The following is a 72,089-nucleotide window of genomic DNA, read 5'->3' on the forward strand; positions in this document are numbered from 1 at the left end:
CTCCCGGGTTCACGCCATTCTCCTGCCTCAGCCTCTCCGAGTAGCTGAGACTACAGGCGCCCGCCACCACGCCCGGCTAATTTTTTTGTATTTTTAGTAGAGACGGGGTTTCACCGTGGTCTCAATCTCCTGACCTCGTGATCCGCCTGCCTTGGCCTCCCAAAGTGCTGGGATTACAAGCGTGAGCCACCGCGCCCGGCCGAAATAGCCAAATATTTCAAGATAAAATTTTTCAAGATAAGAGTGAAATGATCCAATACTGCTATGATACAGCAGTATTCATAAAATAAGAATAAATGTGTCACTATTCTTCATGATTTTTAGATATCTCTTTTAGGATCTGATATTGAATTTATAAAGAAGTATTTAACTACAGTTGAACAATTCTGATTTAGTTTCTTTATAAGGTTGGATTCAAGAAAAATTAGTTTTGGTGGTTTTTATTAAACACCATATCTGACACAATTCTAATTAAAAATGTTCTTGCTATTTACTTATTTATGTATTCATTTATCTGCATACATACATAGAGAAGTATCTAGAATGATGTTCACCAATAGCTGGGGATGATTAATACTGAGTAAAGATTTGGGAGTTTAGTTTTACTTTTTTTTTGCGTTTAAAAAATTTTATTTTTTTTAACTTTTATTTTAGGTTTCGGGGTGCATGTGAAGGTTTGTTACATAGGTAAACTTGTGTCATGGGGGTTTGTTGTACATATCATTTCATCAACCAGGCATTAAGCCCAGTACCCAATAGTTATCTTTTCTTCTCTTTTCCCTCTTCCTAATCTCCCCACTCAAGTATACCACAGTATCTGTTATTTCCTTCATTGTGCTCATAAGTTCTTATTATTTAGCTCCCACTTATAAGTGAGAACGTGTGGTACTTGGTTTTCTGTTCCTGTATTAGTTTGCTTAGGATAATAGCCTCCCGCTCCATCCATGTTCTGGCAAAAAAACATGCTATTGTTCTTTTTCATGGCTGCATAGTATCCATGATGTATATGTACCATATTTTCTTTATCTAATCTCTTGTTGACGGGCATTTAGGTTGATTCTATGTCTTTGCTATTGTGAATAGTGCTGCAGTGAACATTGACATGCACGTGACTTTAGGTAGAATGATTTATATTTCTCTGAGTATATACACATTCCTTTTTTTCCACAATCTCACCAGCATCTGTTATTTTTTGACTTTTTAGTAATAACCATTCTGACTGGTGTGAGAAGGTATCTCATCGTGGTTTTGATGATGTTGAGCTTTGTTTCATATGCTTGTCGGCTGCATGTATGTCTTCTATTGAGAAGTCTATGTTCATGTCCTTTGCCCACTTTTTAATGGTGGTGTTTGTTTTACTCTTGTAAATTTGGTATTGATTTTTCCTAGGCATGAACATGGGATGTTTTTTCATTTTGTGTCTTCTCTTTTTCTTTGAGTGCTATTGTATAACTCTCATTGTACAGATCTTTCACCTCACTGTTAGTTGCATTCTGGGGTATTTTACTCTTTTCATGGCAACTGTGAATGGGATTGACTTCCTGATTTGGCTCTGGGTTTGGCTGTTGTTGGTGTATAGAATGCTAGTGATTTTTGTACATTGATTTTGTATCCTGCAACATTCCTGAAGTAGTTTATCAGCTGGAGGAGCTTTTGCATTGAGTCTATGGGATTTTCTAGATATATAAATGGAGATAGTTTGACTTGCTCTTTTCTTATTTGGATGCCATTTATTTCTTTCTCTTGCCTGATTGCTCTGGCTAAGACTTCCAATACTATGTTGAATAGGAGTGGTGAGAGAGGCCATCCTTGTCTTGTGCTGGTTTTCAAAGGAAATGCTTCCAGTTTTTGCCCATTCAGTATGATATTGGCTGTGGGCTTGTCATAAATAGCTCTTACTATTTTGAGATACCTTCCATCAATATCTAGTTTATTGAGAGTTTTTAGCATGAAGGAGTGTTGAATTTTATTGAAAGCCTTTTCTGTGTCTGTTGAGATAATCATACGGTTTTGGTCTTCAGTTCTCTTTATATGATGAATCTCATTTATTGATTTGTGTATGTTGAACCAACCTTGCATCCTGGGGATGAGGCCTACTTGATCATTGTAGATTAGCTTTTTGATGTGCTGCTGGATTCAGTTTGTGAGTATTTTGTTGAGGATTTTTACATGAATGTTCAGCAAGGATATTGGCCTGAAGTTTTCTTTTTTTGTTGTATCTCTGCCAAGTTTTGGTATCAGGATGATGCTGGCCTCACACAATGAGCTGGGGAGGAGTCCTTCCTCCTCAATTTTTTGGAGTGGTTTCTGTAGGAATGGTACCAGTACTTCTTTGAACATCTGGTAGAATTCAACTGAAGCCATCAGGTCCCAAGACTTTTCTTGGTTGGTGGGCTATTTATTACTGATTCAAATTCGGAGCTCATTATTGGTCTGTTCATGGAATCAGTTTCTTTCTGGTTCAGTCTTGGAAGGGTGTATATGTCCAGGAATTTATTCATCTCTTCTAGGTTTTCTAGTTTGTGTGCATAGAGGTGTTCATAGTAGTTTTTGATTATTTTTATTTCTGTGGGGTCAGTAGTAACATTCTCTTGTCATTTCTAATTGTGTTTATTTGAATAGTCTCTTTTCCTCCTTATTACTCTAGTGGCCGATTTTATTAGTTTTTTCAAAAAACCAACTTCTGGATTTATTGATTTTTCTGAACTTTTTTTGGTTTCTCAATTTCCTTCAGTTCAGTTCAGATTTTGATTATTTCTCATCTTCTGCTAGCTTTTGGGTTAATTTATTCTTGCTTCTCTAATTCTTTCAGTTGTGATGTTAAGTTGTTAATCTGAGATCTTTCTAACTTTATGATGTGAGCATTTAGTGCTAAGAATTTTACTAACATTATCTTAGCCATGTCCCAGAGATTCTGATATGTTTTATCTTTGTTCTCATTAGTTTAAAAAAACTTTTGATTTCTGCCTTAATTTCATTATTTACCCAAAAGTCATTCAAGAGCATGTTGTTTAATTTCTATGTATTTGCATGGTTTTGAGCAATTTTCTTAGTCTTGACTTCTATTTTTATTATACTGAGGTCTTAAGTGTGTGTGTGTTATAATTTTTTTTAACATTTGTTGAGGATAGTTTTATGTCCAATTATGTGGTTGATTTTAGAGTATGTGCCATATGGCAATGAGAAGACTGTATATTCTGTTGTTTTGGGGTGGAGTGTTCTGTAAAGGCCTACCATATCTATTTGGTTCAATGCTGAGTTTAGTTCCTGAATGTCTTTGCTAATTTTCTTCCTTAACGATGTGTCTAATACTGTCAGTGGAGTGCTGAAGTTTCCCATTATTATTGTGTGGGAGTCTATGTCTCTTTGTAGTTCTCTAATAACTTACTTTATGAATCTGGGTGTTCCTCTGTTGGGTGCATCTATATTTAGGATAGTTAGGTCTTCTCGTTGAATTGAATCCTTTACTATTATGTAATGCCCTTCTTTGTCTTTTTTTCATTTTTGATTTTTGTTGACTTGAAATCTCTTTTGTCTGAAATTAATATTGCAACCCCTGGTGTTTTCTGTTTTCCATTTACTTGATAGATTTTCCTCCATCCCTTTATTTTGAGCCTATGAGTGTCATTACGTGTGAGATGGGTCTCTTGAAGACAGCACAGCATTGTCCCGCTTTCCATTTTTATTCAGCTTTCCACTGTGTACCATTTAAGTGGGGCATTTAGCCCATTTACATTCAAGGTTAGTATTGATATGTGTGAATTTGATCCTATCATTGTGTTGTCAGCTGGTTATTATGTTGGCTTATTTATGTGGTTGCTTTACAGTGACACTGATCTGTGTGTTTAAGTATGTTCTTGTATTAGCTGGTAGTGGTCTTTTTGTTCTACATTTAGTGCTCTTTTCAAGATCCCTTTTAAGGCAGGTCTGATGGTAATAAATTTGCTCAACATTTGCTTATCTGAAAAAGAACTTATTTTTCCTTCACTTAGGAAGCTTAGTTTTGCTCGATATGAAATTCTTAATTGAAGATTTTTTTCCTTAAACATGTTGAATATAGGACCCTGATGTCTTCTGGCTTGTAGGGTTTCAGCTGAGAGGTTTGCTATTAGCCTGATGGGGTTCCCTTTGCTGATGACCTGCCCTTTCTCTCTCTGCCTTTAATATTCTTTCTTTTATTTTGATCTTGGAAAAGCTGATGATTACATGCTTGGGGGTGATCTTCTTGTGTAGAATCTTGCAGGAGTTTTCTGTATATCTTGAATTTGACTGTTGGCTTCTCTAGCAAGGTTGGGGATGTTTTCATGGACAATAAGTATTTCATGGACAATATGTTTTCATGGAAATATGTATTCCAAGTTGTTTGCTTTCTCCCCCTCCCTTTCAGGGATGACAGTGATTAGTAGATTTGATCTCTTTACATAATCCCCTACTTTTCAGAAGTTTTGTTCATTGCTTTAAATTCTTTTTTCTTTATTTTTGTCTGACTATCTTATTTCAGAAAACCATTCTTCAGATTCTGAGATTCTTTCCTTAGCTTAGTTTATTTGGCTATTAATACTTGTGATTGCATTGTGAAATTCTTGTGTTATTTAGTTCCTTCTTAGCTCTTTCTTTTTTTCTTTTTCTTTTTTTTTTTTGAGACAGAATTTCACTCTTGTCACCCAGGCTGGAGTGCAATGGCACAATCTCGGCTCACTGCAACCCCCGCCTCCCGAGTTCAAGCAATTCTCCTGTCTCAATCTCCCGAGTAGCTGGGATTATAGGCACCCGCCACCATGCCCTGCTAATTTTTGTATTTAGTTACAGATAGGCTTTCACTATGTTGGCCAGGCTGGTCTTGAACTTCTGACCTCAGGTGATCCACCCACCTTGGCCTCCCAAAGTGCTGGGATTCCAGGTGTGAGCCTTTGCGCCTGGCCTGTGTTATTTAGTTCTGTCAGAACTGTTAGGTTCTTTTATATTCTGGCTCTTTCATCCTTCAGTTCTGGTTTCACCTTATTATGATTCTTAATTTCCTTGCATTGGGTTTTGCTGTCCTCCTGAATCTCATTATCTTTGTTCCTATTCATATTCTGTATTTTATTTCTGTCATTCCAGCCAGTTCAGCCTTATTAAGTCTTATTGGAGAATGGGTGTGGTTGTTTGGAGGACATACAGCACTCTGGCCATTTGAGTTATCAGAGTTCTTGCATTGATTCTTTCTCATCTCTGGGTGTGGGTATTCCTTTAACTGCCATGTAGATTGAGTACAGTCAATAGGCTTCTTTTCTGGATGTTTTCACCAGGCTGAGACTTTGTGCAGGTCTTTATTTGAAGCTGACTTTTTTTTTTTTTTTTTTTTTGTGACGGAGTCTTGCTCTGTCCCCCAGGCTGGAGTGCGCAATCTTGGCTCACTGCAGGCTCCGTCTCCTGGGTTCACGCCATTCTCCTGCCTCAGCCTCCCGAGTAGCTGGGACTACAGGTGCCTGCCACCACGCCCGGCTAATTTTTTGTATTTTTAGTAGAGACGGGGTTTCACCGCGTTAGCCAGGATGGTCTCGATTTCCTGACCTCATGATCCGCCTGCCTCGGCCTCCCAAAGTGCTGGGATTACAGGCTTGAGCCACCGCACCCGGCCGAAGCTGACTTTTTTTCTCTGGTTTTAGAGGAGGGTATGTTACAAGTAAAGATTTTGGAGTTATAAGTAAAGAAAGAACAGAGGGCAGAGTAAGTGCTAAGAAGGGGGTAGGGCACAGTTTTCAAGAAGTGGGTGCTAAAGGATAGAGAACAATTATTTCTTGAGATGAGATCTAAGGCAGCATTGCCTTTAGACTTAGAAAACAGAAACCTCTGCCCTGGGGCCCTCAACTGTTCTGAGCACAAGGATACAGTCGTAAACACAGTTGATAAAGCCTTGGTCTCCTGAAACTAGTCTGCCTTTTTCAGAATTGGTAGCAACAGCACAGCTTCTCTCAGTGAGATTCATAGTCAGGATAGAAATCAAAACAACTTGGTAAATAATCACACTATGTAAAAATTACTCTTCAGTAACAGTGTCATAAGTGACTAAACACTGCTTAGCAATACCCAGGTATAGAAATTATTTATAGTCTCTTTTTAAGAAGAATTTTACTCAAGCCATCTTTCAGAATCTTGCTTTTCACAATTTTCCTCCTTTCTCTTTCTGGATTGACAGAGAGACAAGTTAAAATCCTCCCACACAGTTTCCACTATTGGCATAATGACTAACACTCATATCAAAATCTGGCTGTCTCAGTGCTGGAATGTGCTGCACTACGCTGTGTTTGCTCATGTGTAAAATGGCACACTTATAACTGGCCTGTTTTCCCTTTTGGTATTAAGAACTCACATTCCAAATGCAAGTGTGAGAGAAGCTGGAGGGCATGGAATTCCCTGGTGTCATTGGCCTGCCCTCCGCCATGGTCTGACCGGGGTGGTTTGTCTTGACTTGCTGGTGCCAGGGTGACAGTGTTGAGATAGCACAGTTCAGGGATTCCTTAGGTGGGGCTTTTCCAGAGGAGAGTGTACTGTCAAGTAAAATTGAATCAAAGAGTGACATGAACAAGATTTTTTTTTAAAACTTAATTTAAAATTTTAAAGTGTTCTAGAAAAACACTGGAATTTCACATTAGTTGTGTGATCCTAGTGTCTTAATTTCCTCATTTGTAAAATGGGGTTATAATATCAATGTCACAGAGTTTCAGTGAAGATGAATATAATTGACATATTTAAAGCATCTTTTTTAAGAGACTGGGTCTCATTGTGTTGCCCAGGCTGGAGTGCTCTGCTGATATTGCTTGACCAAGTATATACGTTATAGTTTACACCAGCAGTTCCCAACTTTTTTGGCACCAAAGACCAGTTTTTTGGAAGACAGCTTTTCGACGGATGAAGAAGGGGGATGGTTTTGGGTTGAAACTGTTCCACCTTAGATCATCAAGCATTAGATCCTTATAAGAAGCATGCAGCCTAGATCCCTTGCATGTGCAAGCATTCATGCTCCTATGAAAATCTAATGCCACTGCTGATTTGACAGGAGGGAGAGCTCAGGCGGTAATGCTTGCTGTCGTGCTGCTTATTTCCTGCTGTGTGGCCTGGCTCCTAATAGGCCATGGCCTGGGGGTTGGGACCCCTGGTTTATACTATAACACATTTTATTGAGCATTTACTAAGTGACAGCCACTGTGGTATTATCTGACAATAAAACAGTTGCCAAAGGCTGTATCTCATGGAGCTCATGTGTCATTATTCCATGTAACAATTCTAGTGGTGTTAAGCACAATGATGTGATGGTGTTTTCTGATGTTCCTATTTTTGTATTCTCTGCCCCTTATATAAACATTGGAAGTTTTATCAGAGTGCCTCCCATATAATAAATGTATAACAAATGGATTTCAAATGAACAAATATTGTAGCCACAGTGTGAATTTTAAACAGCCAGAAGGTATGATGCTGTCTGTATTAGGGAAGACAGAAGAATGTATTCATATAGATCCCAATGAATGCTTCAGTGGCAATTGTTTTCGGATTAGGAGGCCTGACTTCTTTTCCACCCACTAGTATAGTCTCACCCTGCAATGTGGAAAAGAAGGCAGGTCTCCTAAAATTTACTTATTTATAAGCAAAGGTTGGCAATTCCTTTGTGACATTTTTAAAAACAGTTTAATTAAGGTATAATTAACCTACAATAAATTGGAAAAATTTGAAGTGTAGTATCTGACAAGTCTTGACATATGTATGTACCCACGAACCCATAATGCCAATCAAGTTAATGAATAAAGATATTCATCACCCCAAAGTTTTCTCATAACTGATTTGTAATACCTCCATCTCACTCCTGACACCATTTCCCCACTGTCCCACCGCCATCCCAATCCCCAGTGGTTACTAACCTGTTTTCTATCACCGGAGATTAGTTTGCATTTTCTAGAGTTTTGTATAAAGGGAATCATATGTATTCTTTGTGTTTCTCTGGCTTCTTTCAGTATAATTACTTTGGGATTCATCCATGTTGTTGCATGTATCGTCAATTTATTCCATTCTATTTGTTGGGTGGTATTTCATTGTGTGGATACCCTGCTGCTTGTTTATCCGTTTATTTGTTGATGCACATTTGGATAATTTCATTTTTTTCTTGGGTTAATACTTAGGAGTTGGATAGTTGTATCATACAGTAGGTATATGTTTACATTTAAAGAAACTGCCAAAATATTTTCCAAAGTGATTATACCACTTCACTTTTTTTTTCCAAGTTGAGAAAAGTTTACTCATGTGTTAGCAAAGGATGCATAATATGATATTAGAGCCTATTAATCTTTTTTTTTAACTTTTAAGTTAAAGGTACAAGTGCAGGTTTGTTACATAGGTAAACTTATGTCATGACGGCTTGTTGTACAGATTATTTCATCACCCAGGTATTAAGTCTAGTGCTCATTAATTATTTTTCTTCATCCTCTCCCTCCTCCCACCCTTCACCCTCTGAAAGGCCACCATGTATGTTGTTCTCCTCTATGTGTCCATGTGTTCTCACCATTTAGCTTCTACTAATGAGAATGAGGTGTATTTGGTTTTCTGTTCCTGCATTAGTTTGCTAAGGATAATGGTCTCCAGCTCCATCCATGTCCCTGCAAAGGACATAATCTCATTCTTTTTTATGGATGCATAGTATCCTAAGGTGTGTGTGTATGTAACACACACATATATATATATATATATATATATATATATATATCTCACATTTTCTTTATCCCAGTCTCTCATTGATGGGCATTTATGCTGACCGTGTCTTTGCTATTGTGAATAGTGCTGCCACTTCACATTTCAACCAACAGTGTGTGGGAGTTCAAGTTGCTCCACATCCTCCCCAGTACTTGGTATGGTCAGCATTTTTAATTTTAGCTATTCTAACAGGCACAACGTAGTGTCTTGTTGTGATTTTAATTTGCATTTTACTAATGACGAATTATGTTGAGTCTCTTTCTTTGCTTATTTGCCATCCATGTATTTTCGCTGGTGATGTGTCTGTTCAAATCAACCTATTCTTTTATTGGATTGTTTCTTCTACTCAGTTTTGAGAGTCTTCATATATTCAGAATACATGTTCTTTATCAGCTGTACACTTTGGAAGCATTTACTCCCAGTTTGTGGTTTCTCTTTTCACTCTCTTTACAGTGTCTTTCAAAGAGCAGAGGTTTATTAAATTTTGATGACATCTTATTTATCAATTTGTTGTTTTATAAATAATGAGGGATTTTGGCATGATATCTAAGAAATCTTTGAGCTAAGGACAAAAAGATTTTCTCTTATGTTTTCATATGGAAGTTTTATAGTTTTGAATTTTACATTTAGGCTTATGTTTCATTTTGAGTTTTTTTTTTATAACATGATAAAAGGTATGGATAGAAGTTTCATTTTTTGCATATTGATAACCAATTGTTCCAGTATAATTTGTTGAAAAGACTAGCCTTTTCTGCCCCACTGAACTGTCTTTGCATTTATTTCAAAAGCCAATTGTCTATATATGTATGGGTCTATTTCTGAACTCTATTTTGTTCTGTTGATCTTCATGCCCATCTCTATACTCCTATGACAGTGTTACAATAAGCCTTGAAATCAGAATGCATTCGTCCTCCAAATTTGTTGTGCTTTGGGGAAGTTTGTTAGGGTATTTTAGGTCCTAAATCATATGAATTTAAAAATTGGATTCCCAATATCGACAGCAGAAACCCTGCTAGGATTTAAAAAATATTGCATTCTTTCTCTGTTTTGTGTTCTTGGCACCCTTGTCAGAGATCAGTTGACCATTTATATACATACATACACACACACACACACACACACACACACACACACACACATATATATATATATATGGAGATATCTATCTATCTATCTATAAACACAGGTCTTTCCATTTGCTTGTGTCTTGTTTGATTTCTTTTCTTTCCTTTTTTTTTTTTTTTGAGATGAAGCCTTGCTCTGTCGTGCAAGCTGGAGGGCAGTGGTGTAATATCAGCTCACTGCAACCTCCGCCTCCCGGGTTGAAGAGATTCTTCAGCCTCAGCCTCCTGAGTAGCTGGGATTACAGGCGCCTGCCACCATGCCTGGCTAATTTTTGTATTTTTAGTAGAGATGGGGTTTCGCTATGTTGGTCAGGCTGGTCTCAAACTCCTGGCCTCTGGTGATCCGCCTGCCTTGGCCTCCCAAAGTGCTGGGACTACAGGCATGAGCCACCGCTCCTGGCCTTGATTTCTTTCATCAATGTTGTGTAGTTTTCAGTATACAAGTATTTCACCTTCTTAGTTAAGTTTATTCCTATGTATCTTATTCCTTTTAGCGCTATTACAAATGAGATTGTTTCTTGCTTTTATCGTTGTTTGCTTTTAAACATTTAGCTTCCTCTCTTCTGCTTGACAGGTATCACACTATTAATTTTTAATTATCATATCACATGATTAAGGTACAAGTGTCTCTTGAAATACTTTTGAAGGATACCTTTCTAGGTCATTAAGAGTGTTAGGAGTTTAACCCTTTTAATTTTGGTTTTATTGTATTTTGATTTTGTTTAACATCCTTATATTAACAAAAGATTCACCCATATTTATTTAATTAATTTTCCCAGAAGAATCCCTTAGTATTCATTCAAGTGATTGATATAAATACCATTTCTAGGAAATGACCATTTCCAAGTTCATGCATAAGAAAACTTAGGTTACAGATATACTATGCAAGTTACATCTCTTCCAGTACTTCTCAAGTAGCAAATAGAGACAGTTTTAGTAATTTTCTGTAATGGCAGTGAAATTGCATTGTTGCTTCAGTGTGACTTTACACATTAGAACACCAGAAGTATACAGCTATTTCTCTTTCCTAGCCACTTTCTGTATAGGTTACAAATGGATTCTATAGACTTGGTGTTAGAAATTATAAAGAATCAGCCTAGCATGGTGGCTCACACCTGTAATCCCAGCACTTTGGGAGGCCGAGGCAGCAGATCACCTGAGGTCAGGAGTTCAAGACCAGCTTGGCCAACATGGTAAGACCCCCCTCTCCACTAAAGATACAAAAATTAGCTGGGCGTGGTGGTGCACACCTGTAATCCCAGCTACTCAGGAGGCTGAGGCAGGTGAATCGCTTGAACTCAGAAGGCAGAGGCTTCAGTGAACCAAGATCACACCACTGAACTCCAGCCTGGGCAACAGAGGGAGACTCTGTCTCAAAAAAAAAAAAAAAAAAGGAAAAATTTTTCTTAGCTAAATGTTTAGCCTAGCACTAAATAATAATAGCTTATTTAGGGGAAAAAAAGCTGCTCCCATAAAAAAAAAAAAAAAACCTTTTATTTCAGGAAAAATCAGTGTTCTTGGGGCTTGCTTTGCAGAAGTTCGTTGCTTTAACGTGCACCCACTTCAGAGATGTGATGACATCAGAGATGCTGGTTGCAAGTAAAGACGGTTTGTCCTACAAAAGTGTGTATTGTAAGTGGTTAACAATAAATAAACATATTGAATTTAGCTCCATTTTAAAAAAAGGGAAGAAAATGATACTTTTTTTGGTTTTGGAGAAAAACAGATTTCTTAACTTCATCATATGATAGGATGTAGCCAAGTAGAAATTAATATGCAGTACCCCATAAATATTTACACCTACTATGTACCCATGAATATTAAAAATAAAAAATTTTAAAACAATAGAAAATAAATTAAAATGCTTTGTAAATTGGTGATAAGAAACCTACTTTTTGGCTCTATTATTTATCTAACAATTTGTCTAATGGAAGCCCCTGGACCTTTCTTCTTAGGATTAAATGTTTCTACTTGAGAATATGTCTAACAAGAATTCAATTTAATTAGACCTTTATATCATTGGATTTAAATTGAAAAGGTATTTAAATTATAGACGTCTGAATATATTCCATCACAAGTTTAAAAATCTTGATTGTGGTTCATTCATTTAAGAAGTCCCTATTGAGGACTTGTTAAATGTTGAGTGCTGGGCTAGGTTTTTTTCAAAATTGTTTAAGAAATACATTATATTTCTTGCCCTTGAAGACCTCACTCTTTAACTGGTGGAGGAAGAAGGAACAACACATAGAATAAGAGAACAATGTTAAGGCCAAAGATAACTAGATGTCCAAATGCCTCAAATAGAAGACACATGATATGGGAGGTCAGGAAGAGGGGAATGGTGTATGCATTACAGGATATTTTGTGAAATCCTCTTGAAAAAGGGCATGACTTGACATAGGTCTTGAAGGTTGAATAGGAAGTAGATATACACGTAACTTTATCTGGTAAAAATGCATGTTTTTGCTACTTTGAAGTTAATGGAGCTTAATAAACTGAATAATGACACTGTAGTGAAGAGCACATTGAATTAGAAGGCATGAGGCTGTGTTTTCATTAAAATTATGCAGTGAGCTAGCTGTGTAAAAAATCAGCCTGTGGCCTCTGCCAGATTCACCGCACCCAACCAGCAGCAAGGTATTGAGCTCAGACTAACAAACTCACAAGATACCATAGAATTTATCTGTAGCTAAGTTTGCTTAGCTTTAGAAAGGATATAGGGTAGGCAGCAATGCAGCATATATGGCTATAACATAGCAGAGGTCTTGTACCTTAAAGGTACAACTAGCAAATGTTCCAGGTACCCATCACTTTGGATGCATGTGGTCTCAAAAGATGGGTGGGTGAGCGTAGACCGTCTCAGTTCAGAGAAGTCTCAGATCTGGGGTCTCCCCAACAGGAAAATTCAATCAAAGATCAAACCCTTAGGTGTTCTTGAGGTTAGAAGAAAGGTTACAAATCAGCTGTTGACCTTTTACTTCCAGCCTAATCTTCTTTACCCATAAAATAATGGACTGATTTTATATTAGATTTATTAAAAAAAAGTCTAGTTCAAATTCCAGGATCACCATTTACTAGTTGTATATACTTGGGTAAGTTATTTAACCTCTCTGAATATCCATTTCTTTGATGAAAAATATATATGAAAATACCTACCTCTTGTTTGTTATGTATTTTAAGTGACCTCAAATACCTTTGGCAGGATATGGAGAGTCAGACTATTTTAATGTAGAAACTTAAATGTATTTTTTTCTTTGCAGCCCTTGCAGGATTACTGTAGGCTTTATTCCTGCACTGGGTTCTAATGGACCATTAAGATCTATTGTCAAAAGAACTCAAAGCGAAGTAGATTTCTAAAATAAGCTAATGAAAATGAGTGACTCTAGAGAATGGGTAGATTTTTCTGGAGACAAAAAGGGGCTAGAGAAGTAGAGAATGAGGAAAAACATAGGTTGCTAGATTCTGTAAGAGTTCAGGAGTTTGATGTTGGGAAAGTGGTCTGAGGAGGCTGTAATCTGAGAGGCACTGGGTGGTGCCCATTAGTTGCCCAACACTTGGCTTGGTCTCTGCCTGATTAACTATTGGGTGAGCTCATACGCAGTGTCCCAGGAGACAGTCCTGGATCTCTGTGCTTGAAAGGCTTCAAGACATGGTGAAGACAGAGAGGTCTCTTTAATTTTTCTTTTTCTGGCCCCAAGAGGTTGTAATCAATCTATGATCTGGACATTTCAATTGCCTTAACATTCAATACTGTTTTCTGCCACTGAATTTATCTTGGAAAATTTCTCATTGATACTGAATTGTCTAAAATGATTAAACTGGTCATTTTAGATGTGTCAACTCAGTAACTTAATAGATTTTCTTGAGATGAGAAAGGACTCAGTGAGTTATTAGACAGAAGTAAGGACTACTCTGTCTTTACCCTTCCATTAAACCACCTGTCATCACAACTATTCTAGAAACAATTAAAAGTACATTTTCTCTAATAACCTGTCATATTTTCATCAAAGGTTGACTAGTTTTGAGAAAACAATTTACTTCTTAATAAGAGGTTTTAGAGCAGGATTGAATCTAGTAATTTCAGCCAACATTTATTTGTGGCCAGACTGAAGAATCTAGAGTTTTTTTTTTTTTTTTCCCAACTAATTTGGTTTTCTTTCACATTGTATCCCACATCTCTTAATTAGAGAAATAGGCAAAATAAAAAGATGCAAATAATTTAATGGACTATTTGAGCTCTTAGGTAGTCTTGTTAGAAAATATGAGGATCATTTCTATCTAATTTACTTGTTTGTGTGGACATATATACCTTTTGAACTTATATTTCTTAGCCTGCTTTATGGATACTGCTCATTTTCATTCTGAATTATCTCATGTATTAGTCAGCTATTGCAGCAATAAATGGACGTAACAAATAACTTTAAAATAGTTTGCAGGCTGTTACAAGTTTACAACAATTGTCATTTATTTTTGTGGCTCATGAGTCTGTGAGTTGGCTGGGCTCCTGCGGGGCTTGACTGTGGATTGTTGGTTGGGCTCAGTTCTGCTCCAAATATGTCACTCTGGAATGAGCTACTATTAGGGACATGCTTTTGTCATCATGACGGCAGACGTGATAGGAGCCAAGCCAAGTTATGTAAGCATGTTTAAAGCCTCTGCTCATACTACAGCCATTAATGTTTGATTAGCTAAAGCAAATCTATAGCCAAGTCATGTTGGCTTACTCTAACGGAAGCTTCAGCAAAGTCACATGGCAAAGAGAGTGTTAAGTATTATCCATTAGCAAAGAGGGAGTGAAAAATTGGAAACAATAATCCTCTACAACTATTTGGCTAGAAGATGATGGATGCGGTTGCTCCCTGAGGAGCTTTCGGCTAAACCTAATCATAGTGTTTTCCCTGAATTGATCTGAAATGGTATTTCCTGGGGTGGACTGAGAAGGAACTTGATGTTCTTTTCCCCAGAAATAAGAAATACCTTGCAGCTATCAAAAAGCCTGTTTCTAAAGCACAGTGTGTAAATGTATGAACATGTACCTGCACGTGTGCATGCAACACACATGTGTGCACACATGCACAAAGTCTAGCATGGGCTATTTTAAATGCTAATACTCTGATTTTAAAATTATAAAAACAGCCTTGGTTCTCAATCCAAAGAGGTTCCAGGGAGATACCTTAGCAAAATACAAACAACAGAGATGCTCTGTTACTCCCAAATGTTTCTACCTTTAGTTTATCTTAACTTCTCTCAGATTATCTTAATTTCTCTCTCCTGCCCAATTGTGATTCTGGGAGATATGACAAATGGTAATAGCCTGTCCTAGAAAGACTGTTGGCCAGTAGCGGACTCGGTCAACCTCCTCCAGTTTGCTCTTGGTTGGAGAAATAATTATGTCACATATTTAGACCAGCCAATAAATAGACTGTGATTATTTTGAGGTCACTATTTTATTTCTGTACAAGCTATAAAACTGTCCAACTGAGCTCTTGAAGCTATGGTCAGGGACTGTAGATGCCTTGTTATTTCACCAATAAAGCACCAGTCTCTGAAATCCTTTATCTCGGCTAAATCCTTAAGACTGAACACTGAGCCCAGTAATTATTACAAACAAATGATTTTGTTTTTTGAGTTAAAACTTTTTACTGATGTTCACAGTCCTAAGCCACCACAAGGTGAGACCTACCTCTTTTGATACATTTAGTATTCAGCTATAATAGACAGTCCTTTGTTTGGCTGGTCTGAGTGCAGTGGTGTTTATAACTAATTGGTCCCAACCAGTTACAGATTTTCTTGTTCCTTCTCCACTCCCACTGCTTCACTTGACCAGCCTTAAGAAATGTGTTGTAAAAAGTAAATTAAATAAAATAGTCCTTTTTAAAAACATAATAAATCTCTTCCTGTTTACATGATAGGTGGTTGGGATTATTTTAGATTTTGATATTCTTGTAATAGGAATCTCAAGCCTGCATGGTCTGGAAAGGAGGAAGTAGATGCAATTCCTAGATTTGGATCTATCCCCTTGACATTCAGACCTAAAGGAGACTTACCAGCTGCAGTGATGAAGCAGGAGCTGGGGTAGGAGCTGGGAGCTGAGTGAAAGTGGTGGGTGTTAGTGAATTTCCAAGCTTTGAATTTAATGAGGCCCTGGAGTACATTAGAATTGTTTGTGTCACTGAGTCACCAGCATGCCAAAACCATTCTTAGGACAATTGCCCAACAGACCCTGGCTGCTGGTGACTTGCTCATTGCAAAACAAAAAAATCAAACCCCCAAACTGCAGCGAATCCAGGGTTGCAATGGAGCAGGCACTGGGTGGTGTTAATGCTTTGTGTCTCTAGGCCTTGACTCTGAGTCTGTTTTCTTGAATTCTAGGGCACTTAATCCCTTTGCTATCTCTTATGCATAGGTTCTACTAGAGAACTGAATTTTTTGAATCTAAGATTTGAATCCTAAAGTGAACTTGAATTAACTGAGTTCTTTCCCCAAGCCCAGGCTTGACCCCATGTATTTTTTATTTAACTGGAAAATACTTCATGGCTTGCTTTCTGAAGCTCCAGAGGGTAAGGCTTTATTATTTCTCTCCTATTTATTTGCAAGATGCATCTGAAGCAGTTTGGGAACAATCAGACCAGTCCGTAGAAATTGCAGGAAGGTTTCAGCCTAATACAAAATGTTTTTTCTAACCATCAGGGTAGCCTAACAATTAGATTGCTGCAAGCAATTAGCTGCTTATTACAATTTTCTAATAATGTACTGTTAGACTATTTTCCATACTGAACTGAACTACGTCATTCACTGAGTTTGAATGTTAAACCAATTTTAACTGATAATTTTTCTGAGAGGGGAAAAACAACGTATTTCAAAACACAGCACAAACCGCCAGAGCAGCATGATCTTATTTGACAACAGCACTCCTGCTGAGCCAGGCTGCTGGGACACTGAGGTCTAACTGGAGTCTCTCTCCTCAGGACAGTCCGCTGAGGATTCCAGGCCTCTCAGCCTCTTAGTTACTGCTGTGGCTCTGACCTTCATTCCAGAAGGATTGTTCCAGGCTCGTGCAGCGGAAGGCACTGGGCCAGCAGGTCAGACCTGAGATTTAGTTCTGACTCTGCCATTTACTAGGCCATGAACAAGACACAGGGCCACTCCATAAAATTCGAGGTTCGTTTCCTTAAGGTTGCTTCTTGCTCTAACAATCTGTGATCAGTATGAAAAGGGTTTAAGATGACTTAAGGACAGCAAGAATCGTTTTTAGTCTCTATGTTTATTTTCCCAGCACTGCTTTATGTGTTTTCCAACAAAGATGACATTTAGAAGAACAAAGAATATTAAGGCAGAAGACCTGTTTTTTTTCTTGGATGCAACAACTTCTTTAAATGGTCTCCCTGACTCTAATCTTCCCCGAACAGTCTCTTTACCTCCTATATTTAGAAAGATCTTTTTAAAAAGGAAATTTTCTATCTTTAATTGTCTGTTTAACTAAACAGATTTTTTTTTACCGTCTTTAGCATTAAGTCCAAATTCCTCATCATAATTGACAAAACTACTTAAGAGTCTTGTTCTATTACTGCTTCCTGTTCACTCCTTCCTTTCGCAGTCTTTGCTAAAACATACGGAATTTATATCAACTCCTTAAACAAGTCATACTGTTTCTCAACTCTGGGGCCACCTTTATAGCTCTCCCTTGTCCTTGAGTATTCTAACCCCATCCCTTCACCTATATAAATCCCACTCTTCGTTTAGATTTTGGCTTCAAGTTACTATTTTAAAGAGCTTTGCTTGGCTTCTAGAAATACAGCACCATGTATTTCTTCTATCATAACATGTCACTTTCTTTCCTGGTATATTTCCTGGTATATTGTAAGCTCTGTGAGATTGGGGCCTGTAGGTGCCTCCAACATGTAGCACTGTACCTGGCACACTGAGAAAATGTTGTATGGAGTTTATATCTCAGTTATGAAATTTATTAGCTACATGACTGTGGGCAAATTATTTGACCTTTTAAAACATCATTCTCCTTATCTCTACAAATAAATCTTGAATTAAATTATCTTTAAGTTTTATCTCTAAAATTCTTTAATAGTAATGTATTACTGTGACATTTATGCATTTAAGAGGCCCCAAACTTAGGTGTGGAAAAGTATACTATTTAATATTAATTTCTATCTTGAGCACTCATTCTACCTGATGCAGAATAGTACTGTTATATTGTACTTGCCATAGGTACTTCTCTAAGCACATATATATATATATATATATATATATATATATATATTAACTCACTTAATTCATACAATAGCATAAGTAAATCGCTATTATTTTACCTAATTCATGTATGAGGAAACTGAGGCACAGACAGTAATGTGACACACCTGATGACATAAATCCTAGACAAAGCTGAAATTGGAACCCAGCTGATCTGGTTCCCGAGTGAGTACATTTAACGGTATTGGACAGCACATGCACCATGTTAGGAAAACTTCATTTAATCAATTTCAGGTAAACTTCAGTGGAACAATCTCATCAGTCATTTCAGTTTAAACTCAGTTAAAGTGGGGAAGGAGAGTATGGAAATTCATCTTAGGGAGGAAAGAGTATCTTTTAGATCCTGATCTCAGTCCTATGGTGGGATGGAGTTCATTGTGTGTGGTCCTTTTCCATTATGGCATTATATATAGTGTCTTCCTCATCTGACCTCTGACATGAGGGTCCAAACCTCATTATGCAGTGCAGTCTGTGAAACCCCCTGTGGACAGGAGAGCTCTTTCCCCTTCGGAAAGTCCCAGTGGACTTTGAGATGCTCTCCCACTTCACTCTGGTCCCACAGAAATCTCAGGGGATTGATTTTAGCTCTCCACCGCTTAGACCAACCAGCTGTGCTACCATTTCTACTCTGTTTATGCCTACTAAGAGGGCTTGAGGACTTTCCACTGGAAATATGTAGTCTCCCTGGGATTGACCTGGGAAGCAACATAGAGGTTACCATCAGAATCTCAGCATTAAAGAATGCTCAGTGGTTCTACCTTATGTGTGACTCCATTCAAGAAAATAAATTTCCCAGACACAGCCTCTCAGATTCAACTCTCTTCCTTTCTAATCTCTCTCCCTCCTTTCCTAGATGGATCCCTTAGTTCGGTTGAAAGGGCCACGAGAACTGGTTTGGCCTAATCACAAGTTTTCCTCAGATTTTCACCTAGCACTTGTGTTGTGGCTTTTGAACTGGAAATCAAGACTGTAGCATTTTGAAAGTCAAGATTGGATCTCTCCACCTGCTTCGGATAATGCCAGCTTTTGGTTTATTACATTTTAACTGAGATTTAGAATTTTAAAAAATAGATAGACTTCTAAGCCATCAAATGTGTTACCCTCAGATTCCTGTCTTTTCAAAGTCAAACTCGGTATATGGTGAAGATGCTTATTTTCCACATCTTCCAGAAGTAACTGTCAGTCAAAAAGCATTTGTGAACACTTGCTGTGGATACTGCTGGGATAATGGAGGAAGTAAAGATCCTATAGCATCTTATGGTGCTTCTTCGATGTCAGAGTCTAGACTAACACTGTAAAACTGTGTAGGAGCATATTGCCAGTCCTGTGCAGTATTTAAAGTAAGAACAAAGATAAACTTTAAGCATGAAAGTAGACAGATTAGACAAAGCAGAATCGTTCATGTATAGAGAGGCCTGAGGGTGAGAAGAATGAAATATCTGGTCTCTAAAATGAGACTCCAGTCTATGAAAGATGGAATTGTGAAGACAAATGAGAAAGTCAGTTACAAATCAATATGCAAGATAGCAAGTGCATCAGTCAGAGGCCCTGGTAACTTATTATTCTAGAAAAAAAGTATGAAATAAAATACAAACATTGGGGATAAGCAATGCAAATGAAAAATAAAGCCGTGCATATTTGCCTAATATGCTGATCTAAAAACAAGAAAATAGGTGAAGGTTACATAAAGACAGGTTTCAGAATATATAAGCAACCTGAAAAAATGTATGTGCATGCATGTGTGCATATACATGTAGCATGTGTATGTGTGTGTTTGTGTGTGTTCAGAAGGCCAAACATTTTTTCAAGCCAAAAACAGTGCCAAGGAGTAATAACTTTGTTTTTGAAACATTAAGGCCAAGTGATTTGCATTCATCCATTGTGAAATGAAAATAGAATTTGTCAACTATTCATGAATAGGACATAAATCTTTATGCCACCTCCATGGCAGTGATATACAATGCCATGTCAAGTAATAACATCTGGTGGTGGGCAGTTGTAAATAGAAAACTAGACAAAGCAGAAGAGAGACCCTATGGGCTTCTAGGCCTAAAACTTGGGAAATAGAATATGGGCTATGAGCTTTACTCTTACAAGACCAATATCCTATTTAATGTATTATAAAATACAATTTGCAGTAATGATTTGCAATCTGGCATAGGGTCAAGAATATTAGATTTTTTTTTAAGAAGAGAAGCAACGTTTTTCTAAAGAGATCAGAAGAGAGAAACAAGCTATATTCAACTTTATTTTTAAAAAGCTTATGACAACTAGTAAAAGTATCCAAGTAACAATATGTTGCATTTTCTGATAAAGAGCTTGGAAATAAATACTAAGATTATATAACTGCCAAAACAATTGTGGGTATATTATCTATATTCCTGTACAGGAAAACGGTGATTCTTAAATGTCAAAACATGTGTTTTGCTGAAGTACAGATTTCCTGAAATATTCCCTCTTGTTATGACAAAGGAAAATAAAGTCTATATATCCTAGAATAAGTTGGTACCGCTCATGTGGTTCACAGTGTATAAGAATAGCAGGGAGACCATGCCATTATTTAATTTTCTCAGTCAGAGGACACCTGCTGGCAAGGAGTAAACTGATTTGAGCAGATTAAAATAGACAAAGAGTATTAAGATCAGTTATATCTTGTCATCCCCACATTTATTTTGCTTTCTGTATGAGAACTAAATGTGGACAAATTGTCTTAATAGTGAGAAAGGCAACCTGTTCTTTTTAGGTCACAGACATTTGGGATTCACAAAACCACTTTGTCATTTGAGTGAGCTGCTTCGTGCTATTGAGCAGGTTTCCTTTTCCATTAGCCACTCTGATTGGAGACTGGTCTCCTTGTATCACTTCATAAAGTCTCCTGGTGGCATAATTGGAGCTTGAAAACTGTCATCTAAGGATTGTGCATATGAGACCCTGCTCTGTCACTTACTCATTATTTAGCATCTCAGAGCTGCATTTATCTCAAATTAAAATTATTTTCATGTTATTGGATTTCCATGCAATTTGAACATTCTATTAAGTGTGTTAAAATGTTAGTTATTGCTGCTACTGTGCAGACTCTTAAATGACCTTGATTTTTATTTAGTTTTCATTTATTTTCACCATATGTTCCTTTGGACTTGAGTGACCTTCTTTCATATTGATCTTGAGAGCTGAGTTTCCGGCTATCTGAATTCAATAGAGCACTGTTAAGACTATTTCTTCCTGAGCCTCCGTTAAGTAGCAGTGGGTTAGGATCTTTGCAGTTCCACTGAACCTAAACCCCTATGGCTTTTACTGTATTTTATGGCACTGCTAAAGATTATATTCATGGCCTCTGATAAGCTGGACCTTAAAGAACTTTTATGGACATGTCAAAGTCTGACATTTATTACATTCTTTCCTCCCTCAGTTTTCTATGGAATAATTTAGGAACCAGTTCATGAAACACAAAGTCCATTATATTATACTCACTACTGGCAAAAGGGGAAGTCAAAAAGATATGTTTAAATCTACATCTCTCTTTGGAAAAAATATTGTGTGCAGTCTGGTGCTGTCAAGCAAGCTCACCAGACTGGAAACTGTGGGCTTTAGTGCATGGGTTTCTGGAGGTTGATTGTCTATTTCTATATCTTTCTTGTCTCTCTGATTCTCTCTGTTTTTCTCTATTTCTTTTTTTTTTTTTTTTTCGAGACGGAGTCTTGCTCTGTTGCCCAGGCTGGAGTGCAGTGGTGCAGTCTCGGCTCACTGTGAGCTCCGCCTCCCGGGTTCACGCCATTCTCCTGCCTCAGCCTCCTGAGTAGCTGGGACTATTGGCGCCCGCCACCATGTCAGGGTAATTTTTTGTATTTTTAGTAGAGACGGTTTCACCGTGTTAGCCAGGATGATCTTGATCTCCTGACCTCGTGATCCGCCCGCCTCGGACTCCCAAAGTGCTGGGATTACAGGCGTGAGCCACCGCGCCCAGCCTATTTCTTATGTATAACGTAAAAATCTACAAATAGAAAAATATGGAAATTGTGAAGTAATGCTCTTCTTGAATTTGGCTCTTAATGAAACTTTTCAGAATAGGTCTTCTTAGCTAAGGGCCACAGATGAGACTTCATGGGATCTGGATATTGTGTGCAAAGTTGCATTGGATTTGAGTTTATGGGGCTGTATCTATGCATGTTTCTTATAGAGGGTTTACTTATGTCCATTCCAATAAAGAGTGGTGAATGGTCAGCAGAATAATTCTTTTGGGATTTTGCCTTTGATATGTGATTTTTTAGGCCAAAAAAATGCTCTCAGTAATCCAAGGCATGTTTTTAGTACATAAAATATCTCAGAGGAGTCACAGATTCAAAAAGTCTGAAATTTAACTTAAAATTTTTAATGTATTAGGGTTCTCTAGAGAAACAGAACATATATATACACACACAGACACACATCCACATATATATACACATCCCTCAATATATAACACATATATGTATTAATATATATAATTCGTTCTGTTAGGATATATATACACACATATCTCCTTATAATATGCATTATTCTGTTTATATATATATATATATATATACACACACACACATACACATACACACACGTACACACATATCACATGTTGGTTATTTATTTATTTATTATAAGGAATTAGCTCAGGCATATGGAGGCTGCAAGTCCTAAATCCACAGAGTTGATGTCCTAGTTTGCAGGCTGTTAGGCAGGAGAATTCTATCTTATCTGGGGGAAGGTCAGTCTTTTGTTCTATTAAGAATTTCAGCTGATTGGATGAGGGCCACCCACATTATGAGGGGCGATCCTATTTTACTGGTCTACTGATTTAAATGTTAATCCCACCCAAAGTGGCCCTCACAGGCATACCCAGAATAATGTTTGACCAAATACCAGGGTACCTTGTAGTCCAGTCAAGCTGACACATAAACTTAACTATTATGCCTACAAACCTGTTATTCAAGGTAGATCCAAGTTCTTTGAGGCTTACAGCTTATATAATTGTTTGGAGCTCTCTTCATACATTCATTGAGATCTGTATTAACAAATACTTCTATCTTCCCTCATGCAGTTAGCCATTGTAATTTCTGGCTTTGTAAAATTCACACCATGGCTGCAATATTTGTTCATTTGAAAAAATTTATTGATTTATCATGTGGGAGGCACTCTGATAATGTTTTCAGGGTTCATATTAGGAGCAGAGAATTAAAAAATAGGAACACAGGAAAAAACCATTATGTCATTGTGCTAAAAGCAACAGGAGAATTTTTTAAGTGGAATGGTGACACACAAGCTTCATGAGATGAGAGTTCTTGTCAACTATTATATTGTCAGATATACCATAGCAACTTTCACTTAGTAAATGCTCATAGACATCTGTTGACTCGATAATAGTAGTGTTAACTATAATACGTATAATTAAGCAACATCACTGAAGCAATTATTTTAATCTTCACAAAAATTGCATATTGTAACCTTTCTATATAAGGAGAAAGGAAAATACATTTTCAAAGTCCAAATCATATTTGTCTCATAGTAATAACATTGCTAATATCAATTAGGAGGTATTTCATTTAAGGGAACAGCTGTTAAAAAAAAAAAAAAAACCCTAAATGTGTCATTGCTCAACCATGATAGAAAAATCACTTCTTGTTTACTTACAAAACTGATACTACCGATTGGTAACTCTTTCCAAAGCACTAATTCAGGGACCTGATTTTTTTTTCCTCAATGCCTGTATCTTCCTTAACAGTGGCTTCTATAATTACCATGGTTATCTTTATTAGGCTTGTAGCAGCTGAAGAAATATGGAGAATTATGCCTGGAAATTTTTCATAGGCTAGTCCTATAAGATTACTTATGAAGTCCTTTAAGATTACTTAAAACTCAGTCACTGCCAAACCTAACAGCCAAGTAGCCCAGGAAAGGTAATCTAAACGCATGTCTAGGAAGAAGATAAAATGGGCTTGATGAACCCAGTCTCTGCTCCAGCAGAGGATGCCCTCTATTTAAGATTTAGAGATCAACAAAATGACATGGGTATATGGGAGGCATAGAGAAGGTTGTAAGTCAGCAGCCTCATTGAAGCCTTTGATCCAGCTGCAATATTCAAGAGTTATTTGTGAGATTCTTATAGAAATAAAATCTATCAATAGCTGGCTGCCCTCTCCTCTGTCTCTCAATGTAACCACTTAAGAGTTTGAAAAATAAAAGATTGTAAATTGTAAAAAACAAAAATAAAACAGCTTTATGTCATAGATACTATTATCCTCATTTTACAAATGAGATTAAGACACTAAGATCACACAACTGATATGAAAGTGCAGTGTCTTTCTAGAACACTTTAACATTTTAAATTAAGTAAAAAAATTCCTGTTTATGTCACTCTTTCATTCAGTTGTACTTGACCTTACACTCTTCACTTGAAAAACCCCACACAAAGAATCATGAAACTCTGCTATCTCAACACCGTCATTATGGCAACATTAAGTCAAGACAAGCCACCCCAGTCAGACCATGGCAGAGGGCAGGCCAATGACATCAGTGGATTCCGTAGCCTCTGGCTTCCATCACACTTGAGTTTGGAAATGTGAGTTCTTAACATTAAAAGGGAAAACAGGCCAGTTGTAAGCATGCCACTTTACACATGAGCAAACACATAGTGCAGCACACTCAAGCACTTAGCCAGATTTTGAGAAGAGTGTTAGTCATTAAGCCAATAGTGGAAACTGTGTAGGCGAATTTTCTTTAACTTGCTTCTCTATCAGTCCAGAAAGAGAAAAGAGGAAAATTGTGAGAAAGCAAGATTCTTAAAGATGGCTTGGAAAAAATGCTTTTAAAAAGAGACTGCAAATAATGACTATGCCTGTGTATTGCTAAGCAGCATTTATTCACTGATGACATTGTTACTGAAATGGAATTCTTACATAAAGTGATTATTTACTGAGCCAGAGGTACATGGGTTTTGATTTCTATCCTGACTATATATCCTATTGAGAGAAGCTGGGCTATTCCTTCCACTTCTGAAAAAGGCAGACTTTTTTGGAGGGCAAGGCTTTGCCACATTAGGTATGAAATTGAATATTTATATAAAGTAAGAAATGTTAACAAATTAAAAGTTGAAAACACCCCCCAAACACCCCAAAATTTAGAAAATATCAATTTTTAATAACTGCTTTACAGACCTCTAAATACTTTTTCTTATTTTTTTTTTCTGCGTAGGTATTGGTACCTTTTTAAATAAGACAGTGATTTTGTTATATCTTTTTCAATAGAGAACAGAAACATAATTTAGTCTTTCCATTTTTGAAATTGTTATTGGAAATATTGTGAATTTTGAACATAGTTGACACATTTTGAAAACCACCCTCAAACTTACTCATATGTACATTTTAAGATTTCAGAACCTTTCAAGTTGTTTTATGCAGTGATTAATCTTTTTTTTTCCTTCTTTTTTTTTTTTTTTTTTTGAGACAGAGTCTTGCTCTGTTGCCCAGGCTAGAGTGCAGTGGTGTGATCTCGGCTCACTGCAACCTCTGACCTCTAGGTTCAAGCAATTCTCCTGCTTCAGCCTCCCAAGTAGCTGGGATTACAGGTGTGCCCCACCATGCCCGGCTAATTTTTGTATTTTGAGTAGAGACAGTGTTTCACCATGTTGGCCAGGCTGATCTTGAACTCCTAACTTTGTGATCCACCCATTATCGGCCTCCCAAAGTGTTGGGATTACAGGTGTGAGCCACCGCACCCGGCCACAGTGATTAATCTTAAATACTCTTTGAATTAGTGATACTTATTAGCTGGCTTTTTGTTAATATCTGTATTTTAATGTTTCATCATGAGTTTTGTATTATCTTTATCAATAGCAGTATGTTATGTCAAATCAGCCATAAATTTAAATCCTTTTCCAATGTATTTATACGAGGCACTCTTTTTCATTAACTTGTTTATCAAAGCCTATTTATTACTTTTATTTGTACTTTATCTTTTCCTCTTACTAAATTTATGCTTTAGGAATGATCTACTTGTTTTCTGTTAGAATTTTTTTTCATTTTTAACATCAGAATAATATGTATTTGTTTATTTCATTGATAAACTTTATCAGTTTTGTTTCATATTCCATTATTTTTAATCACAATTTAAAAAAATTAAAGAGCAGGTACAGTTTATATAAATTCTAATCAGGAATCTGTTAATCTTCACTTATGGAAATGTTCCAAAACTTTTTCCAAGCTGAAAATGAGCATCTCCTCAAACTAGCTTCCTTTCACCAGTGTCCCACAGATGCTCACATCAATACAATCTGACACAAGGAAAAAAGTCACACAGGAAAAGTTATAGGGGAAAGAAACTGGAAAGTATTCTTACAAAATACACTTAAAATAGCTTATTTTTGCAGAGATTTAAAAAAGCAACATTTTGCTTGGTCCTTACTTGAACCTTGGAAGGGAATGAAGAAGTGAGGGGCCCTGAAGCTGAAATTCCGATGGCATCACAGTTGATTTGCCTTTGCAGCATTCCTTCACTGATTCCCCATCTCAAAAGACAACATCATCCCAAGACATGTAGAGCCACCTCAGTGATTACTTTCTCTGTCTCTGACCAGCTATCAGGCCATGTTAATATATTAGTTATCTGGATTGCTGGATTACCTCCTTACTTGTATCATTACTATTAAAAAAATTGCATCAGACAAGTTAAACAGTCAAGGAAGATTTTATTCAAGACTATTGCCAGAGAGGAGATAGATTGAACTCAGCTAAAACAAAAGGCAGGAAATTTACTAGCACTAAGAGTTTATATATAAGAGTGCCAGTCAAAAAGTACTAGAGTATATTAGGAGGAGGTTAGTCAATGTGGTTAGGTCATCTGTGTTTGCTAATAAGTACTTACTGAAGTTAAGATTTTACCCTCCCACAGAGACTGGCAGAGAGAAGGGTAATGATCTCTCAATAATTACATTTCAAAGGGATGGCTCTCAGGTTCTTGAGAAAGACATTCCCGGCTGTATAAGATTTGTATCTCAAGGATCAGAGAAAGAATTTATAACTGCAAGATTTCCAAAGTAAATGCCCTAAAAATAGAGAGGTCACTGGCCTAAAGTCAAGAAGAAACTTGTCTAAAGTTAGTCAAGCTGAGAGGAGAGTTAAAGCTCTCTGGTCATTATATCCCTGACCCTACCTGTAAGATAAGGTCTGTTTTCCTTGGCACCCCATATGGCTACTTTATGATGGAATTCTGCCTACCTCTTTAACACGTTGCTTCTCATCATCCTGTCAGTTGTGTTGGTTCAGACGCTTTCGCTTCCATTTCTTTGTTTCTATTCCTCTGCTTACAATAATCAGCGCTCCTTTCTTGCAACCTCAGCCAACCCTTTAATGGCTCTTAAAGTCTTCTACCATTTTCACATCACTTCTGTTTATGTTTCCCTGGCCAAAGCAAATCACAGAATTCTGTTTTGCCTCAAAAGAACAGAATGTGCAATTCTATCATGTACTTGTAAGAAGGTAAAACCAGGATATTAGATGAGCAGCATTAAGGACAGTCACAGAAAATACTCAGTGGTCACCCCTGAACTATGCTAGTGCTGACTTAAACATGGTTACTTTTAAGAATGATTTTTTAAATGTGAAGCTAGTATTCAGTTCTTGTGCATCAGAATGACCAAACTAGTTGCAAAATATTGAAATTTTAAAATATCAATTGCAAAATAGTCAGTGCCTTGACCTACAGAGCTACGTCCTCTGTTTGCAGGTCTTCATTGCTGTCACCCACACTCCTTACATTTTCCCATGATGTTTAATTGCAGCATTTACAGAGCGTCCTTCAGAACCTTCTCCTGGTCCTACCATAGGTCTCCATTTTGATAGGTTGGTGCCCATACTGTAATGTTTAAATATTTTGGATATTACCCAGCCTCTATTGTAACAAACATTATTATAATGTCTACATGTCTATTTTTCTCACTAGATTTCAAATTTCTTGAGGGCTTGGATTATATCTTTCATTTCATTATTTCTGGTGCTTAGTAGAGTGCTTACACATAGGAGCTGCTTAATAAATGATTACTGCATTTAATTAAAAATGAATATCCACCCAATACATCTCTTCATTGAGGAACAAACAGAACAGATTTAATTAGAACATGAGGCTCTACAGACTAGAACACATTTGCCAACATTGAGGGATGTTAACATTTGAAGTAACTGAAGGATATCGTGGAATCTCCACTTCTGTGAGTCTCTATTAGAAGGTGAAACAGTTATTTCTCTGGGATGGTTATACTGTGGTTTCACTTTGTGTCCAGGAAATTGCCTGTTATGGATCTTGGAGATTTCTTCCAGGCCTATAGAGAAATATAAATACAATTTTGTAGCATTAGGATAATTCTGATTTGTTTTAAATGCATATTGTGATGCAATTGGGAGCCTAGAAATAAAAATAGATTCTTTATCATCCATCCTGAATTGCTATAGAGGTGAAGAACAAAACCAGAAAATGGCATTAAATCATGTTGGGATTGCTCACAAGGACTGAAGAGCTCTAAAGCCCTTATGGGTTTATTGATGAAAGACAGTACGCTTTCTCACACAAAAGTGAAAACTTTAGAGAAACCAGAGGATTTGAGGCTTTACCTGAAGTAGTCATGGAAATAAATGTTCTTTTTCTTTCAGTCCATTTGAACTAAGTGAGAAAGAAATACATGTTAATGCTTTTCAAATCCTCTCGGAGTTTCAGCGGCTCTAACTTCTTCAGGGAGCTCCAGGAAACAAGGAAACTCCCTCTCCTGTCATTGTTACTTTGGCAGCAGTTGAGGGAGAACAATTTATCTTAAATATAGTCTAGTGGCGGTGGGGGGAAGAACCTCGTATTGGTATGAGTACAGCAATTCCATCAGGAATTGGGGCTATTATTTGAGAAATTCCACAAGGAAGAGAAACATATCACAGTATTCAGTATTCAGAATCTGAGGGCCTTTCAGGTTTATTATGAGACCATACTGAGTAGGGGCTGTGCTGTGGACCTACGCATCTGCTGATGGATGATCATACAAGCAGATCCTGCAGACCACCCCAAGATGAGCAGATATTAAGTTCAAGGACTAAAGCTTGGCTGGGAAATTTTCAGGGTAGAACTTGGGTTTGGGGGTTGGAAAGACAAGTGTCAGTGTTGAGAGACAGGAAAACAAGATTAAGCTCAAGGAATTTCTGGTGAGTTCTACTTAAATATTTACTTGCAGGTTTACCTTGTACTGTTCATCCTCCTTACAGTACCCTTGCTTTAGGCTCCCCAAAATAATCCTGTGTAGCATCAGTTACAAGAATTCCTCTGGAATTTGATTTCCTTTTGACGCTTTCTCACTATTATTGCCTGCCCACATCTGTACTCTTGGATGAGAAAATGCATTGGTAATTTCTGTCTCCCTTTCCTTAAAATATAAGTATTTAAATAAAAACAAAAAAACTGGGCATCTATTGAATAACAAATGTAAAAGGCCATTTTTACTTTGTATCTCAACCACCTGTAAAGAATGAATTTAATATTTAATCTTTGTCTTCTTTCTCTCTCCCTGACTTCTGCTTGTCTCAGGCTGTTCAGAGTGGGGCCTGGTTTGGGTTCTGAGGCTAAGGCAGTTGTTAGACTGGGCTGAGCATGATATCAGTTGATGGGGTGGATATGGTACAAGTGGGAGTTGAAGCAGAGATGAAAGATCAATAGAAACCAAACTGAACAGGCCTCAGCCATCAAGCTGCCTGAATGCACAGTTTTAAGGTAAGGACTATTGATAGTTCTGAAAGAAGCTAAGTGTTCCTACACTGATTTGAACTAAGTGAGTCTGCTTTTTTTGTTCTGCCTGCCAGGCTTGGAATATGTGGCTCAAGTGATTTCTGAAATAGAACTAACTTGGTTTAAACATGCTGTGCTTGTTACATGTAGTTTGATTTTCTGATATCAGGGTGTCCAGGGTCACGGCAGACAGCTGTGCAGGATGCTCACCACCCACTCCAAGGGTTGCTGTTTGCAGTGACTGCAATGGGAACAGTATCCCTTGGGGTTACACACTTCAGCTGCCCAGGTTATTACTTCCCTATGTAGGGTCCCTTGCTAGTCATGTCTATGAACTATAGGTATGGCAGATTTTAACTAGGCCTACATAAACAATGGCTTACTCTGCATATTTACCAAAATTTGCATTTTTTTGTATAGAATACCACCTTAAAATGTCTATTTTAATTTTATTGACATCCCTGCCACTTTGGATTTCTTTGAGGAGGGCCTGGGGTAAGGCTGAATTAAGTACTACCCCACGGTGCACTGTGGCATGTCTTTTTGCTTATCTTTTTCCAATTCCTTTGCCCAAGAGTAAGAAGAAAATCCTTCTTTAAGTGTAATCTTTTTGAAAAGAGAAGTACCTTGTCAGGAATTGATAGTAATCTTTTAGTAAGATTTAGGCAAAATATATAGAACTCCATCTAGCTTTTAATTTAAAAGTATATTTGGTTTTTGGAAATACAAAGATTGGTATTGTTATGATAATGACACTTACTAACCTCTTATAATTCACTACTAAAACAAAGAATTATGAGTGGTTAACCTCTTAGTTAGGATTATTGTATAAATAAAACTTTCAAACTGAAACAATACAAAGGTTGTGTTCTTGTCTTTTCATTGTGGGATATCTAAGCCTTTTATATTAACAATTAACAATATCATATCAACATGATGATTAATCTAAATTCTGATGTGAGTTAATGTCCTTCCCTACAAACCAGAGTGCTTTGGGACCAACTGTTATTGTTATCTTGCTATTTCTGACAAATACTTTTGAATAATTCCCTGCGGCACTGTGGGGATATGCAATTCTGACAGCTTTATTCAGGATTCTTCACACTTCTATGATGCATTTCCTTTATGTTACAGATAGAAGAGCAAAAAACAAATGTCTTTGGGGACTAAGATGAGTTATTGACCTCATTTGGTCAGCCTCAGGGGATCTCATTTGGTTTCCAATGTGCTATACCATTATGTCCAGATATATGAGGTATACAAAGAGTAAAAAGCATGCTTTAACTGTCCCATAATCTCACTTTCTAGCACTGTATTCTTCTTGCTAGGCTTGGCACAGTAGCAGGTGCTCCAGCCAGCCAACACAGTCAGGTCTCTATACTCAGAGACCTTTCACGGGCTGGGGAATGTTCTCTCTGGTTGATGTTACACTGATCATTTTAGGTCTCCTCTGATTGGGGTGGGGTAAGAATGAGCACTAGTACTTTCTACTTATTTCTGGCTATGTTCTGCATGTGTTTCCCTATGGGTTGGGTAACTGGATGGTCCCCCAATTTTAAGAACACACATGGCCTTGAATTATTGAAATTCAGACAAGCTTTTGTTCTTTCCAATTTGGGAATATGTGCTATGTGTATACTATTTAAGAACAGGGAAAAACATTTTTAGAAGGCAAACATGAATTTTTATATATCAGCCCTGACTCTTTCTTTCTCTGCAACTTCTGTTGATGCTTATCCTCTCTTGACTCTATCAGTAGGTAGGTATGGGGCAGTGATTAAGGCTGTGGAGTTTTGCATTCAAGTAGACATGAATTCCAACACATCCCTCCACTTAGCAACTTCATGACCTTGGATAATGTACTTAACTGAGGAAGTCTAAGTTTTCTAATGTGTACAACTGAGAGCTATGAATGCATATTTAATAAAGCAAATGTGACAGTTATGATATAAATACAATGATTAACCTAAGCCCCCATATTATATAAGCACTCATTAAATGGTAATTCTTACTGTTGTCTTCCAAAGCCTGAACAAAGGGAAATGTGAGTCAAACTTTGCCTTTGAGGGTAGAAATCCCACACCTAGTCGATATATTCCCATTATCTTTCCTTCTCAAGGATTAAGGTCAACTTCGTTGGCTTTCTTCCATTTCCTTTTCTCATTTTCTTTATCTTGACTATTCTCATTGGCTTTGCCCTGTGACCTGACCCGTTGCATCAACTGGGTCCTCTTGCAGCAGACAACAGGATCTGGGCTAGTGGATAGCATGAGGCAAGGGAGGCACTTACTTTAGGCACAGGAGTCCCCCAAAACCCAGCAATCAAGAGAAACAAGTTTTTAATGTCTTGTGCTAATAAGTTAAAAACTAAGGCAAAAAAGATAGGCGATGAACAAAATTATCAAACTTTATTTTAAATAAAGAGACCATCTGACTTTATACTTGTATGATTTAGCATCACTTAACCTTGTCCTAATCCTAGCACTAGCAGACAATTCTTTCCTCTATTTTAAAAATGAGTCAACCTGTGTAAAAATGATTTTTTTTATATTTTTTATTTTTTATTATGCTTTATGTTTTAGGGTACATGTGCACAACATGCAGGTTTGTTACATATGTATACGTGTGTCATGTTGGTGTGCTGCACCCATTAACTCTTCATTTAACATAAGGTATATCTCCTAATGCTGTCCCTCCCTCCACCCCACAACAAGCCCCAGTGTGTGATGTTCCCCTTCCTGTGTCCATGTGTTCTCATTGTTCAATTCCCACCTATGAGTGAGAACATGCAGTGTTTGGTTTTTTGTCCTTGTGATAGTTTGCTGAGAATGATGGTTTCCAGCATCATCCATGTCCCTACAAAGGACATGAACTCATTTTTTATGGCTGCATAGTATTCCATGGTGTATATGTGCCACATTTTCTTAATCCAGTCTATCATTGTTGGACATTTAGGTTGGTTCCAAGTCTTTGCTATCGTGAATAGTGCCGCAATAAACATACATGTGCATGTGTCTTTATAGCAGCACGAAAAACGATTTTTTTAAGGCCATGTCAGTTATACTCACACTCCAAATGCAAATTATAAGCACTACTATTATTTTTCTCATCAGCCCTCCAACGGCTGGAACTGTGGCCCTTCCAGCTTCTTCTCCCTGATAAGAAGGCTTACTCTTCCTGAGATATATGGCTACTAGCTCTCAGGTTACTGTGCTGCTTATCCTTGGTACTTCCTTAACATACCATAACCTCCCCCAGACCATTCCATTGTCTCCTAAGGACCATGTTTTTTCATTACTGCACTTGTATTCTACCAGAGGCAGAGGGCAATCAGGGAGATATGAGCAGTAGACAGAAACTACAGAAAGCTGGCACAAGTTTGGGAAACATGTCTACACTGGGAGGTATAAACACATCCTCTTTACACTTGGTTTCTTTATTCTCACACACTTCCAAATAGCATGCTTTTGCCATACTGCTGGAGGAGTAGCTTGCCCATCCCCTTCCCTGTCTTGAGTTTCTCCTGCCCTCTTTCTTTCTTTGGTGGAGCTCTGGATTCTGGGTACACAGTGTAATCATCACAATTGCTGTTTCTTGCCAGCTCTCCCTTGTTTGGTGCATGCCAGGTCTGAGAATCAATCAAACTCCTTCCAAGGGCAGTAAGGTAACGGCTTTTTGTTGTTGCTGCCATCTCTCACCCTTTTCTTCTTCTTTAGAACAGCACAGAATTTGCCATCTCTAACCAATGTTTCCCACAGTCAAGCACTAGTTTTGGTACACAATGTAATCAGTAGATGCTCTTTTGGAGGGATTTCTCTATGTAACTGTGCTTTGTGCAGGGTTTTCTTATTTTCATGTTTAGGATTATTTATTTATCTGCTCCCAGAAGAGCCATTACTAGTCAAGACCATGTGAACATCATATAATTCTTGATAGATATTTAATTATGTTCTCTTTCAGATTAAAAAATGATTTTGTTCAAGTTATTAATCAGATGTGTTACAAGACCATTCATTGAATGATCTTGGACTTTCCCAATTATTTCTTTAAGAGAGATAATTCCAGATTCACATACAGTTGTAAAACAATATGCAGAGAGATCCAGTGGTCTTTTCCTCTTGCAGAACTGTAGTAGAATATCTCCACCAGGATATTTTCATTGATACAGTAGAGATACAGAACATTTTGGTCACAACAAGGATACTTTCTATTGTATTTTTATATTTCCTCTCTCTTCCCTCCTATGTCTACTCTCTCCTTTGTTGGCAACCACTCATCAGTTTTCCATTTCTATAATTTGGTCATCTTCAGAATGTTAAATAAATAGAATTATATAGTTTGTAACCTTTTGAAGCTGACATTTTTTTCACTCAGCCTATGCCCTTGAGATCTGTGTAAGTTGTTGTGTTTATCAGTAGTTCATTCTTTTGTATTGCCGAATAGTATTCCATGGTATGTATGTACCACTTAACCATTCACCCTGAAGAAGATCTGGGTTGTTTTCTTTTTGGCTATGATGAATAAAGCTGTAAATATTCATGTACAGGTTTTTGTGTAAACAGAATTTTTCATTTGTTTGGGATAAATGCCTAAGAGTGTATTTGCTGGATTGTATGGTATTTGCATGTTAATTCAAATAAACTGCCAAACTGTATTCCAGAGGGGCTGTGCCATTTTGCATTTTCACAAACAATTTATAAATGAGCAGGTTTCTTTTTAATGTCATCAGCATTTGGTGTTGGCACTATTTTTAATTTTTGTTGTGCTAGATATCTGGTGATATCTAATTGTGGTTTTAATTTGTAGTTCCTCAATGGCTAATGATGTTAAACATTTTTTTTCATGTGATTCTTTGCCTTCTATATACCCTCTTAGTGAAATGTCTGTTCATATCGTTTATCCATTTCAAATTGGATTGTTTACTATTTGACTGTTGAGTTTTGGGAGTTCTTTATATATTCTAGATGCTAGTGCTTTGTGAGATACATGGTTTTCACATATTTTCTCAGTCTATAATTTGTCTTTCCGTCCTTTTAACAAGGTCTTTCACAGAGCAAAATTTTTTTATTGTGAAATTAATTTAACAATCTTTTCTTAATTAGACTGGGTTTTTATTGTCAAATCTAAGAACTTTTTCCATAGTTCTAGATCCAAAGATTTTTTTCTTATGTTGTTTCCTAAACATTTTTACTTTTGTACATTTAAGCCTGTGATCCATTTTAATTTTTCAAATCAAATGTGACTTAGGCCAAAGTTCTTTTCCCCACTTATAGATGTCCAATTCCTTCAGTACTACTTTTTGAAAACGCTACATTTCCACTATTGAATTGCTTTTGTACCTTTGTAAAAAATCAGTAGGAAATATGTAATATGTGTGGGTTTATTTCTGGATTCTCTATCCCGTTCCATTGATCCATGTGTCTCTTCCTCTGCCAGTACCACTCAGTATTGATTACTGTAGCTATCTAAGTCTTGAAATTGGGTAGACAGATCCCTCTCACTTTATTCTTCTTTTTCAAAATAGTTTTTAGCTGTCCTAGTTCCTTTACCTTTCCACATAAATATTGAAATAATCTGTCTGTAACTACAAGAAATCTTGCGGGGATTTTGACAGGAGTTACATTAAGCCAATAAATCGATTTAGGAAAAACATGGGATATCTCTCCTATTTAAGTCTTTAATTTCTTTCATCAGTATTTCATAGTTTTCAGCATGCAAATCCTGTACATGTTTTGTCATATATACACTTTGTATTACATTTTTAGCAGCTGTAAACAGTAATGTGTTTTCAGTGTTGGTGTCCACATATTAATTGTGAGTATATAGAAATATAATTGATGTTGTGTGCTTATCTTTTATCCTGAGATCTTGTTCATTCACTTTTTACTTCTGGGAGGTTTCTGTAGATGTCTTGGGGTATTTTTTTTCTTACTTTTCAATCTGTGTGGCTTTTATCTCCTTTATTTGCCTTATAGTACTAGCTAGAACCTCCAGGACTATATTGAATAAGAACAATGAGGACAGACATCCTTCCTTGCCTTGTTCTTGATCTTAAGTGGAAAGCATTCAGTCTGTCACCATTACGTATAATGTTAGCTGAAGACTTTCTGTAGATGCTTATTATCAGATTTAAGAAATTCTCTTCTATTAGTATTTTTCTAAGAGTTTTTATGATGAAAAAATTTAAGTTTGTCAAATGCATTTTAGGCAACAATATAATCATGTGACTTTTCTTCTTTAGCCTGTTGATGTGAAGGATTGCTTAAACTGATTTTCAAATCTTAAACTAGCCTGCATACCAAGCATAAACCCTGTTTTGTCATGGTGTCTGATTCTTTTCACATATTGCTGGACTCTATTTGTTAGTATTTTGTTAAGGATATTTCTGTCTACATTCATGAGGAATAAGAGTCTATAGTTTTCTTTGTACTGTCTTTTTTTCTGGTTTTCATATCAGGGCAATACTACACTAGTTTCATAAAATGAGTTGGAAAGTCTTCCATCTTCAATTTTCCGGAAGAGATTGTATGAATTGCTTTCCCTCCCTCCCTCCCTTCCTTCCTTACTTCCTCCCTCCCTTCCTCCCTTCCTTCCTTACTTCCTCCCTCCCTTCCTCCCTTCTTTCTTTCCTTCCCTTCTTCCTTCTTCCTCTTTCTTCTTTCTTCTTTTTTTTTCTTCTTTCTTTCAGTCAAATTTAGCAGTGGGGGCTTGTATACCAACTTTAATGACATTAACGTTAATAAATTCTGATAACGCATTACCATAGAACCAGCCTAATTCTTCTTTAAATGTTTGAATTTTCAAGTGAAATCATTTGAGCCAACATATTTCTTTTTCAGAAACTTGAAAATAATGAATTCAATTTTCTTAATAGTTATAGGGCTATTAAATCATGTGTTTATACTTGTGCAAATGTAGTAGCTTGTGTTTTTTGTGGAACTGGTCCATGTCATTTGAGATATCGTATTGGTGTGTGAAGAATTATTCATAATATTTCCTTGATATCTTTTATAAACTTATTTTTAATAGGCAAACAATAGTTGTATATATTTCTGGGGTACAATGTAATGTTTTGATATATGGAGCTTGATATATTTATCCTTCTATCATTACATAATGCCCCTCTCTGTTGCTTATAATTTTCTTTATTTCAAAAGTCTACTTTTCTGATATTAATATAGCCCATCTTGCTTTATTTTAAGCTTTGCATGACATATGTTTTTAATACTTTTACTTTTAACCTACCTATATATATATTTTCAAAGTGAGTTTCTTAAAGGCAATATATAGTTTTATATTTTATTCCATGCTGACAGTCTTTTAATTGAGTATTTAGACCATTTATTTTTGATGTAGTCATTGACATGTCAGAGCTAAATCTGCCGTTTTATTTTTTGCTCTTCTATTTTTTTCTACCTCCCTGTGGCTTAAACTTTTTTTAGATTTTTTTTTTTTTTTTTTTTTTTTTTGAGACAGGGTCTCACTCTGTCACTCAGGCTGGAGTGCAGTGGCCTGATCACGGTTCACTGCAGGCTCGAACTCCTGGTCTCAAGCAATCTTTGTATCTCAGCCTCCAGAGTAGCTGGAACTGCAGGCACAAGCTACCACGCCAGCTATTTTTTCTATTTTTTGTAAAGATGGAATTTCACCATGTTGCCCAGGCTGATCTCAAACTCCTGGGCTCAAGTGATCCTCCCGCCTTGGCCTCCCAAAGCATTGGGATTACAGGCATGAGCCAGCACGCCCAGCCTAGAATTTTATTTTGATTTATCTAGAGTATTTTTGGGTGTGTCTCTTGGTGAAATTTTTTAGTGATTGCTCTAAATATTTATATATACATAAAGTTTTCACAGTCTACTGGTGTTGGCATTTTACTAGGTAAAATGTTTTTTATTTTTATTTTTACTTTTAGAAGCAGGGTCTCACTCTGTAGCCTGGGCTGGAATGCTATGGTGCAATTTCGGCTCACTGCAGCGGGGAACTCTGGGCTCAGGTGAGCCTCCTGCCTCAGCCTGCTGAGTAGTTAGGACTACAGGCAGCATCACTCTGCTTAACTATTTAAAAAATTTTTTTTCGTGTATGGGGGGGTTTTGTTATGTTGCCCAGGCTGGTCTTAAACTCCTGGGCTCAAGTGATCCTCCTGCCTTAGTCTCCCAAAGTGTTGCGTACGTATATATGTATGTATTAGCTTAGACTTTATATTTTTTATTCATTTCAAGAATGCTTGTAATTTCTCATTGAGTAATTTTTATGGATGTTGTAAAATCTTCGCTAGATCATTCTAACAGCTCTGTCGCCTTAGTATTAACATTTATTGGTTACATTCTTTCCTTCAGTTTGAGATCTTCCTGCTTCTTGATATAATGAGTGACTTTCAATTGAAACCTGGGCATTTTAAGTGTTATATATTATGAAACACTAGATCTTAGTTAAACCTCTTTTTTCCTTTCTTTCTTTATCTGTCAATGGAACAGACAACTTACCCTCCCGTTACTCCCAGGTATGGGTAAAAGTCCAGGTTCCACCTCTGGTTTCTATTCATACCTGATGGCTGGTGGAGGAGGGCTGCTCATTACTGCTGGATGGGGGTGGGAGTTCCAGCTCTTCACTAGGTCTCCCAAGTTACTTTCTCGACTAGGAGGGATACGTGTGCCTCATTACTGCTCCCCACATGGGATGTATGTCCTCTTTATTGCTAGGAGGTAATAAAAGATCACGAGGTGTCCTGTGACAATACTAGAGTGGAGAGCTTAAGGGACCCTTGTTTCTGCCAGGTGGGAGTAGAAAGAAGTCCCTGTTTCCCGTGCGGTCTCTGCTGATACTGTAAGAGAAGGAAAAGGGGAAGCTTGTTGGGATAAGTGTCCTGGCTTTGTACCCAGCCTTTGCTAACACCATCCTGTAAGGGTGAAAATGTAACGTCTCTTTATAGCCAGGTGAGGGGGGGATGTCTAGGCTCTCCACTGGGCCTCCTACTGGCATGAGTAGGGCCATATTTTTTCTTTTGTTTGTTGAAATAGAGCCCTTATTATCTAAATATTTTCTGTCTTGCTAGGCTTCTTCTTTCCTCATCCTTTACCTAGAGAGAACATGTTTTGGTTGTCTCTATTTTTTTTTTTTTTTATCTTTAGCCAGTTGTATTTCTGAGTTGATAGCTTGTTTATCTCTAAGTGTGGGGTATATGAGGCAAAAAGAAAACCCAGGGGACTCACTGCAACGTTGTTCTTTGGGTCACAAGGTACCTAGCTGAGCTGCCCTTTTCTCCCACTCTTTCAAAGTCCCTGTATGTTTGTTTAATATATAGTGTCCAAGTTTTTAAGTTTTATTTAGTAGGAGGAATAATAAAGGTATGTCAACGCCATCTTTTTCTGGGAGCAGAAATCTCTTGATGATTTTTAGTGCTCTTTTTATTGTATATTAATGTCTAATACATGACAGTTTCTACTAGTTCTGTGCTATGATATTTCATACTGTTTTAATAAAACTACAATTTTTAAATTTTGTGACATTGCCATTTTAATTAGTCCAGTTTTATAATATATTTTAATATCTAGTTAGATGAATCCCTTTCAACTTCCTGATGAACTTTAGGATATTATATTTACAGAATAAATTTTATAATGATTTTTATGGGGGTTACCATACTTAAAAATGAATTTTGAAATAATACAAAATTTTATATTTTTCCCAACTACGAATGATGTATGTCTCCTTAAATAACTGTTCTTTTAGATTAAATAAATTTTGTATTTTGCTTCATATTGGGCATACACATTTCTTACTGTGGTTACTCCTATAAAAAATCTATTTGTCTATCTTTCTATTATCTACCTTTGCTGTTATGAATAGGAAGCAGCATGGTTAGTTTAGTTGTAAAGTGACTAAGCCAGATAGTTTGGGGGCATTCTTTACCAGCTAAATGATCATGATGAGTAACTAATTGCCTTAAATTCAATTTCCTTATCTATATATTGGATAGTAATAACATCTACTCATAGGTATGAGATAATACATGCAAAGTGATTTTAACACTCAATGTGGTACACAGTGATAATTTTAGTGTATTTTCACAATATTTTAACTGATTGTTATTATATAGAAATGCTATTGTATATTCGCTTTTATCTTGCCATTTTATGACCTTTTCTATTCTAACAGATTTTTTGGTTGAAATTTTTGGTATGTCTAGGCCTAATATATTATCTTAATATAATGACTTTTTATTTCTTTTTATACTGTTTTTTCCTATTTTTATTTCAAATTGCATAGAATTTCCAGATAAATAACAATGGTAATAGTGGAACTATTATTTATTTCTGTTAGGTAAGTATTATTGTGCACACCGCAAAAAGTAAAAAGTATTAAAGTCAAAGATTCTAGTACCCAGATTATGTGACTATATAATGATGACTTTGAGCTATGACTATTAACCTGAAAAGGAATACTGTGATTGTCTAATTTTTAAAGACCTTAATTCCATGTTTCATGTTTGAGTAAAAGTTCAAAATGCCGACAAAACTTTGAACATCATCAAGAACAATTTTAGAAAACGAATCTTTGATCTACCTCTGTTTGTAACTAAATTGCCTGTACAATGTGTGCAGCAGAAGCTCGTGTACCACCCTTGAGTGATGTGTCAGAACCAGAAAAGTCCTAGGAAAGATAGCCCACATAATTGCAGCTTGGTTAATGTGGACACAAATTTATTCAATATGTCCCCAAAGACTTGGATAAGAGATAGCCTTTGAAACTTTAGTGATTTTAGGACAATTAAGTAGCACTTCTTTTCGCAATTAGTGTAAACTAATAAAACTCTGTCTGATGTCTCAATGTAACAGCTCATCTTGCATTTAGAGGAATTGGGATTAGCACACACATAACACACACCCTCTCAGGACAGTGACGCCTAAATACATCTCTCCAGGACTGGCCTTTTCCATCCCTGTAACATTTTGTCTAATAATTTTATACCAGTGGAAGTGAAGTAGTTCAGATTTGTTAATGTTCATTACCTTTCATTGAGGAATTTCTTGTTTAGAGGCAATTTAAGCCACTTTTTCTTTTTTCAGCTCCTTCTCTGAATTAACAGCTTTCCTTTTACTTATGTATTTCTGGGATCAAATTGACAAATCCCTTTCAAGTGCTCATTTGGTCTTAGCATTCAGTTTACCTCTGGCCCCTTAAACATTGGCTGGTTGTCGACTTGGCAAATCATTCAGCAATTTCCCCATGTAACTGTTCTGGCAATGGTAGAGTTCAAAGGCGTAACTAACTACAAATGAGAATCTAACTACACCAGAGACTGCATGTCTGTTTCACTCACTTGCTTTAAGAAAGACAGGAGTTGAACTTTGCTTTGAAATAAAATGATTATATTATACATTGAGCTATGTTTTCCTCCTTTTGGTGAGGATTTCAGGACAGTATTGCTTAATTAGAAATGCATGTTAATGTATTCTGTTGCCATTATTATAGTTTTAAAATAAAAGTAATGAGAAGTCAAGCTATTAACTTTTACATATAGGAATATCTTTATGTGGGATGAATTAGTTTTTAGTAATTAGTGTTTAAAAGCTAGAAATTAACACAATAAATATTTTTCCTTTTACAGTGTTGAGATGGCTAAATATTTCTCATGAAGGTTCAATTACAGATTAATTTTTTATTTTGGTTATTTCATGGTCATTTTCCATTGTGTCTAGAGAATTTATGCCAAAGAGTTAGAATTTACTTGAAATTGATTGGAATCTTTAATTTTCCCTTCAATGAAATATGAGAATTATGAATTATAAGATAGTAAAATTAAAGAGCACAGTTAGTAGTTTGGAATTTTTATATTTTGAGAGATAACTGCTTATATAAAAAGACATTTCAGAGCTTTTATAGTGATTACAGACAATATTTTTATTTATTAATATCCTTTTCATTTACATACTTGCAAGTTTATATTTAGTCATTTGTTGATTGGGAAAGTAATTTAATTTTCCTATGCATGTAACATCCCTATAAATTGAATGGCTTACCTTCATGACTATTTGTATTTGAATACTAATTTCTAGTAACTGTTAAGTAACTTGTGTTTCCTTATTACTTTTATCCATGAAAAGAAGTAACCTCTTAGCTTCAGTTTTATGTTTTTCTTTAATTTAAAATTGATTGGAAAATCAAATTCTCTTTTGCTTTCCTTGTCATGACCCAATATAATTTCACTAATCTATGAAGACTAGGAGGAACACGAGGGCAATCCTGGCACTCATTTTATTTAATGTTCATGGGAGTGGCTTGCAAAGTTGCAGGTGGAGGAGGGAGAGGATGAGGGCAAACTCTCAAATGTGTGTGCGTGTGTGTGTGTGTGTGTGTTTATATACACACACATGCGCACACATTTCTCTATATAGGAAGAATAACTTCTGGGTAATCTAGAAGGTGTTCTGGGCATGGGATGGGAAGTATGATGTGGGCTACACAGCTAAATAAATGTTAATGAACAGTTTCATAAGTACTTACCTTGTTTTTTTTTCCAGTGGTGCTCTACTTGTTTGATAGAAATTGTTCTGGTTATACTAAGAAAATGTGATTCTATTTTATCCTAAAAGAATCACCTCTAGTGATAATTTCTTTTCTAATACTCTTCCTACTCTAGCTATAACTTGAAATGAGTCCTTAATGATTAAAGTCTTCAGAATTTAATCTTCACGGAAGATTGTAATTATGGTTCTTTTATTTTGTAGCATCCATCCCTTCTAAAAATTGTAAGAATTAAACATTCACAGGCTAATTTCTGTTACCTATGACTCAAGCTATTTAGCTTTGCCCTACATATTTTTTGCAGGGTATTTCCTTGGTGTCTTGACTGATATGTGCATAATCCATTTTCTTGTTGTTAAAAAACACATTTGGAAAGTTTATTTTCTAACTTTATTTCCCTTATATTCATTCTTAGGACCTTACATAACTTTGCCCTAGATGATTTTGGTATAGCTACTTAAGAAAAGTTTTTCTTTTATTATATTGCCTTACCCTGTGGGCACGAGTTTATCCTGTAAGGGGTACATTTTCTATTTTCTGTAGCAGTAATTCCAGATCTGGGGATTTATATACCTTTAGGAACTGTGAATCCCCTGAAATTTTGTATATTAATGCAAATTTTGTATCTTAATCCCTCTCTGGAGAGACAGTCTATCTATATATAGCTTTTATCAGATTATCAAAGGTGCCTGTGACACAAAAATGATTAAGCTTTGCAACAGAATGTCATCTAGACATTTTGCAGTTTTCAGTGGCCCATATAAATCAGAAAAGGCAAAGCTATTTAAACACACAAAATCGTAAGTCAAGGACATCCATTGTGATGGTGGAGGTGGGGCTGGTTGGGGCAATGCAAAAAGGATGGGCAGGTGGGTGGGTTCAGGCTGACATCTGTTACATTTGTGCAGTTTTTTGGCTTAAGTACAGTTACTCACATTCATTGACGGTAATTCTTGAAATACTTCATTTGTTGCTAGCAATTTTGAGATAATTTATTTCAAAGATTTATTTCTAAGACAGAAATATTGATATTTCTATGCAGATCATGAACTTGTAGTAACTTCTATTTGTTTGATTTATTTTACTCAGCCTTCTGCATTCCTATTGTAGCTTTGTGTGTTGACACGGTTGGTGTGAGCAAATTTAAATACATGTTTGATCAAAACCCTGAAGGTATTTTTTTTCTAGATTGAAGGAAAACTTGCAAATTATCTTCTGTCACTCCATCTTTCCTAACATCCATAGTTTTCTTGGCGCTGGTCTAGCCCCTATGAATCCATCTATCATACATATACATAAGTACTTTTTCTAAAATGTAAGTCTGATCCTGCAGCACCTTAAAATCTTTCAGTGGAAATTTACAAGGTTCTCAATAAGTTGCAAACCAGTTAGCTTAGCACGCATGAAAGTCTGTGTGAAATAGAGCCCATAACACTGTCTCTCTCTCTCTCTCTCTCTCTCTTTTAAAGACACAGTCACTCTGTTGCCCAGGCTGGAGTGCAGTGGCACAATCTCGAGAGCCCATAACTGTCTATCTTCACTTTAGCTGCCCCACATCTTCTCTTCACTTTAGTTATGGGACCTATTATACATATAGTATTTGGCGTGGGTCACGAAATTTTATAATTTTATAAAAACAAAAACAACAGCAATAATAACAGTAGCCAGTATTTGTGAAGCACATACTCTGCACCTGGCACTGTGCTTTTCTCCTTGACATATATTATCTTGTGTAATTGTGACAACAGATCCATGAGGTAAAGGTACCATTGTTAGATGCATCTTACTGAGGGCTCAGAGGGCCAATAAATTTGATGAGGAATATTTAGAATATGTGGAAGAGAGTAAGTCCAAACCCGGATCCCTCTGACTATTCGCACATACTGTTTTCTGTGCCTGAGATGTTTTTCCTTTCCTACATAGTAATTCTTGTTTTCAAAACACAACCCAGGAATGACCTTTCCTGAAGAACACTTTCTGACATCTTTTTCCATTATAATTTAGTCAACTCCTCTATCCAAGGAGCCCTGTGAATGCCTTTATTTTTATACTACTCTAATAAATTTGTTATTTATTTATTAATTTACAAATAATTGGCCAGCTATAAGCTCTGGAGACTACATTTTAAATTTGTTAGTAACATCTTATAATTGGGATATTTTAATGCCTCTGATCTCAGAGTATGGTCTGCACACCAACAGCATTACCCTCAGCTGAGAACTTACGAGAAATGCAACTCCTCAGGCCTCACTCCACATCTACGCAATCAGAAAACCTGGGAATATGGAGCCCAGCAACTTGTGTTTTAGTTGGCCTTCCAAGTAATTTTGATTCACGTCAAAATTTGGAACTCTTGTTGCAGGATCATATATGCATTGGAGTCATTTCTGAAGACTTAAACTATTTCTTTTACAAGAGTCATTGATATTACTGTCATATATTTTACTGTGGACCCATCTCTGGAATGTGCCAGTACCACACATTTACAATAACTTCCAGTAACATCAACAGTGTTGTCACTGTAAATATGAATATTTACATGTTAGTCATTATAAATATGAATAATACATGCCAGTCTAATCTTGACTAAAAACTCTAAGGAAAACATCTTTACCAATTATGGATAGATGACAAATAGAAAAAGCTTTGTACACTTGTGGCCATTGATACCTACAAATAGATGAACTGCAGGCATTTTTTTTTCTGGATCATTTAAATATGATCACCCTTAAGGCACAAGATATCAGGTAATATCAACTTCTATGACAGCTTCTGAAATTATTTATCTGCATTAGTACACAGATATTTCTTGGTTAGCCGCTTCAGCCTGTTTTCCTTTGCTATCCTTCCCCCTCTTCCCTCCCCCATTGCCTTTTTTTTGTTTGTTTGTTTGAGACAGGGTCTCACACTGTTGCCCAGGCTCTGGAGTGCAGTGGCACGATCAGTGTTCACGGTAGCCTCAACCTCCCAAGCTCAAGTGATCCTCCTGCCTCAGCCTCTTAAGTAGCTGGGGCTACAGGCAGGGGCCATCATGTTGACTAACTACAACAACAACAAAAAAAAAAATTGTAGAGAGAGGGCCTCACTATGTTGCCCAGGCTGGTCTTGAACTCCTGGGCTCAACAGATCCTCCAGCTTTGGCTTCCCAAAGTGCTGGGATTACAGGCATGAGCCACTGCACCTGGCCCCTTTTCTCTTTTGTTTGCACTTTTGTGTCTGAAGATTTATCCTTTCCTGCTGCCTCTTTTTTTTGTCTTCGTTTCTACCTTTGCCCGAGCAGGTTTAGCTGATGAGGGCACCCAACCTTTCTTGAGCTCTTCCTTCACTGCTCCTTCAGTTGAGCTGACTTTCTTCTTGGGCATCTTGGCATCAGGGATGCCTAGGAACTACAGCACCCCTATAGCCTTTGTGAAGCTGGGCTGCCTGGCTGTTGCCGTTTTTCCTGTAGCCTGAGCTGCAAAAACTTGCCATATTTGTTTTCTTGCATAATGAGATGAATCTGTGCTATAAATAGCAATGTATGCATCCTATTTTCAATTTTTAAAATACGATCAATTGACTGAAATGATGATAAGGTTTCATTATAATTTGTTAATGCTGCAAGGCAACCTAATTTTGGATCATGTAAAGGAAATCGGAGACAAATAGTTTTGGATTCCACTCATGTCTATTAGAATAATATAAAGGTTTCCTATCATATTTGACGTCATGATGAAATAATTATAGCTTTAAGTCCTAGATTTTAATCCGAACAGCATTAAGATTATCAATATTCTTAACAATTCATTCAAATTTTTCAGTGAACGCAAATATACTTGGGCACACTTAAGGATAAATCAATAAATTTTAGTTTAGAGAAGAAAGGGTGATATGCTTTTATTTACCTTGCCACTACTATTTTTGGCCTTTGTTTTTAACCCTTTCTACCACTTTAGTCTGGCTAGACATCCCACATTGAAGATGGATGACTGATATGCTCTAATCCAAGAGACTCTTCTGCTTCTTTTGAGAGTGTCATAATTTTCTGAAAAATACTAACATGAGTAACCAAAATAATAACATTTTTAATTCAATTAATCTTACCAGGTACCTACATTCTGGTAACTGCCTTTGGGAATTCATGGATGATTTAATCATATTATCTCTCCTCAAGATACTCAGATCTTAATGGAGTGGAAAAACATGGCAGCAACAATATGAGATGGTTTATTTTAATTACTATATCAATTCTGTATTATTTTGTCTTATTTTACTTCTGATATAGTATTACCTTTCTGGTTGTATTTTTCCTTCTACTCTAGTTTAGGTCTCTTTATAATCTTTGTTTATCTTCTTTAGACTTACACCTACAAGCCCAGTTTTTTTAATGAGATATGTGATATTAAATTATGCAGATAATCACATGATTTCGAATCTGGTCCTTTTTAAAAAAATTTTATTAGTATACTTTAAGTTTTAGGGTACATGTGCACAACGTGAAGGTTTGTTACATATGTATACATGTGCCATGTTGGTGTGTTGCACCCATTAACTCATCATTTAGCATTAGGTATATCTCCTAATGCTATCCCTCCCCACTCCCCCCACCCCACAACAGTTCCCAGTGTGCGATGTTCCCCTTCCTGCGTCCATGTGTTCTCATTGTTCAATTCCCACCTATGAGTGAGAAAATGCGGTGTTTGGTTTTTTGTCCTTGCGATAGTTTGCTGAGAATGATGGTTCCAGCTTCATCCATGTCCCTACAAAGTACATGAACTCATCCTTTTTTATGGCTGCATAGTATTCCATGGTGTATATGTGCCACATTTTCTTAATCCAGTCTATCATTGTTGGACATTTGGGTTGGTTCCAACTCTTTGCTATTGTGAATAGTGCCACAATAAACATATGTGTGCATGTGTCTTTATAGCAGCATGATTTATAATCCTTTGGGTATATACCCAGTAATAAGATGGCTGGGTCAAATGGTATTTCTAGTTCTAGATCCCTGAGGAATGGCCACACTGACTTCCACAATGGTTGAACTAGTTTACAGTCCCACCAACAGTGTAAAAGTGTTCCTATTTCTCCACATCTTCTCCAGCACCTGTTGTTTCCTGACTTTTTAATGATTGCCATTCTAACTGGTGTGAGATGGTATCTCATTGTGGTTTTGATTTGCATTTCTCTGATGGCCAATGATGATGACCATTTTTTCATGTGTTTTTTGGCTGCATAAATGTCTTTTGAGAAGTGTCTGTTCCTATCCTTTGCCCACTTTTTGATGGGGTTGTTTGTTTTTTTCTTATAAATTTGAGTTCATTGTGGATTCTGGATATTAGCCCTTTGTCAGATGAGTAGATTGCAAAAATTTTCTCCCATTCTGTAGGTTGCCTGTTCACTCTGATGGTAGTTTCTTTTGCTGTGCAGAAGCTCTTTAGTTTAATTAGATCCCAATGTCAATTTTGGCTTTTGTTGCCATTGCTTTTGGTGTTTTAGACATGAAGTCCTTGCCCATGCCTGTGTCCTGAATGGTATTGCCTAGGTTTTCTTCTAGGGTTTTTATGGTTTTAGGTCTAACATGTAAGTCTTTAATCCATCTTGAATTAATTTTAGTATAACGTGTAAGGAAAGGATCCAGTTTCAGCTTTCTACATATGGCTAGCCAGTTTTCCCAGCACCATTTATTAAATAGGGAATCCTTTCCCCATTTCTTGTTTTTGTCAGGTTTGTCAAAGATCAGATAGTTGTAGATATGCAGCATTATTTCTGAGGGCTCTGTTCTGTTCCATTGGTCTATCTCTGTTTTGGTACCGGTACCATGCTGTTTTGGTTACTGTAGCCTTGTAGTATAGTTTGAAATCAGGTAGCGTGATGCTTCCAGCTTTGTTCTTTTGGCTTAGGATTGACTTGGCGATGCGGGCTCTTTTTTGATTCCATATGAACTTTAAAGTAGTTTTTTCCAATTCTGTGAAGAAAGTCATTGGTAGCTTGATGGGGATAGCATTGAATCTATAAATTACCTTGGGCAGTATGGCCATTTTCACCATATTGATTCTTCCTACCCATAAGCATGGAATGTTCTTCCATTTGTTTGTATCCTTGAAGAGGTCCTTCACATCCCTTTTAAGTTGGATTCCTAGGTATTTTATTCTCTTTGAAGCAATTGTGAATGGTAGTTCACTCATGATTTGGCTCTCGGTTTGTCTGTTATTGGTGTATAAGAATGCTTGTGATTTTTGTGCATTGATTTTGTATCCTGAGACTTTGCTGAAGTTGCTTATCAGCTTAAGGAGATTTTGGGCTGAGACAATGGGGTTTTCTAGATATACAATCATGTCATCTGCAAACAGGGACAATTTGACTTCCTCTTTTCCTAATTGAATACCCTTTATTTCCTTCTCCTGCCTGATTGCCCTGGCCAGAACTTCCAGCACTATGTTGAGTAGGAGTGGTGAGAGAGGGCATCCCTGTCTTGTGCCAGTTTTCCGAGGGAATGCTTCCAGTTTTTGCTCATTCAGTATGATATTGGCTGTAGGTTTGTCATAGATAGCTCTTATTATTTTGAGGTATGTCCCATGAATACCTAATTTATTGAGAGTTTTTAGCATGAAGGGTTGTTGAATTTTGTCAAAGGCCTTTTCTGCATCTATTGAGAAAATCATGTGGTTTTTGTCTTTGGTTCTGTTCATATGCTGGATTATGTTTATTGATTTGTGTATGTTGAACCAGCCTTGCATCCCAGAGATGAAGCCCACTTGATCATGGTGGATAAGCTTTTTGATGTGCTGCTGGATTCGGTTTGCCAGTATTTTATCGAGGATTTTTACATCAATGTTCATCAAGGATATTGGTCTAAAATTCTCTTTTTTTATTGTGTCTCTGCCAGGCTTTGGTATCAGGATGATGCTGGCCTCATAAAATGAGTTAGGGAGGATTCCCTCTTTTTCTATGGATTGGAATAGTTTCAGAAGGAATAGTACCAGCTCCTCCTTGTACCTCTGGTAGAATTCAGCTGTGAATCCATCTGGTCCTGGACTTTTTTTGGTTGGTAAGCTATTGATTATTGCCTCAATTTCAGAACCTGATATTGGTCTAGTCAGAGATTCAACTTCTTCCTTGTTTAGTCTTGGGAGGGTGTATGTGTCCAGGAATTTATCCATTTCTTCTAGATTTTCTAGTTTATTTGTGTAGAGGTGTTTATAGTATTCTCATGGTAGTTTGTATTTCTGTGGGATCGGTGGTGATATCCCCTTTGTCATTTTTTATTGCGGCTATTTGATTCTTCTCTCTTTTCTTCTTTATTAGTTTTGCTAGCGGTCTATCAGTCTTGTTGATCTTTTCAAAAAACAAGCTCCTGGAGTCATGGATTTTTTGAAGGGTTTTTTTGTGTTCCTATTTTCTTCACTTCTGCTCTCATCTTAGTTATTTCTTGCCTTCTGCTAGCTTTTGAATGTGTTTGCTCTTGCTTCTCTGGTTCTTTTAATTGTGAGGTTACAGTGTCAATTTTCGATCTTTCCTGCTTTCTCTTGTGGGCATTTAGTGCTATAAATTTCCCTCTACACACTGCTTTGAATGTGTCCCAGAGATTCTCGTATGTTGTGTCTTTGTTCTTGTTGGTTTCAAAGAACATCTTTATTTCTGCCTTCATTTCGTTATGTACCCAGTAGTCATTCAGGAGCAGGTTGTTCAGTTTCCATGTAGTTGAGCGGTTTTGAGTGAGTTTCTTAATCCTGAGTTCTAGTTTGATTGCACTGTGGTCTGAGAGACAGTTTGTTATAATTTCTGTTCTTTTACATTTGCTGAGGAGAGCTTTACTTCCAACTATGTGGTCAATTTTGGAATAGGTGTGGTGTGGTGCTGAAAATAGTGTGTATTCTGTTGATTTGGGGTGGAGAGTTCTGTAGATGTCTATTAGGTCTGCTTGGTGCAGAGCTGAGTTCAATTCCTGGGTATCCTTGTTAACTTTCTGTCTCTTTGATCTGTCTAATGTTGACAGTGGGGTGTTAAAGTCTCCCATTATTATTGTGTGGGAGTCTAAATCTCTTTGTAGGTCACTCAGGACTTGCTTTATGAATCTGGGTGCTCCTGTATCGGGTGCATATATATTTAGGATAGTTAGCTCTTCTTGTTGAATTGATCCCTTTACCATTATGTAATGTCCTTCTTTGTCTCTTTTGATCATTGTTGGTTTAAAGTCTATTTTATCAGAGACTAGGATTGCAACCGCTGCCTTTTTTTGTTTTCCATTTGCTTGGTAGATCCTCTTCCATCCCTTTATTTTGAGTCTATGTGTGTCTCTGCACGTGAGATGGGTCTCCTGAATACAGCACACTGATGGGTCTTGACTCCTTATCCAATTTGCCAGTCTGTGTCTTTTAATTGGCGCATTTAGCCCATTTACATTTAAGGTTAGTATTGTTATATGTGAATTTGTTCCTGTCATTATGATGTTAGCTGGTTATTTTGCTCATTAGTTGATGCAGTTTCTTGCTAACCTCGACGGTCTTTACAATTTGGCATGTTTTTGCAGTGGCTGGTACCGGTTGTTCCTTTCCGTGTTTAGTGCTTCCTTCAGGAGCTCTTTTAGGGCAGGCCTGGTGGTGACAAAATCTCTCAGCGTTTGCTTGTCTGTAAAGTATTTTATTTCTCCTTCATTTATGAAGCTTAGTTTGGCTGGATATGAAATTCTGGGTTGAAAATTCTTTTCTTGAAGAATGTTGAATATCGGCCCCCCACTCTCTTCTGGCTTGTAGAGTTTCTGCTGAGAGATCAGCTGTTAGTCTGATGGGCTTCCCTTTGTGGGTAACCTGACCTTTCTCTCTGGCTGCCCTTCACATTTTTTCCTTCATTTCAACTTTGGTGAATCTGACAATTATGTGTCTTGGAGTTGCTCTTCTCAAGGAGTATTTTCATGGTGTTCTCTGTATTTCCTGAATTTGAATGTTGGCCTGCCTTGCTAGGTTGGGGAAGTTCTCCTGGATTATATCCTGCAGAGTGTTTTCCAACTTGGTTCCATTTTCCCCGTCACTTTCAGGTACACCAATCAGACGTAAATTTGGTCTTTTCACCTAGTCCCATATTTCTTGGAGGCTTTGTTCATTTCTTTTTATTCTTTTTTCTCTAAACTTCTCTTCTCGCTTCATTTCATTCATTTCATCTTCCATCACTGATACCCTTTCTTCCAGTTGATTGCATCGGCTACTGAGGCTTGTGCATTTGTCATGTAGTTCTCGTGCCGTGATTTTCAGCTCCATCAGGTCTTTTAAGGACTTCTCTGCATTGGTTATTCTAGTTAGCCATTCGTCTAATTTTTTTTCAAGGTTTTTAACTTCTTTGCCATGGATTCAAACTTCCTTCTTTAGCTCGGCGTAGTTTGATCTTCTGAAGCCGCCTTCTTTCAAGTCGTCAAAGTCATTCTCCATCCAGCTTTGTTCCATTGCTGGTGAGGAGCTGCGTTCCTTTGGAAGAGGAGAGGTGCTCTGATTTTTAGAGTTTCCATTTTTTCTGCTCTGTTTTTTCCCGATTTTTGTGGTTTTATCTACCTTTGGTCTTTGACGATGATGACGTACGGATGGGTTTTTGGTGTGGATGTCCTTTCTGTTTGTTAGTTTTCCTTCTAACAGTCGGGACGCTCAGCTGCAGGTCTGTTGTAGTTTGCTGGAGGTCCACTCCAGACCCTGTTTGCCTGAGTATCAGCAGCAGTGGCTGCAGAACAGTGGATATTGGTGAACCACAAATGCTGCTGTCTGATCGTTCCTCTGGAAGTTTTGTCTCAGAGAAGTACCCGGCCATGTGAGGTGTCAGTCTGCCCCTACTGGGGGGTGCCTCCCAATTAGGCTACTCAGGGGTCAGGGACCCACTTGAGGAGGCAGTCTGCCCATTCTCAGATCTCATGCTGCATGGTGGGAGAACCACTACTCTCTTCAAAGCTGTCAGTCAGGGACATTTAAGTCTGTAGAGGTTACTGCTGTCTTTTGTTTGTCTGTGCCCTGACCCCAGGGATGGAGCCTACATAGGCAGGCAGGCCTCCTTGAGCTGTGTAGGCTCCACCCAGTTCTAGCTTCCTGGCCACTTTGTTTACCTACTCAAGCCTCAGCAGTGGCGGGCGCCCCTCCCCCAGCCTTGCTGCTGCCTTGCAGTTTCATCTCGGACTGCTGTGCTAGCAATGAACGAGGCTTTGTGGGCATAGGAGCCTCCGAGCCAGATGCGAGATACAGTCTCCTGGTGTGCTGTTTGTTAAGCCCATTGGAAAGGTGCAGTATTATGGTGGGAGTGACCCAATTTTCCAGGTGCTGTCTCTCACCCCTTTCTTTGACTAGGAAAGGGAATTCCCTGACCCCTTGCACTTCCCGGGTGAGGTGATGCCTCGCCCTGCTTTGGCTCACCCATGGTGTGCTGCACCCACTGTCCTGCACCCACTGTCTGGTACTCCCCAGTGAGATGAACCCGGTACCTCAGTTGGAAATGCAGAAATCACCCATCTTCTGCTTCGCTTACGCTGGGAGCTGTAGACTGGAGCGGTTCCTATTCGGCCATCTTGGCTCCACACCCATGGTCCTTTTTTTTTTTTTTTCCTTTTTGCCTTTCATAGGAATAGGAAGAATGGCTAAGCTGGCCAATTCTCAGATATTATCACTTGATGGACTGTGTGCTCACCCAGTTCAGGCAGATTCATGGCTCACTGCTGCCAGCCCAGCTATGAATTGATTCGAAAGTGACCACAATTGTCTTAGATGTAATTTTGAGTGTTTTTGTAGGAAACCACTCAGAAGGCCGAGAGACTCCTAAAAATAGGGTTATAGAAAAAGAAGAATGTTACCTGAAGCTTTTTTCCTGTTGGTGGAGACACTCTGAAGTTTATTTATTTATTTATTTGAGACAGGGTCTCACTCTGTTGCCCAGGCTGGAATGCAGTGGACCGATCATGGCTCACTGCAGCCTGAAATGTTATGGGCTGAAGTGATCCTCCTACCTCAGCCTACTGAGCAGCTGGGACCACAGGCATTTGTCACCATGCCCAGCTAATGAATTTTTTTTTTTTTTTTTTTTTTAAGAGAAGGGATCTCACAGTGTTGTTTAGGTTGATCTCAAACTCCTAGGCCCAAGTGATCTATCTACCTTGGCCTCACAAAGTACTAGGATTACAGGTGCAAGCCATGCCTGACCTCTGTAGGATATTTATAAACTTATTATCCATTAGGTTTAAGACAACAAGTGCATGGCATATCGGCCATCACAACATTCTGGATCCAGTTCTTTAGAATAAGCAAAGGTGGTTGGGTGTGGGTAGCTCGCACTTGGAATCCCAGCAGTTTGGGATGCCGAGGTAGGTGGGATCACCTGTGGCCCAGCCTGGTCAACATGGTGAAACCCCGTTTCTACTAAAAATAGAAAATCCTGTGATCCCAGCTACTTGGAAGTCTGAGACATGAGAATCGCTTGCACCCTGGAGACAGAGGTTGCAGTGAACTGAGATTGCGCCACAGTACCTAGCCTGGGCAACAGAGAGAGACTCTGTCTCAAAAAATAATAATAAAAAAGCAAAGGTGACATGAGGAGGCCCAAAAGATTTAGGGCCTTTTTCTTTAAACGCACGGGATGTTTGATATAAGGAGAATTTTGGGTGTCTTCCTCTTATCCTCAAACACAACAAATTAAAGACCAGAACTTGTTGAAAAAAGAGGAAAGTTATGAATGAAGAAAAGTAAGTGGGAATTTCTATAGATGAAATACTGAATGGAGAGTAAAAAGAATTGGAAAAGAATTTAATGTTAGAAGTGAATAAAATAGTGTTATGAAAACCTTTTTTTCTTGAGTAATAGAAATTTAGATCCAAGAAGAAACCTAATACATTTTTTTCTAAAATGTTTATGCTATACAAATGGAAAACTGAGACACAATTGACTCCCTGACTAAGCAATAGAATCATAGAATTTGAGGGGCTCAAAGGACTTAAAAGATTATTTAATCATCTTTCTGGGGTTTGAGTCAGCTTTTCATTGAATACTAGAGTTTGACACTGGAAAGGACACTGTATGGATTCTTTGCTGTCCTTTGATGTGTACAGCATTTCCCTGACCTCATTCTTAAGAGATAATCAAATTGCTACTGAGATATAGTCAATTCTCATTATTTAGGGTAGTTATGTTCTACAAAGTTGCTTTGAACACTGAATTAGCGAAAATTAATCAGTGTCTCTAGGGAAGATACAGGGTGAGGTTCCTTGAGCCTCTGGTCACATTTTTATCAATCAATCAATATATAGCTTTGTTTTATGTGTGTTTCTGTTTAAAGATACCTTATTTAATATATACTGTTGATTTTTGTATCTCACATTCATGGCCAAAAGTACTATAATCCATGTCTCAATGAAGCTTATTGGATATGTATTTTCTCCATAATGCACCTCACAGTCTTCTTGTCCTTAAGAACACTAGACAGCACTTCAGCATTATGATTGGGGCCATTTGCAGTGAGATCACCAAGAAAAGGCACAAGAATGCAAAGTAGTCTGGTAAAAGGGTACTTCTTTACAATATGAAAGATTAAACAAGAAGGCAGTGGGCTGGGCTGCCTTGTTTGACCTCTGCTGGAAATGTTCATAGCAGATGACTTGATTTTGATTTTTTTTTTTTTTTTTGCAGCTCCATGCATGCATGTGCACAAATGACCCTGACCGTGAAAGCATCAGGAATATTGATTTTGGGGTTGCAAATAAGTTGTAACAAGTAGGTGAAATTGCAAATACAAAATCTTCAAATAATGAGGATTGACTGTAATTTCGGTGGAAGAAAACGAACTGAATTCAGGGTAACCACCTACTTGAGTCAAGGTTTAGACAATTCCGTCTTCCTGTGAAGTCTATCCGTGGCTTTTCATTCTGTCTCTTGGGACTACATAAGTAGGGTTAAAATCTTCATGTCCTGTAAGTCATTCAGCTGTTTGCAAAGAGCCATTTCAGTCCCATGATTTCCTTCTCTAAGGTATTTACACCCTTTATTCAACTGAATCTCAATTGCAACAAGGTTTGTAATTTCCTCAGGAGTTTGACAAGACTCTGTGAAACTGCTGAATCTGAGTTGATTCTTTGACATACATCTTATGCTCTGGCCTTTCCCAGCCCAGGCGAGTTCACTCACTAGCAACAAATCTCTAATTAGCAATTACCCAGTAAATATACAGAAAACCTGAAGTAATGGAGAATCAGTCATTTCTGTTTTTCATTTCGGCATAGAGGGTTAAACCCTACCTGTTCGCTCTGGACAGCAGCACAATCGAGTCAGGCCTAGAATCATTGTCTCTTAAATCCTAGTTGTGTTTTGTACTTCCTACCACATCAGGCTCTCAGGAAGATACGTCTCTGAACTAACATTTGGTTCCTGGTTGAAATTTAAGAATAACCCCTAAAGATCAGTCCACTACAAGCATGTTACTTGCCACAGGGGAATCATTATGGTCATGATACTTGAAGATAAAATGTATACTTTTTCTTTGATCCAAAATTGAATTTTAAGTCAAACAAAAAGAAACCCTCTTTTCATTGGTGTTTTCCTTTGGTATCTGAGAAAGGGCTACACCTTGAGAAGGAGAGGATCAAGCATAGTAGCTCAGAAACTGGACACTTGGGTTTTTTGGCCAATCTGCCCAGCAGATGTGTTTTGTTGGGCCCACAAATTGTTGCCATTCACAGGGTTTATTTTTTTTTAATTAGTGGGTAGCACTTGAAAATCAATTTCACATAAAATTCTAAATTTATGGTTTCTCTTGAAAAATCGGATGACTGCCCTGGGCTTACTTTTCTAAAAGGGAACACTCTGTAGGAGTCTGATAGTAGCTGCCCCTTTTACCTGGGGTGTGTGCTTTTTCTGATTTGACATAGTCTCTAACGTTTGTATTGCCTCCTGCCTCTGAAGTTTTCCCTCTTACAGTTATTTATTTAGGTCTGTGACTGCTATTTTACCAGCTAAAACAATTGGAAGTGTTCCTACCACAATGCTTTAAAATATTTTCTGACTTCATAACATATCATTATATATGAAAATGTATAATATAATTGCGTATAGTATTTGGGATTCCCATCGCATATTATGGGTTAAATGCAGTATTCTTAGTCATATTAAGCTGGAAGGAAAACTCTAATTAAGGTTATGCATCATTTATAAGAAGCTGTTCTCTTTTGTGTTTCCTATTTTTGGCAGTTTTTGTATTTCTCATTGTCAGTTTCTTCACTGGAGGCGAACGTTTGGATCAAGGACAAGCTTCAACACCTACCCCTCCTCAGGTGTGTTACATGAGCAATATCGATATCATTTTGCATATGCAAAAGCATGCCTTCTAGCCACAGTGCACAGCTCTCAAGACGTGTTGAGTTTTAGGGGGCATAAAATCTCAAGTCTAAAAGTCATGCTTTGATTCTTTTTTATTTTATTATTATTTTTGAGATGGAGTTTTGCTCTTGTTGCCCAGGCTGGAGTGCAATGGCATGATCTTGGCTCACTGTAACCTCCACCTCCCGGGTTCAAACCATTCTCCTGCCTCAGCCTCCCGAGTAGCTGAGATTACAGGCATGTGCCACCAGGCCTGGCTAATTTTGTATTTTTAGTGGAGATGGGGTTTCACCATGTTGGTCAGGCTTGTCTTGAACTCCTGACTTCAGGTGATCTAGCAGCCTTGGCCTCCCAAAGTGCTGGGATTACGGGCATGAGACACTGCACCTGCCCCTATGCTTTGATCCTTATTCACTGTCTTCAAAGCTTAGCCTTTGTCCAGTCACAGCAAAAAGCCTCTGGACTCAATGAAACAATGAGTAGAGGAGAAAGACCTGGGTTTAAAATAACAGCAGCAGCAGCAGCAGCAGCAACAATCATCACATCCATAGCAGCAGCAGCACAATTTCAGACTCTTCTCAACCCTTTCCCCTGTCAGCACTAACAAGGCAAGAGGGTGGGACTGTCTTTCTGGACTCTAGAACTGTGTGTATGTGGGGAATTTTGGAATTTTTTTTCTTTTTAGGACAGACTTGAAATTCATGAAGTCATATTTCTATTTTTACCAGAACATTACAGTGGGGGAGCAAGCATTCCTTGTGATTTAACCCATAGCTCTGCCTCATCTGGGCCAGATATTCACTACATGTTTTTGACATGTACATATATGGGTCTTGTTTATTGCAAATTCAAACTTCTACTCTGGGAATGGGTTGCAAGGATTAGTTTTGTGGTTGCACTTTGGAAATACGTGGTGATGCATATTCAATGGCTTTTCAATGTAGCTATTCCAGGTAAGTCGTGTTGGTTCATGGATGCTTGCCCTTTACACAATAAGATTGTTAAATACATAATCATGATGTCAAAGGCTCATTTATTTTCTTCTTTGTGTCACAGTGGAATTCTATCATTTGTTATGGAAGAATTGTGACTTTAACATTTCACCAGATTGGAGCACAGATTATGTCTCACCCTTTTGTTGTTAAATGGACTTTTTTTCCCCCCCAAGTGAATAATTGCTTGTCCAGAATTCTCTTCTGGGCTCATCTAGTACCATGTGGAATTCTTTTTCTTACAGCTGTTCTCAAATAAGAAATTCAGTACCCATCACATTTATTCTAAACCACACATGAACACAGAATAATTTTTGCATTATTCTATGACTAAAATTTTTTATTGAACTAAAGTAAAAAAAAATGTATCTGATAGTGCTGTTCCTTGGGACACTGCATCAGGAACAGTGGTCATTGGAATTATTCTTTGATCTCACCTCTATCTGTCAGCTTAGGCTGCTATACTACAGTAACATTCAACCTCACAATCCCAGTTATGGTGGTTTACAACCACAAAGCTTCATTGCTTGCTCATGTTACATGTCAATTGTGGGTCACTGCTTACAGCTCAGTTTCACAATGTTTTTACTCTGGGAACTAAACTGACAAAGCAGCCCCTATCTGGAGAATCGTTGGGCTTATTGCAGAGAGGAAGAAAGAGGGAAGTTAAATTTGCAATGCCTCATAAAGCTTCTCAGCAATGGTGCATGTTATTTACACTCACATTTTACTGCCCAAGCAAGTCACATGATCAAGCCTGACATCAACAGAGCAGGGAAGTACAATTCTTTCACAAGATGGAGCATAAAATATTTGGAAACAGTAATAAATTCAACCTTAGCCCTCTGCTTAATCACAAAAATTCACTTATCTCTCTTCTGCACCCAAAATATACTCACTCTTCTAAAAGAAACAATCCAACAGTCTCATTACCCAATCAGGCTCAATGTCCAGGATTGCAGAACAGTCTCCAAATCAGGTCTGAGTGTGGGGCCACTTGAGCTGGAGGCTTATATAAAAAACACCAAGTTGGCCAGGCACGGTGGCTCATGCCTGTAATCCCAGCACTTTGGGAGGCTGAGGCAGGCAGATCACCTGAAGTCGGGAGTTCGAGACCAGCCTCACCAACATGGAGAAACCCCATCTCTACTAAAAATACAAAATTAGCTGAGTATGGTGGTGCATGCCTATAATCCCAGCTACTCGTAAGGCTAAGGCAGGAGAGTTGCTTGAACCCGGGAGGCAGAGGCTGCAATGAACTGAGATCGCACCATTGCACTCCAGTCTGGGCAACAAGAACGAAACAATGTCTCAAAACAATGACAACAGTAACAAAAAACAACAACAAAAAAACAAAAACAACAATGAAAAGCACCAAGTCAATCCTTTAACCCCCATGTTCTACTCTATATGCGATAGTAGAATTTTAGACAGGATAACCATGAAAAGCTATTAAAATACATTTGAGAAAGAAAAGAAAGGGAGGCACTAGCTAGGAACATTGATTACTACAATTCTGAAATCACATTAGGATGTATTGTGAGGGCCTCTAACATGAAGGTGGGAGATATTTCTCAACTGGACCCCAGCCTTTATGGGTCTTTATTACTCTTGGGACTCTTGGTTTCACTCTCTGGGAAGTTCTTCCATTTCCATTTACCTTCTTCTGCAATATTTAAAGAAAACATTTGGAGAATATACTCTATCTGAGGACTGAGCAGTTTACTTTTTTGATTTTTTATTTCATTCTAAGTTGACAATCTATAACTATATGTATTTATGGGGTAAAGAGTGATATTATGATTTATGAATACAATGTGAAATAATTAAACCAAGTGAAGCCACAAATCCCTTCCCTTAAATACTTCTCACTTTTTTTGTGGTGAGACCATTTGAAATTTACTCTTAGCAATTTTAAAATGTACAGTAAAGTATTAATAACCATATGTACCACACTGTAAACTTGATCTAAGAAAACACACTTATTGTGCTAACTGTCCTTTGATCATCATTCTTCCCACAGCCAGCCTCTGTAACTATCATTCTGTTACCTGCTTCTATAAGATCAATGTTTTTAGGATGCACATATAAGTGACAACAGGCAGTATCCCTCTTTCTGTGCCCTATAGCATAATGTTCTCTAGGTTCATCTGTGTTGTCACAAATGACATAATTTCCTTTTTTAAAAAGGCTAAATAATATTCTATTGTGTTTATATTCCACATTTTCTTTATTCATTCATCTGCTGGTGGACATTTAGAAATATTAAATGACTTGGACATTGTGCGTAGTGTTGCAGTGACATTGGATTGCAGATATCTCTTTGACAAATTGATGTCAAATCTTTGGGAAAAACCGTCAAAGTGGGATTGCTGAATCACATGGTAGTTCTATTTTTAGTTTTTGAGGAAGCTCCAAACCATAATAGCTGTACTAATTTACATTTCCACGACAGTGTACAAGAGTTCCTTTTTCTCCACATCTTTGCTAACACTTGTTATCATTTTTTTTTTTGATAGTAGCCATTATGACAGGTGTGAGATGATACTTCACTATGGTTTTAATTTGCATTTGCCTAATGATTAGTGATGTTGAACATTTTTTCATGTATCTGTTGGTCATTTGTATGTGTTATCTCGAAAAAAAGTCCATTGAACTTTCTTGTTCATTTTTTATTCCCACTGAGTTGTTCGAGTTCCTTATGTATTTTTGATATTAACCTCTTTTCAGATGTATTGCTGGCAAATATTTTCTCTCAATGTATAGATTGTTTCTTCACACTATTATTTCTTTTCCTCTGCAGAAGCTTTTTGGTTAATGTAATTCCATTTGTCTATTTTTGTTTTTGTTCCTGTGCTTTTGGGTCAAATAAAAAAAAATCATTGCTCAGACCAACATTGTGTAGTTTTTTGCCCTATGTTTTCTTCTAGTAGTTTTATAGTGGCTGGCCTTATGTTTAAGTCTTTAACCCATTTTCAGTTGACTTTTGTATATGGCACGAGGAACCCATGATTAGGGTCCAATTCCATGGGTCCAAATTGGACCCATGATAAGGATGCAATTTCATTATTTTGCATATAGGCATCCAGTTTTCCAACACCATTTGTTGCAGACAATCCTTTTTTCATTGTGTATTTTTGGTGCCTGTGTCGAAAATCAGTTGACTGTACATGCATAGGCTCATTTCTGGGCTTTCTATTCTGTTACATTAGTCAATGTGTACCTATATTTTTTGCGAGTACCACATTGTTTTAATTACTAAAGCTTTTTAGTATGGTTTGAAATCAGAGAGTGTGATGCCTCCAGCTTTGTTTTGCTTATTGCCTTGGCTATTCAAGATTTTTTGTGGTTCCATATGAATTTTAGGGCTGTTTTTTCTATTTCTATGAAAATTAACATTGGAGTTTTGATAGTGATTGCACTGAATTTGTAGATCATTTTGGTTAGTGTGGACATTTTAATAATATTTTTCCAATTCATGAACACAGGTTATCTTTCTATTTATTTTGGGTCCTCTTCATTTTCTCTCATCAGCTTTTTATAGTTTTCATGTATACATTTTTCATCCCCTTGGTTAAACTTATTCTTATGTATTTTATTCATTTATTGTAGCTATCACAATAGAATTGTTTTCTTGATTTCTTTTTTGGTTAGTTTGTTGATGTATAGAAATGCTACTGATTTTTGTGTGTTGACTTTGTATACTGCAACTTTGTTTATTAGTTCTAATATTTTTTTGGTGGCATCTTTAAGGTTTTCTATATATAAGATCATATTGTTAGTAAACATTGGCAATTTTGCTTCTTTGTTTCCTATTTGGTTGCCTTTTATGTCTTTTTCTTGCCTGATTGCTCTGGGAAAAATTTCTAATATTATGTCTCATTTCAGATCATAGAGAAAAGGCTTTTAATTTTTCACCATTTTGTATAACGCTAACTGTGAGCTTCTTATGTATGGCCTTTATTACACGGAGGTACATTTCTTCTACCTAATTCGGTAAGAGTTTTTATTATGAAAGAATGTTGAATTTTGTCAAAATTTTTTTGCAGCAAATGGGATGATCATATATTTTCATTTTTCATTCCATTAATAGGATGTATCACATTTATTGATTTGCACGTGTTGATCCGCTCTTACTTTCCAGGATCATGGTGGATGATCCTTTTAATGTGCTGTCGAATTCTTTTTGCTAGTATTTTGTTGAGAATCTTTGAATTTATGTTAATCAAGGATACTGGCCTATAATTTTCTTTTTTATAATATCCTTGCTTGGCTTTGGTATTAGGGTTATACTGGCCTTGTGGAAAGAATTTGGAAGTATTCCCTTTTTGAGTATTTTGAAGAGCTTAAGATTGGTGTTAATTCTTATTTAATGTTTAGTAGAATTCAGCAGTAAAGTAATTAGACCCTGGGATTCCATTTGATGGGAGACTTTTTATTACTGAGTCAATCTCCTTACTTTTAATTACTGTGATAAGATATTATTTCTTCATAATTCAGTCTTAGTAGGTTATATGCATCTGGAAATTTATCCATTTATTTCTGGGTTGTTAAATTTGTTGGTGTATAATTTTTCATATTAGTATCCTATAATCCTTTGAATTTCTATTATTAGTTGTAATGTCTTGTCTTATTTCTGATTGCATTTATTTGAGTCTTCTTTCATTTTAAGTCTAGCTAAAGATTTGTCAATTTGGTTCATCTTTTCAAAAAACAGCTTTTAATTTTTCTAATCTTTCATGTTGTTTTTCTAGTCTATATTTCACTTGTCTCTGGTGGATCTTTAGTATTTTCTTCCTTCTGCTAATGTTGAACTTAACTTTTCTTTTTCTAGTTCCTTGAGGAGTAACATTTTGTATATTTGAGATCTTTCTACTTTTTTGATGTAGGCATTTATTGCCATAAACTTTTCTCTTAGAACTGCTTTTGCTGTATCCCATAAGTTTTGGTATATTGTGTTTCCATTTTTGTTTGTCAAGATATTTTTTAAAATTTCATTTTAATTTCTTCATTGACCCGTTTGTCATTCATAAACATGTTTTATTTCCATATATTTGTGTATTATCGGAAATTATTCCTATTGTTGATTTCTAGCTTCATACTATTGTGGTCAGAAGAGATACTTGATATGATTTCAATCTTATTCAATTTGCTAAGGCTTGTTTTGTGCTTTTATATGTGATTTGGCCTGAGAATTTTTGTTTGCATATGAGAAAAATCCATGGGCATTGGATAAAATGCTTTGTATATGTATGTTAAGTCCACTTGGTCTAAAGTGTTTCATTTCATGTTTACTTATTAATTTTCTGTGTAAGTTATATGTCCATTGTTAAAAGTGGGATATTGAAGTCTCCTACTATCATTGTATTGCAGTCTATCTCTCCTTTCAGATTTTTAAATATTTGTTTTATATATTTAGATGCTCTTACATGGTGTATATCTACATTTTAATTGTTACATCCTCTTGATAAATTGGCCACTTTCTCATTATATAATGTACTTCTTTGTCTCTTTTTTCAGTTTTAGACTAAAGTTTATTTTGTCTTATATAAGTATAGCTATTCCTGCTCTCTTTTAGTTTCTATTTGCATAAAACATCTTTTCCCATCCCATCAAGGTTAGTCTGTCCTTAAAATGAGGAGAGTCTCTTGCAGACAGCATATAGCTAGTTCTTGTTTTTTATTCAGTCAATATATTTTTTAATTGAATAATTTAATTCATTTACATTCAAGGTAATTGTTATAGATAAAGACTTACCATTGCCATTTTGTTATCATTTTCTGGTTGTGTTATAGATATGTCATTTCTTTTTTGATGTCTTCCTTGGTTTGATAATTTTACATAGTGGTATGCTTTGAATCTTTTTCTTTCTGTTTTGTGCTTCCACTAAATATTTTTGTTTAAGGTTACCATGAGGCTTACACAGAACAACTTTTAGGTGTCACAACCTATTTCAAGCTGATAACGACTTAAGTTTGATTCCATACAATGACTCTACACTTTTATTCCCCTCTTCCCATATTTTATGTTTTGATGTCAGAATTTACATTATTTTGTATTGTGTATTCCTTGACAATTTATTTTAGCTATAGTTTTTATTAATATTTTTGTCTTTTACCTCTTCTACGAGGGATAAAACTGTTTTACACACCATAGCAATTCCTATAAGGCAGGTCTGGTGGTGATGAACTTCCTTAACTGTTTGTCTGGGAGATTTTTATTTCTCTTACATTTCTGAAAGCTAACTTTGACTGGTAATGTATGTTTTTCTGGCAGTTTTTTTTGCCCATCAGCACTTTAAATTTATCATCTCACTCTCTCCTGACCTGCAGGGTTTCTGCTGAGAAATATCCTGATAGTTGTATGGGCACTTCTTTATTTGTGATGTGTTTATCTTTTGCTGCTCTCAGAATTTTTATCTTTGTCTTTGTGATAGTTTGATTATTATATTTTGGTGAACTCCTCTTTGGGTTGAATTTGACTGGAGACCTCTGAGCTTCCCGTACCTGAATGTTGCCATCTATCCCCAGATTAGGAAAGTCTTCAGCCATTATTTCTTTAAATACACTTTCTGGTCTCATTTTCTCTTTCTTTTACTTCAGCAACTCCTATTATGCAAATGTTTGGTCTCTTGATATGTCCAATAATTCTGGCAGGGTTTCTTCATTCTTTTTCATTCTTTTGTCTTTTTGTTCCTCTGACTGAATAATTTCAAATGTTCTGTCTTCCAGTTCACTGATTCTTCTGCTTAATTAAATCTGCTGTTGAAGCTTTCTATTAAATTTTTTAGTTCAGTCATTGTAATTGTACTCTTCATCTTTGTGATTTCTTCTTAGTTCTTTTTTATTGTTTATATATATTTGTCAAACATCACTTTGTTTATGGTTTTCTAAATTTTATAATTTTCTATCTGTATATTCTTGTAGTTTACTGAACTTCTTTAAGAGGATTATTCTGAATTCTTTGTCAATGACTTCATAGATCTTCTTATTTAGAGTCCATTACTGGAGCTTTATTAATTTCTTTTGAAGGTGTTATGATTCTCTAATTCTTTGTAATCCTGTATCCTTCTGTTGTCTATGCACTTGAAGTGATAGTTTACTCTTCTGGACTTTACATGTATTCTTCTGCAGGGATAGACCTTTACTATATAGTTTTACCCGTGATTCTGGAAAGGCCACCTGCTGATAACCCTGGGCATGCAGAGATTATTGTGAGTTCTTTAGGTGGCTTGGCTATTGCCTTTGCTCTGATGTTGGGTGGGGCCTCAGGCTAGGCTCTGATTTCCAGGGAGATCACTTGCTGGGCTCTGCTATCAGGCAAAGTCACTGACTGTATACTGTGATGGTATCTGGTCAGGCTGGTCACAGAATGTGTTCCCTGGCAACCAAATTCTGCTATTTGGTATCTGCAGTTGCACGAGGCTTACAGGCTTTGTTCGGAGGTTAGTGGGAGTCACCACTTGGGATGGAAAGGACAAGAGTCTATGCTGTTTAGAAATATGCAATGGAGGATTGCCTCCCTGTCAGGGTGGAGCTGTGGGGTGGACTTTTGGCTGAGTCAAGCAGCCAAAAATTTGACTAAATATAGCAGCTCTAGCCCCTATACTTATTGAAAATGCAGAGAGGTAGGAGTTTCCCTGCTTAGGTAGGGTCATTGAGTGGGCTTTTTGGCCGAGTTTGACTTTTCAGATCAAGGAGGTCTAGCCCTCATGCTTTTCTGAAATTCACAGAGGTGGAAGTCTCACTGCCTAGGCTGGGTTGTTGAGGTAAGCCCTGAGGCTGTGCATAGAGGCTAGCTGTCTAGGTACTTAAGCTAGGTTGAACTTCTCACTGTTCTGAAGGTGACCAGCTCAGCTTTGCATGTGGACCATGACATTGACTGATATCTCTGATATGGCACCAAAGCTGGGAGGAACATAGAAGTATCACAGAAGTATCACAAAGATCTGCCTGCTGATTGCTATAAACTCTACTTCCTTTTTTGTTGTTTCTGCCTTATCTTAGGTGGTCTAGACTTGTTAATATCTTCAGCGTTCCCAGTGAGGTGAGACTGGTGTGAGTTTTCTGGAAAATGTCTCCAAATGCCAGGGAAGCTGGATGACTGCCTCCAATTCTTTTTCCTTTATAAATGTTACGGGCCTAGTTTTTCTATGAAGTGGCTGACAAAGAATGCAGAATAATCCTCAAAAAAAAGTTCAATGAACTATAAAAACGTACAGATAAAAAAGTATATAAAATGTAGAAAACAATACACAGATAAAATGAGAAGTTTGATAAAGATATAGATAATAGATAAGTAAATCAAAATTCTAGAGATAAAGAATAAAATGACTAAACTGAAAATTTTAATAGAAAGCTTCAACAGCAGAAATCTTCTCCACTGGGAATTGTGCCAACTTGGGTGAAGAGGAGACACAGTCAAGTCAAAGTGACACTATTTTTCTTATCTTTCTAATTTTGAATTTTATTCAGTTCTGTGGACCACTTTGGTGACTCAGGCTTGTTTTCAAATGCTGAGGTTTTAAAAAAGATGTTCTGGGCTGTGGATAGTAGCTAGTTGAACTTTCTGTGGAGGGAAGTGGAGCTTGAGACTTTCTGTGCTGCCATCTTGCTGACCTAAGCACCTGGCTCAATCTGTTTCCTGCTTATTGAATCAAAGGGACATTTCTGTTTTCAAATAGTTGCAGTCTGCCTTAGTCTCTTTTGACATTACAACTCTCTGAATAACTGAGTCCATTTTTTTAAACAATTAGAATGATAAAATTAATATTATCTATAGTCATACCCACAATTCCTTTTGAAAAATTCTGGTATCTCTTAGTTATGGCTGCAGTATTTGTTTTCTATTACTATGCTATAATATATCACCACAAGCATAGTATTAAAAAATTCTTAACAATAGTTAATAATGGTTTTAAAACAATACAAATTTATTATCGTACAGTTCTGGAGGTTATAGTGATTAGTTTGCAGATCTTGGTGATACTTCTGTGCTCCTGCCAGCTTTGGTGCCATATTGGAAATATCTGTTAATGTCATGGCCTACCTGAAAAGCTGAGCTGGTCACCTTCAGAACAGTGAGAAGGTCAACCTAGCCTAAGTCCCTAGAAGTCCAAAATGCATCTCATAGGCTAAAACTCAAGGTGTTGGCAAGGCTGTGTTCCTTTTGAGGCTCTAGGGGAAAATATGTATTTTTCTTTTTTCCAGATTTTAAAGGATCATTTTATTCCTTGGCTCATGGCCCAATTCATCTTCAAAGCCAGCAATCCCATCACTCTAACCTCTACTTCCCTCATCACATTTCCTTCTCTGACTCTTCTCCTGCCTCCCTTTTTCACTTATAAGAACTTTGTCATTATATTGGGCCCACTCAGGTAATTCAGGGTAATCTCCCCAGCTCAAAATTCTTAACTTACTAACATTGTCATATAAGGTGTTAACAAGAGATCATGAGATCTGTAGAGAAAGAAGAAAATCTTTATTTTTTTTATAGAAAACAATCTGCATATTGGGAGGTTGCAGCCTCTGGTGTGCGCTCTGAAGAACAAAGGGATGTTCTGGCTTGAATAAGAAAAGTCCTTGCCTAGGTTCTCAATCAGCTTTGTTTATGCAAATGAAGAATTCAGCTTGTTCTGTTCTTATTGGTTGAAATAGTCAAGCTCTGACTGGGTGATTTCCAAGCCCAAAGCCAGAAGTCTCTGTCATATATTTCTTTCAAATGACTGGTGGGGATTATTGGTCACAGTTTATCTTGGCTCTGGTTATAGGAACTGTTCTGGTTCAGGAGTATAAAGTAGGATGTTTGTCAAAAGCTGCATTTCCTGAGAACCCATGGTGTGTGACCACTCTCTCACCATGCTATGGCCATCTGCCTCTGTTTTTAAATTTAGAGGGTCTGTATTACCACAGAAATCCCACAGAGCTTGGAGCCTTATTTTATAATTTAATTTCACAAAGGTAATATATACTCACAGGGATTCGGAAAGACATGGACATATTTGGGTGGGGGCATTATTCTGCCTACAACAGGTACCTTGTATTTGACTGATTTTCATGTCAGAGGCATTTTCCTGAGTCTTTTTTCCCTGAACCATTTTCTAAAACTGAAGAGATCTGCTATTTACCATCTTAATTAATTCGTAATTTTTCACAAAAAGGTTTCTATTTAGTTATAATTTAACTTTGTCTTTTAGCCCAAGTAAGTTTTAGTAAAATTTCCTCAGATCAGAAAGCATTAACTGTAGAAATATTAAAATATTCCTTTCAGAGCCCCACAGTATGATGCAAGGTGGTGCTGGAGCTGATAGCTTAGTAGAGTAGTACTTGCTATGGTAAGAGCAAAAAAATGGATTCTTGTATAGGAGAAATTCTGTGGTCAAATTAATTTTGAGTTACATTCTCTTAGCCTTTGTGGAAGAAGGGAGACTGGAGACAGAAGATAAATTTTGAAGCCATGTGGGGGTCTGGGTTTGAGAGATTAAATCTGGGTAACACAAAGGGTATAGAAAAAGAAAGGAACAAAACGCATTCCGTTTTCTGTTAGAAGGAAATGGTGAGATTGGGGTAAGCACAGTTGGGGAAGCTTCCAGCAGGTTGTCAGGTCACTGGAATGGCAGGTGAAAGAGTGGACAGGTTATAAATATGTTGAAAAAAACATGCTATTTACTGCCCCCATCTATAATAATGTGAATACTCTTGAAGGGTACAGAGGGAGGGAAATGTAGGAATGAGATCGGCTTGTTCTTAATGGGTTTGAAATTGGGGTAGTGCACATGTCTAGATAAGATGTGGGTCTAGGTCATGGAGAATGGGATGAGAAAAACAGCAGTGAAGAAATAAGAGTTTGAGAACTCACAGTAACATCAGACGAGGTAGTGAGGAGGGAAGGATGAAAGTCATATACAATGTTCTAATTGATCAGTAGGCCTTCTGGGATCATAGAGACTCAAAGGCCAGGAAAGTAAAAGTGAATGCTAGGAGGTTGGGAAGAGATGTAAAAGAGAGAGAAAAAAAGGTGACACATGAACGTTTATGAAAGTGATTTGTCATTCAATAATATATGTACTCTTGTCATTAGATATTTTTCTCCAACATTGTTTTGAATAATGCTTTTTGACTTTGATAATGTAATTTTTGCAGACAGTCTCTCTTCTCCTTAGTGGGATAGAGTGGGAGAAATAAAAGAAACACATAGTGTATATTCATGCAATTTTATTCTGGGTCATTTCATCCCAGGCTTTTAGGTCACTGTGTTTGGCTCATCCCTCATATCTTTTAAAATGTTCTCACAGAAAGATTAGGAATTTGTCAGGATTCTTCCCTTTTGGAGAGGTCTTTAACATTTATAAATAGTTATCTCAGGACATTGTCCATTCTATTATCATACCAGTCTTGTGAGATAGATATTATTATTCACATTTTGCAAATGAAAAATTTGAAACTTGGAGTAGCTGATAACTTATCTAAGGATGCACAGTGCATAGTCAGTAAAGCCAAAAATGAAATTGATGTTCTCTTTCATAAAATGCCATTCTTGTTCTTTACTCCCTAAAGAACTAAAGTAAAGAACTTTACTCCCTGAAGAACTAATTTATTATCAAAATACTCAGAATCTCATCTATAGATTTGGAAGGATTGCAAATATCAAGGATCCAATAACTAACATATTAACAGATCATTAAAGCAGCTGGTAGAAATGGAGAGAAAACAATTGTAGAAGCCAAATTTTGAGGTCAAGAATGTGACCAAGTTTCTATATGGCACATTTTCCTGATAATTGACTGTTGTTCTTACCATATTGCCCTAAAATGCTTCCTATGACTGATAATTGACATTATGGTGGCACGTGAGGGGCTTAGAAGAAAATGTCACACTGTCCCAGGGCTTAATCTTGCTACTGGGCCTTCCTATAGTATCCCATTCTCCACACTTGTAGGAATAAACAACAACCATTCAGGGTATCCTGGGAGTTGCCTAGGAATGTTGAGAAAATACAGAAATAAAATCTATTAAAACCATAAGGAACTTTGGACCTGGAAAACGATGTCTTGATTTTGTGCATTGGCATCATGGCAAAATTAAATTTAGCATCATGAAGCCAAAGGAAATGTTAATGAGAAGTTGTTACCTAATAATACTTGCAAAGTCTTGATAGGTATTGAAGGGGGAATGGAGGGGAGCATGGTCCCTGTCCAGGGCATAATAGAAATAAAAGGGCTAGCAAAGCATGCTTTTAGAGAATATTTTGTATTAGCATGAGGTTAATTACCTCTTTCAGGACATCGACAGAAAGAACATTAATAAGAACAGAGAAGCAGAGAGCCTTGGAAATCATGCTTTTATCTGAATGGAGGAAGAAATAAAAGGAGAGGTAAAATGAAATCTTGCCACACTGCATGCTCTCTCTTCTCTTTGTTCCTGTCCATTTCTAATACTAAAATAAAAACCTTTCTTAACTGAGTATGCTTCAGTCACATTGCAGAATCTTTTCATGTTTATCCTGAATCTGAAGACATGGGAGAATTAGAAATGATTCACTAAAAACTGGATCCAGTCCAGCACACCCAAAGCGAAGTGTTTTAGAATCTTCCAGATTGAGAATGGATAGAGTGTAGCCATTTATTACTTTTTATTATGGAAGGCAGTAATCTGTAAGGTCCATCCTGGCTAAAATAGGTTCTTTTTTTCCCTTTAAGTATTGGCAGTGCTTCCTTGAAAATTAATTCAAATGTACATAACTGTTTTAAGGGCTATATTGATATTACATATACTTTCTGAACAGGATAGCTAGACCACATAATAATGCTGCAGTATTTATAAAAGTACTTTAGTATAATAGCATATGTTTATGGAACACTACTTTTAGCCAGGCACTGTTCTAAGCCTTAATACGTATTAACTCATTTAATCCTCATAACAACCCTTTGTTGTTGTTATCATTCCTCTTGTATAAAAGATAAAACTAAGCACAGAGAAGTTAAGGTTGCCCCAAATTACACAGCAGTTATGTACTAGAGGCCAGGATTTAGCATGAGCAGTTTGATTCCAGAACCCAGTCTCTTCCATGCCCTTCTGCCGCTCTGGACACACATTACCTGTATCTAACTTATAACATTCCTTTTTCTATTGTAATAGATTTCTTGATCAATGGATTTCCCATTTATAGTCAGGTAATTGTGATTGCAGTACTGCTTATTCTATTCTTTTTCCTGCCTTGGGGATAAATACATTTCAAATTATAACATAATAAAATGTACATATAGGAAATAGGGCTGGAATATACCAGGAAACAAGCAGTTTTGCCATCAATTATGTAAGGCTTCAAATGCAACACACATAATTGCTTTATTTCTCAATCTCGTAACTATTAGCTTCCAGACTATGTTGTCGATCTTCTCACTGAGACAATATTATCTTTCAGATGCTCAAATGTGATGTTTAGACATTGCAGCTCTGCTTCTAGTGAAGTCATTGAAATACATGTTTGTGGCTGTATATAGAACACATTTCTGCTAGCTTTCTTGGGCAGATTACTTGGACAGTCTAGCTGAGCAAGAAAATCTTGAGCTCAGGAATCAGTTTCCATCCCAGTTACAGCACTTACTAGCAATCTTTGGCAATTATTTAGTTTCTATATTAGTCTGCTTTCATGCTGCTGATAAAGACATACGTGAGACTGGGTAGCTTATAAAGAAAAAGAGGTTTAATGAACTCACAGTTCGATGTGGCTGGGGAGGCCTCCCAATCATGGCAGAAGGTGAACGGGATGTCTTACATGGCAGCAGACAAGAGAGAATGAGAACCAAGCGAATGGATAAACCCCTTATAAAATCATCAGATCTCGTAAGACTTATTTGCTACCACGAAAACAGTATGGGCAAAACTGCCCCATGATTCAATTATCTTCCACAGAATCCCTCTGACAACACATGGGAATTATGGGAACTACAAGGTAATATTTGGGTGAGGACACAGGCAAACCATATCATTCCACCCTGGCCCCTCCCAAATCTCATGTTTTCACATTTCAAAAGCAATCATGCCTTCCTGATGATCTCCAAAAGTCTTAACTCATTTCAGCATTGACTCAAAAGTCCATAGTCCAAAGTATCATCTGAGACAATGCAAGTCCCGTCTGCCTATAAGTCTGTAAAATCAAAAGTTAGCTACTTCCTAGATACAGTGAGGGTATAGGCATTGGGTGAATACAGCCATTCCAAATGGGAGAAATTGGCCAAAACAAAGGGGCCACAGGCCCCATGCCAGTCCGAAATCCAGTGGAGCAGTCAAATCTTAAAGTTCCAAAATGATCTCTCTACTCCATGTCTCACATCCAGGTCACACAGATGGAAGAGGTGGGTTCCCATG

This window comes from Hylobates moloch, unplaced genomic scaffold (assembly GCF_009828535.3).
Source record: "Hylobates moloch isolate HMO894 unplaced genomic scaffold, HMol_V3 SCAFFOLD_4, whole genome shotgun sequence".
Classification (NCBI taxonomy): Eukaryota; Metazoa; Chordata; class Mammalia; order Primates; family Hylobatidae; genus Hylobates; species Hylobates moloch.